We start from the raw sequence: 60,948 nt of genomic DNA, 5'->3' as shown, positions 1-60,948 counted from the left end.
TGTATTTAAGATTACATCTTCAGTTATTTTGATAAAAAGCTTTCAAATATGACCTTGTGTCATATAAAATCAGTATTCAAAAGCTCATTATCAGCATAAATTCTAGAATAGACAGAGCCAAGAGGAATGTACATGAAAAAAAATGATTGTGGGTAATGGACATTTGGTAGATTATACTGTTAACTTGCTATAAGAAACGTAAGCCTTTTGGTGTAATAGTTATTTATTGTTATTTACAATGTATGTGTGCACGGATATCTAACATGTTCAATGCTTTACATGAAAGTAAAATAATTAACAAGATAATACATTGCTGAGAAATAGAAATTGGGCTCCAGCTTAAGACCAAGTAAAGAAAACATAACACAGAGGCTACTGACATTCAGAATATGTCATACAACGCATTTTGAAACCTGTGGTTTTAAAAGACTGTGATAGTCTCTTCTCTTCATTTGGCTCCATCTACCCTTTATTTGGAAAACATGGACCATTGCTGTGAGGCCTATAAATGGGCAGATGGGAGCAATAGAGACGCAAATCAGAATGTGTTAGATTAAGCTTCTAGAATGAATATGAAAAGAGTGACAGTCATATGGAGATCAAATAATTTTTTGAATGCACTATGCCTGACCTTTAGATGAATGACATGAGGTGAACTGTATGATGTCTATTTAGATGAGCATAGATCTAACCCCATGTGTGCACATGTGCTTTCCCATGTTTAAATATAAAAATGTATCACTATCTTGATCCATTCCTCTGTATCTTTATGCAAATATAATTATTGGGAATTCAATGCACATATTTTCCAGCAATATAAAAACTTTATCAGAATGAGTGTTGAAAGAACCTTCCTAAAAATAAAGATGCATGTCACTGTTTAACCAGTGTATTTAAGCATTTCTTTCTCTTTATTTATTTTTTACATTTGGAAGAAAGTTACCATCTTGCTTTTTCTTTTTACGTATGTATGTATGTATGTATGTATGTATGTATGTATGTATGTATTTATTTCAATATATGAAGTTTATTGTCAAATTGGTTTCCATACAACACCCAGTGCTCATCCTAAAAGGTGCCCTCCTCAATACCCATCACCCACCCTCCCCTCCCTCCCACCCCCCATCAACCCTCAGTTTGTTCTCAGTTTTTAAGAGTCTCTTATGTTTTGGCTCTCTTCCACTCTAAACTCTTTTTTTTTTCCTTCCCCTCCCCCATGGGTTTCTGTTACGTTTCTCAGGATCCACATAAGAGTGAAACCATATGGTATCTGTCTTTCTCTGTATGGCTTATTTCACTTAGCATAACACTCTCCACTTCCATCCATGTTGCTACAAAGGGCCATATTTCATTCTTTCTCATTGCCCTGTAGTACTCCATTGTGTATATAAACCACCATTTCTTTATCCATTCATCAGGTGATGGACATGTAGGCTCTTTCCATAATTTGGCTATTGTTGAGAGTGCTGCTATAAACATTGGGGTACAAGTGCCCCTATGCATCAGTACTCCTGTATCCCTTGGGTAAATTCCTAGCAGTGCTACTGCTGGGTCATAGGGTAGGTCTATTTTTAATTTTTTGAGGAACCTCCACACTGTTTTCCAGAGTGGCTGAACCAACAGTGCAAGAGGGTTCCCGTTTCTCCACATCCTCGCCAGCATCTATAGTCTCCTGATTTGTTCATTTTGGCCACTCTGACTGGCGTGAGGTGATATCTGAGTGTGGTTTTGATTTGTATTTCCCTGATGAGGAGCGACGTTGAGCATCTTTTCATGTGCCTGTTGGCCATCTGGATGTCTTCTTTAGAGAAGTGTCTATTCATGTTTTCTGCCCATTTCTTCACTGGGTTATTTGTTTTTCGGGTGTGGAGTTTGGTGAGCTCTTTATAGATTTTGGATACTAGCCCTTTGTCTGATATGTCATTTGCAAATATCTTTTCCCATTCCGTTGGTTGCCTTTTAGTTTTGTTGGTTGTTTCCTTTGCTGTGAAGAAGCTTTTTATCTTCATAAGGTCCCAGTAATTTATTTTTGCTTTTAACTCCCTTGCCTTTGGGGATGTGTCGAGTAAGAGACTGCTACAGCTGAGGTCAGAGAGGTCTTTTCCTGCTTTCTCCTCTAGGGTTTTGATGGTTTCCTGTCTCACATTCAGGTCCTTTATCCATTTTGAGTTTATTTTTGTGAATGGTATGAGAAAGTGGTCTAGTTTCAACCTTCTGCATGTTGCTGTCCAGTTCTCCCAGCACCATTTGTTAAAGAGACTGTCTTTTTTCCATTGGATGTTCTTTCCTGCTTTGTCAAAGATGAGTTGGCCATACGTTTGTGGGTCTAGTTCTGGGGTTTCTATTCTATTCCATTGGTCTATGTGTCTGTTTTTGTGCCAATACCATGCTGTCTTGATGATGACAGCTTTGTAGTAGAGGCTAAAGTCTGGGATTGTGATGCCTCCTGCTTTGGTCTTCTTCTTCAAAATTACGTGGGCTATTCGGGGCCTTTTGTGGTTCCATATGAATTTTAGGATTGCTTGTTCTAGTTTCGAGAAGAATGCTGGTGCGATTTTGATTGGGATTGCATTGAATGTGTAGATAGCTTTGGGTAGTATTGACATTTTGACAATATTTATTCTTCCAATCCATGAGCAGGGAATGTCTTTCCATTTCTTTACATCTTCTTCAATTTCCTTCATAAGCTTTCTATAGTTTTCACCATACAGATCTTTTACATCTTTGGTTAGATTTATTCCTAGGTATTTTATGCTTCTTGGTGCAATTGTGAATGGGATCAGTTTCTTTATTTGTCTTTCTGTTGCTTCATTGTTAGTGTATAAGAATGCAACTGATTTCTGTACATCGATTTTGTATCCTGCAACTTTGCTAAATTCATGTATCAGTTCTACCAGACTTCTGGTGGAGTCTATTGGATTTTCCATGTATGATATCATGTCATCTGCAAAAAGTGAAAGCTTAACTTCATCTTTGCCAGTTTTGATGCCTTTGATTTCCTTTTGTTGTCTGATTACTGATGCTAGAACTTCCAACACTATGTTAAACAACAGCGGTGAGAGTGGACGTCCCTGTCGTGTTTCTGATCTCAGGGGAAAAGCTCTCCGTTTTTCCCCATTGAGGATGATGTTAGCTGTGGGCTTTTCATAAATGGCTTTTATGGTGTTTAAGTATGTTCCTTCTATCCCAACTTTCTCGAGGGTTTTTATTAAGAAAGGCTGCTGGATTTTGTCAAAGGCCTTTTCTGCATCGATTGACAGGATCATATGGTTCTTATCTTTTCTTTTATTAACGTGATGTATCACGTTGATTGATTTGCGAATGTTGAACCAGCCCTGCATCCCAGGAATGAATCCCACTTGATCATGGTGAATAATTCTTTTTATATGCTGTTCTGTTGAATTCGATTTGCTAGTATCTTATTGAGAATTTTTGCATCCATATTCATCAGGGATATTGGCCTGTAGTTCTCTTTTTTTACTGGGTCTCTGTCTGGTTTAGGAATCAAAGTAATACTGGCTTCATAGAATGAGTCTGGAAGTTTTCCTTCCCTTTCTATTTTTTGGAATAGCTTGAGAAGGATAGGTATTATCTCTGCTTTAAACGTCTGGTAGAACTCCCCTGGGAAGCCATCTGGTCCTGGACTCTTATTTCTTGGGATATTTTTGATGACTGATTCAATTTCTTTGCTGGTTATGGGTCTGTTCAAGCTTTCTATTTCCTCCTGATTGAGTTTTGGAAGCGTGTGGGTGTTTAGAAATTTGTCCATTTATTTCAGGTTGTCCAGTTTGTTGGCATATAATTTTTCATAGTATTCCCTGAAAATTGCTCGTACCTCTGAGGGATTGGTTGTAATAATTCCATTTTCATTCATGATTTTTTCTATTTGGGTCATCTCCCTTTTCTTTTTGAGAAGCCTGGCTAGAGGTTTATCAATTGTGTTTATTTTTTCAAAAAAACAACTCTTGGTTTCATTGATCTCCTCTACAGTTTTTTTTAGAATCGATATTGTTTATTTCTGCTCTGATCTTTATTATTTCTCTTCTTCTGCTGGGTTTAGGCTGTCTTTGCTGTTCTGCTTCTATTTCCTTTAGGTGTGCTATTAGATTTTGTATTTGGGATTTTTCTTGTTTCTTGAGATAGGCCTGGATTGCAATGTATTTTCCTCTCAGGACTGCCTTCACTGCATCCCAAAGCGTTTGGATTGTTGTATTTTCATTTTCATTTGTTTCCATATATTTTTTAATTTCTTCTCTAATTGCCTGGTTGACCCACTCATTCTTTAGTAGGATGTTCATGCTTTTGGAGGTTTTCCAAAACCTCCATGCTTTTGGAGGTTTTCCAGACTTTTTCCTGTGGTTGATTTCAAGCTTCATAGCATTGTGGTCTGAAAGTATGCATGGTATGATCTCAATTCTTGTATACTTATGAAGGGCTGTTTTGTGACTCAGTATGTGATCTATCTTGGAGAATGTTCCATGTGCACTTGAGAAGAAAGTATATTCTGTTGCTTTGGGATGCGGAGTTCTAAATATATCTGTCAAGTCCATCTGATCCAATGTATCATTCAGGGCCCTTGTTTCTTTATTGACCGTGTGTCTAGATGATCTATCCATTTCTGTAAGTGGAGTGTGAAAGTCCCCTGCAATTACCACATTCTTATCAATAAGGTTGCTTATGTTTGTAATTGTTTTATATATTTGGGGGCTCCCGTATTCGGCGCCTAGACATTGATAATTGTTAGCTCTTCCTGATGGATAGACCCTGTGATTATTATATAATGCCCTTCTTCATCTCTTGTTACAGCCTTTGATTTAAAGTCTAGTTTGTCTGATATAAGTATGGCTACTCCAGCTTTCTTTTGACTTCCAGTGGCATGATAAATAGTTCTCCATCCCCTCACTCTCAATCTGAAGGTGTCCTCAGGTCTAAAATGAGTCTCTTGTAGACAGCAAATAGATGGGTCTTGTTTGTTTATGCATTCTGATACCCTATGTCTTTTGATTGGCGCGTTTAGTCCATTTACATTCAGTGTTATTATAGAATATATGGGTTTAGAGTCATTGTGATGTCTATAGGTTTCATGCTTGTAGCGATGTCTCTGGTACTTTGTCTCACAGGATCCCCCTTGGATCTCTTGTAGGGCTGGTTTAGTGGTGACGAATTCCTTCAGTTTTTTTTTTGTTTGGGAAGACGTTTATCTCTCCTTCTATTCTAAATGACAGACTTGCTGGATAAAGGATTCTCGGCTGCATAATTTTTCTGTTCATCACATTGAAGATCTCCTGCCATTCCTTTCTGGCCTGCCAAGTTTCAGGAGAGAGATCGGTCCCGAGTCTTATGGGTCTCCCTTTATATGTTAGGGAACGTTTATCTCTAGCTGCTTTCACAATTTTCTCTTTATCCTTGTATTTTGCCAGTTTCACTATGATATGTCGTGCAGAAGATCGATTCAAGTTACGTCTGAAGGGAGTTCTCTGTGTCTCTTGGATTTCAATGCCTTTTTCCTTCCCCAGATCCGGGAAGTTCTCAGCTATTATTTCTTCAAGTACCCCTTCAGCACCTTTCCCTCTCTCTTCCTCCTCTGGAATACCAATTATGTGTATATTATTTCTCTTTAGTGCATCACTTAGTTCTCTAATTTTCCCCTCATACTCCTGGATTTTTTTATCTCTCTTTTTCTCAGGTTCTTCTTTTTCCATAATTTTATCTTCTAGTTCACCTATTCTCTCCTCTGCCTCTTCATTCCGAGCCGTAGTTGTCTCCATTTTATTTTAGTTTTCTCCATTTTATTGCAGTTCATTGATAGCATTTTTTAGCTCCTCCTGGCTGTTTTTCAGTCCCTTGATCTCTGTAGCAAGAGATTCTCTGCTGTCCTTTATACTGTTTTCAAGCCCAGCGATTAATTTTATTACTATTATTCTAAATTCACTTTCTGTTATATTGTTTAAATCGTTTTTGATCAGCTCGTTAGCTGTTGTTATTTCCCGGATGTTTTTCTGAGGGGAATTCTTCCATTTCATCATTTTGGATAGTCCCTGGAGTGGTGGGAGACTGTGGGGCACTTCCCCTGTGCTGTCTTGAATAACTTGCATTGGTGGGCGGGGCCACAGTCAGACCTGATGTCTGCCTCCAGCCCACCACTGGGGCCACAGTCAGACTGGTGTGTGCCTTCTCTTCCCTCTCCTAGGGGCGGGATTCACTGTGGGGTGGCTGGCCTGTCTGGGCTACTTGCACACTGCTAGGCTTGTGGTGCTGGGGATCTGGTGTATTAGCTGGGGTGGATCGGTAGGGTGCACAGGGGCAGGAGGGGCAGGCTCAGCTTGCTTTTCTTTCAGAGATCTGCTTCGGGAGGGGTCCCTCTTCTGTGGGCCTCTCGTCTGCGCTTGGCTCCGGAGACTCCATTCTGCTAGTCTTCTGGCGGTTTTCTGGGTTATTTAGGCAGGTGTAGGTGGAATCTAAGTGATCAGCAGGACGCACGGTGAGCCCAGCGTCCTCTTACACCGCCATCTTCCCAGGATCCTCAAGATCAGTCTTGACAGCAAAATGTAGGAAGAACAGTATTTCACAAATTTACTTCATATTCTAACATTTTCATTTAACCTCCATATATATCCTTGTGAAATCTCCTTCTATGTCCATTTAGAGTCAGCAACTCTTTATCAGTTCTTACTGGGTAGTGGAATATAGTGATCAGATGTCCAAGTTTGGTTCATAGAACAGCACTGGGTTAATGGCCTCCATTTTTTGGTCAGGGCAGGCCTGCCTTGCAAAGGACCATCAGGTGCAGCTGACTCCTCCCCCCATCTTGCTTTTTTTTGATTTCCAGACGCAGCAGGTGTTGGTTGTCTATAAACCATCATCCTTATTCACACACCTTTTTCTCCTTTCATTTAAAAAAGCCTGGTTTATGTCATGGGTAACATGCTAAGTTCATAAAACTAAGCATGAGTAATCTACACTAATCATTTCCCTATGTTAGTGGATGGTGAAGGAGTGAACATCTGACCTGGTCCTGGTCAATAATGTGCTTGGAAGGGTACAGTCCCTACAAGGGAATCTGCCCCCTGATAAAAGGAGAGAAAGCAAGGTGTCTCTTTCCTGCCTCAAAGGGATTTTGTGGGGACCTGATGCCATGTTGGAGCAATGTTATTATCATGTCCCCTCCGTGCTAGTGCAGTGGATGGACTGGAGGGAAGAAGATGCATTAATGAGTAAAAAGTTATTCTGGGAGTCTTAACCAAAGAAATGGCAGTGGATAGAGAGTGGATGGAATAGGTTCCAGAGATATCTGAGAAGTAGAATGGACAGGAATTGGTGATGGATTTGATATGAGTGAGAGAGCAGGAGTTGTTGAAGAGGACATGAGATTTCTGGCTTAGAAACCCAGGAGTGGTAGTTCTATTAACCAGGAAGATAAAATGTAAGATTTAATAAGCCTTTAAATGTCAAGGTAGTGTTCTCCAGAAAATAGTTAAGTAAGGATCCCAGCTCAGGTTAGATTATAAGCACTAGAGCTAGAGTTATAAATTTGGAATTGTTGGTTTATAAATATTAGTAAAAGTTTTGGATATAAATGAAGTCAAAAGAAATGGGAATCTTCCTTAAATTATTGTTCATTATAATTCCTTCCTGCTTGTTATTTATTTTCTATCTTTGTGTGTCAACAATCCTAATCCATTTCTCATATATCCAACTGCCACTGAATATCTTTTTACTTGTCAACTTATAGGCACAGAATATCTAAACAGAACATCTAAAATCAAACTTGCACCTTTACCAAATATAATCCCTCTTTTCTATTTTTTTATCTCCAAGAAAAATAAAAACATCCTCCCAATCACAGAATTTATGAGTCACTTAGAATTCTACTTTTTAGTTACTCCATATTTAATCATTCTACTTCCTTAGTGTATCTTCAGCTTATTACTCTTTCTCCATTTCATTGACTAGTTTAGCTAATAAACATAGCATTTGTTGGCTGTATTATGGAGATAGTCACCAAATCAACTTACTTCTAATTTCGGCCCTTCCTCCATCCCAATGGTTGTTGGAGTGGAAAGCTTAAAGTGCAAAGCTAATTGTGAAATCTCTCTGCCTAAAATCTCTCAGTGGACATTAATGTCATTCAGGATAAAATTTAAATTTCTTAGCTTGACATACCAGACACTTCACTATCTTCTACCTCACTGCACACTCACCTTTCCTCCCTTTAGTTTTCCCTATGTGTACTATTCGTTTTTTAATGCTGCCAAAGAATTAGTATAAATTTAAGGGTACCTGGGAGGTTCAGTCAGTTAAGCATCCAACTGTGGCTCAGGTTATTATCTCATAGTTCATGAGTTCCAGCCCTGCATTGGGCTCTCTATTGTCTGCATAGAACCCGCTTTGGATCCCGTGTCCCCTCTCACTCTCTGCCCCTACCCCACTCACGCCCTCTCTCTCTCAAAATAAACACACATAAAAAAAATTACTACAAATGCAGTGGCTTAAAACAACACAAATTCATTGTCTTACAATTTCTCTCTGTCGCCCTCTCTCTGCCTCCCCCCACTCTGCTAGCTCATGCTCTCTCTCTCTCAGAAATAAATATTAAAAAAAATACTACAGATTTAGTGGCTTAAAACAATACATATTTATTGTCTTACAATTTCTGAACGTCAGAAGTCCAAAATGGGTCAGTAGGGCACATTTCTTCTGGAGGCTCAAGGGGAATCCATTTCCTTGACTTTTCTAGCTCCTAGATGCCACCTGCATTCCTGGGTTTATGACCCATTCCTCCATGTTCAAGCCCAGGAGTGTGCTTTCCTCAAATCTTGATTCTCTCTGACTTCTGCTTCTGGTCATCTTCTCTGATCTTCCCTTTTCTACACCCCTCCCCCCCCCCTTTTTTTTTTTAACCTTTTAATCACCTTGTGATTAGATTGGATCCACCTGAATAACTCAGGATACTCCCCTCATCTGAAGATCCTTAAGTTAATCACACCTGCAAAGTCCCTTCTGCCATGTAAGGTATATTCTGGTGATTAAGATATGGAGGTGACAGCCAAGAGACACATGAAAATATGCTCATCATCACTTATCATCAGGGAAATACAAATCAAAACTACAATGAGATACTACCTATGAGAATGGCTACAATCAACAACGCAAGAAACAACAGGTATTGGCAAGGATGTGGAGAAAAAGGAACCCTCTTACATTGTTCATGGGAATGTAGACTGTGGAAAACAGTATGGAGGGTCCTCAAAAAGTTAAAAAGAGAACAATGTTATGATCCAGAAATTGCATTACTGGGTAGTTACCCAAAGAATACAAGAACAGTAATTCAAAGATATATGTGCACCCCTATGTTTGTAGCAGCATTATTTACAATAGCCAAAATGTGAAAGTAGCCCAAGTGTCCATTGACTGAAGAATGAAAAAGATGATGTGATATATATATATATATATATATATATACACACATATATGTATATATGTGTATATATATATATACACACACATACATATACACAATGGAATATTATTCAGCCATGAAAAAAGAATGAAATCTTGCCATTTGCAAAAAGCTAGAGTTTATAATGAATATACTCTACATATACTCATATATATACTTGTGAAGCTGGAGTATGTGATGCTAAGTGAAATAGCTCAGTCAGAAAGACAAATACCATGAGTCCACGAATGTGAAACTTACAAAACAAAACAAACAAGCAAAAGAAAAAAAATAATACAGAAAAAGACAAAGCAAGAAACAGACTCTTAATTATGGGGAACAAACTGATGGTTGGGAGGAGGGGATGGGTTAAATATGGGATGGGGATCAAGGTGTGCATTCATTGTGATGAGCCCAGGGTGATGTATGGAACTGTTGAATCACTATATTGTACACTTGAAATTAATATAACACTATATGTTAATAAACTGGAATTAAAATAAAAACGTAAATAAATTTAAAAAATAAATATAAGATAGGTATGACAATATTCTGCTACCACAATTACACTTGACAGTAGCTAGAAACTGTGTTATTGCCTTTTTCCTGGAATGCCATTCCCTTCATCCCTGTTTCACCTAACACCTAATTTCAGATGTTTCTAAGAAAGAATGCTCAACTTCAGGTTTCAATTTCCTTTCCTTATGAAAACCACAAGCAATAAGGAGAATAAGAGACAAAAATACATACTCTAAACACATAGTCTAGATAATTTCTCTAACTCTAAGGTCAAACGTAGGAACATGGAAATGGGAGTGGAGTAGCACCTGATGTAACAGAATGAAAAATTTCAAATCTAAGAGTTTGCAGAGAGATACCATGAGAACAAGATTATTGCTTTCTCCATAGCATTCTGGAAAGGCCTAAAGAATCAGAAGCATCACTTACCACAAAGGTCAGGAGGGAAGAAGTGGATAGGGTAAATGAAAATGTTTATGAAAATGTTATGAAGAACTTCCTCTACACTCTGTAGGAGACAAAATATTGTTACTGAAGAAACAGATCCAGGGAGTCTCTGAATCAGTGTAGGAGTCTCAGTGTGGATCTAACAGAGAAGAGTTTAAGCCAAGCATGAACAACTAAATTGTCTTACTCAGTTGTTTAGTTGATGCTGAAGCTAATTCGGGCACAGACACAACCGATCAGCCCTGTGTAAGCCTGGACCATTCACACTGCTCTAATTTCACCAGTGTCCCAGTCAGTAATTTTCCTCAGCATGTCTGTTTCCCACCCATCTTTGGTTTGTAAGTTTTCTTTGTAGAATTAAAAAAAAATGTGACCAAAGAGAAATTGGTACTAGGAAATACACTAAAGACATGTTTTTTTCAAATTCTTTTTGAAAACAATTTCATGTGAAGTAGATACATAAAGACAGCTTCTGGCTAAAGTAGAGACAGAACCATAACTGGAGGGAGGAAAACAGCCACACCATATTCATAAGAGATGCCTTTTAGCACTTGTAATTATTAAGATAAAAAGACATTAGAGATTGCAGTGTGAAAGAGGCAATGGAAACATCAGTGGTCAGACAATGAGACACTTGCAGCAAGTCATCAAAGGGCGGTAACATTTTATGTGTTTCATTCTTCACCAACTAAAGGCACAGCATTCCATCAAAGGATTGCTTTTCATAGTTTTGGCCGCCCCCTGCTGTGCTGTAGTCCACGAGGGGACTCTGCAGCAGCTGGCTTAAATAAAATCCACTCAGTGCTTTTCCTTTCTTTTCACACAACTCTATAAAATCTGGAATTGCTTGATGTCTAGATTTACCACTGGGCTTTGATATTTTTATCTGATGACATTGCATCATCACTGGTGAATCCACTGTTGGCAAACCTCATTAATTGGGTGGAAGCATAATCGGTGACAAATCGAAATTATTGGAAATTTAAAAACCCACTTGTTATACTTTCGAGGAAACTAGATGATAGAATATGAAAATGCAGTTTAAGAGAATGCTTTAGGGAAACAGTTTCAATGAAGAAATAAAAACTGTTGTAATTAGCCTATTACCCCAGGTATTTACATGTAAATGATGTTTCTAAAGTATTCGAGGTTGCTTAAAATTTCTTCCTTGAATTAGTTATAAACTTTACGCATTCTGTTCACAATGGTTTTCCTCTATTAATTTGCTTAATAAGCCATTTCCTCATCATTAGCACAAAGGTAAACGGCAATGTAATTAAGAAAATTTCCAAATTATGGTGCTTTATATAAGTGGATTTCATTTTGCCAAGGTGAAGCAGGTGTAAACTTGATGTCAGAAATGGACATGGGCTGTGACTAAACATATATTACGTCTGTCTGATCTCCAAGAACTAGAATATGTATCAGTTCTAGCCAAGAGATAATCTTGCTTGTAAGACTGCTTAGAACACAAAATCAAAAGACAGTGTCCACATCTAAAGCCTTTGTATCTCACAGTTCCACCCAGTGTGGGAGGAAAATCCTCTGACATATTAGGGCAGAAGAGTGAGTCCCAGGGAAAGCAGACTCCTGAGTTTAGTAGTGATGTTAAGGGCACTATTGAGTGAGTGCGAGCTGCCAAGTAGAATCAGCTCCTGTAACAGATGCTCTCAGTTTAAAGAAGTAAATGCAAGGCTGCAAGAGAAATAACTTCTCAGCACAGAAGCCTAGAGGCCCTTGAGGATAGATGATGCCAGAAAAATGTGAGATTATCATGCCTACTAGAGTATATTAATACTATAAATACAGATAATTTCCTGAGGAAAAAGATCCTTGAAAAGATGCTGCATATCACGTTAAAACAGCAGACACAGAGTGGTAAGCACGCTTAGATTGCCGCCCTTCTCCCTTCCTCAGGGTACTGAAACAAGACTGGGATGTCTCACAGGTATGTTGGATTCAAACGGGTCCCACACTAAATACATTAATTTTTTTCTCATGCTTCCTTCTCTTTCCAGATTCTCCATCTTCATTAAAGTTAGAGATAGGCATCCAGTAGCTCAAGAGCTGAATGATAAGGTTGATTCTTTCACTCAATGAATATTTATTAAACAACTAAGTGCTGGGCACTGTTCTAAGTATTTAGGATACATTAGTGAGCAAAACAGACAAACATCCCTGCCTTCTTGGATCTTACATGCTAGTGAAGGTGAGTAGTATGGACAGTAAGCAATAAATATAACAAACAAATAATTTGTATCGTGTATTAATGATTACTGTAGAAAACCAGTACATCAAATAAGTGGGGAGGAGTCAGGATTGTGGTAAGGAATGGCAGGAAGGGTGGGAGGCAATTTTAACTTGGGAGGTCAGGGTAGACTGAAATTGAACAAAACTCAACTATACTTTCTTCTGCTTCTCTTTCTCACCATACCTAGCGGAGTTAGATTCTACCCATCCTTCAATGCCCCTGTTTAGAAGTCATCTTCTCTGTGATGTCTCCCTGGTTCCCTCAATATTCCTTAAACATTCTCTCCTTGACATTCCCACATGTGGCTGTACTGTTGCTCACCCCATCCGTCTCTGAGGAGCAGAAAGGTCCTATGCCTGTGCATGGGTGCAGTCTGAAAGGTTCCCCCCTCCAGTGCTTGCATCTCTGACTCTCTGCCTTGGGGCTTTCTCCAGTGCCAGTGCTCAGAAAGCGAGGAAGCCCAGAAGTGCTGGGAATTTAACACCTCTCTGGGATAATCCTCACACGAGGAGAGAAGAGAGTGGGTAGGTAACTATGCCAGCTTCCCCAGCTGCTAGTAGAGTAATTTTGAAGTGCATTCCACACAATTCCTCAGAGGCTCCCAGTGAGATTAAGCACTAGTAGCTCGTAGTATTTGTTTATTAATGCACCATTTACAGATGTTTTGCCCTTCCCTGTCTCCCTTTGCATTCTTTCACATGTGCTTTCTGTGCTCACTTTATAAATAACCTATCCAACCCAATCCTTCACGGGAATCTAAATTCAGATACCTTAGCATTTCAGTTTTGAACTCCTATGGTCTTACTGGATTTTTCTTTATATTGTTTGTGAACATTTGCCTCTTTTACTAACTTGTGAGTTCCTCAATTTATATCCTAAAAATTCTTTATTGCTAAACATAGCTTTTGACCTTAAATCCAAAATATTAGGTTACCTATATATTTGGTAAAGTTGGCCTGGCTTTAATCAATTACCTGAATTCAAATCCTGGCTCTATTATTTGACAACTATATTTGTGGGCACTATTCTGTGCCTCAAATTTCTCATTCGTAAGCTGGAGATAAAAAAACCTAAGTCATAGGATTGGGATTCATAGGATTGGGATTCTCAGGATAAAATAAGAAAATGTACCCAAAGTTCCTAACATAGTGCCTGGAACATATTAGGCACTCATTCAGTGTTAAGTTCTTTCCTGTCCCCTGCCTTTATCTCTCTTACTAAATTCAGTATTTTAAAATAAAGGAACTGGTGTCTTTTAAGACTGATTTTGACCTAAGCATATGTAATGCTAAGTATAATGCATTAATTGCAAACAAACAAACAAACTGAAACATATATAGAATTTCAAGTCTCTTTAAAATATTAACATGCTAAATCAGAGGCATTTCATCTGAGTAAGATGCGGAACCATAAACTGATACATGTTTCTGTATTTTCTCCTGTCCCTTTTAATTCAATAAAGAAGTTGGCACCATGTATGGCAAGATTCCATTTATCTCTTTAAAGTGTCTGATATATATTGTAGAAATATACTGCCAATAAAAGAATCACTTTGGCCAATTAGTTACCTAGGCAGGTATGTGCAAAAGAATTACTACGTTATTTGTAGCAAGTTTCTGCAATCAAAAAATGCGTTAATCATTAGATACTCATTTTTTTTCTTATTCTGCATTTTACGATAGTGATTTGAGGGCAGAGACCCAAGTATTCTAAGTGTGGTGCCTTGCAAATTATAAGAAAATATTACTTAACTCACTAATAACTACAGATAGTGAAATATTTTCAGAATTTCAATTTAAGAAATATTTCCTGCATATGCAAAATCCTGTGTCAGGTGTTTAAAGTTTACAGAGAAGAATAAGAGTAGGGGGGAAGATTTAGGATTGTACGTAATAGGATGGGGTCAAATTTGGGTGATGAAAGATGTATGAACTCATTGCAACATAGGTTCAAAAGAGAGAAAGATAAGGACCATTTCAGCAATCAAGAAATGTTCTTGAGGAGATAATATCTGAGATGAACTGCTCTAAGGACATTAGTATACAGAAACGAACAGGGGGTATTTCTGAAATGTGGGGCAGCCTACACAAAGATTGGTCAAAGGAAATAAAAAATATTTTCAAAAAGAGATTGTAGTCTTTCAATGTGGTTTAAAAAATGAAGTGTATTGGAATAGGTTGTAGTAAGTAGGGGTGGGAGAGGGGAGAGAGGCCATAAGGTGAAGGGTCATGAAAATGAGAGAGAGAGAGAGACAGAGACAGAGACAGAGACAGAGACAGAGACAGAGACAGATTTGCATCAAATGGGAATGCAAGTAACTGAAAATGCTGTCATAACTCATTTGAACAATAAACAAAATTTATTACCTCACACAATCAGAAGACTACCTTCCTTTTGGATACAGGGTACCCCAGGTTTGGTTGATTCAGTATCTCAATGATTTAATCAAAGAATCAAGTTGTTTTCATCTTTCTGCTGAAGCCAGGACATCAGCTTTGTCTCCTGCCAGCCACCTCATCATCACAAGTTGCCCACTATGGCTCCAGGCATCAAATATCCAGACAAGATATCAGCCAGCAGAAGAATAAGAACTGTCTTTATATGTGTATAGAAACATCTTTCAGAAATCGCTCTCCCTGAAGCAGCTACCTCTCACATTTCACAGGCTAAAATTCATCACATGCTCCTTCCTAAAGTAATTACTAACAAAAGGAATGGAATGTTCATGTTGGCTCAGATGATTCAATTTATATCACTGAATTATGTTGATGGAGTGGATGTCAGAAAAAACAGTTTTTCTTCCAGAAAGAAGAAAGGCATGACACTCCCCAGGAAGTTAAGGTGACCACATATCCTGCTTTGCTTGTTGAATTCTGGTTCATACCTGCTGTCCCAATGTAATTAATGACAGTGCCCTTTCACTTTCAAAGTGTCCTGTTTGGACAATAAATTATATGGTCACTGCAGCTAAAATAAATCATTTTAGACATTTGAAGATTTGAGTATGAGAGCTATAATGTAGAGTGATTAATTAGTAAATAATGTGATAAAAAAAAAAACACTCACAGGTAAAGACCAAGAGAGTAGTTAAAAGATGACTAAAATACCTCAAACAAAAAATTCTGAACTGGTGTGCTGGCAATGGGAATGAAAAGAAAGAGACAAAGCGTCCTTACAGAAGTAATAATTTAATATTGGCATCTGTTGATGTAAGACATTACAGTAAGGGAGTAGAATAAAAGGTGAAAAGCTTTAAATACTGAAATTCACATTACTGAGAGGATACATTGTTCTAATGGAGGCAGTAAAGCCAGAAAGACTTGTTTCAGTGGGTAGAATGATGAGTTCAGTTTTGATAAGCTGAATTTAGTTCTGTGGGAAAATTAGGTGGAAGAATAAGGAGGTATATTAGGGCTAGCTTCTGTGATAATTTAATTAGAAATCTAATTTTTTTTTTTTTTTTGGTGGGCTCTCATGGAGTGGAAGCGTATTACTCAGCAAAAGTAAACAAATACACAAAAAACTTTAATTCATCACTTACTCAGTAAATAATTACTAAGTGCCAGGCACAGTTCTAAGAGTTGAGGAGTGAGCAGTAAACGAAACAGATCAAATCTTTGACCTCTTGGAGTTTATATTCTAATGGAGAGAATCATGACAAACACACAAATGTAGTATTATGACACAGTGTGATAAAGGTTATAAAAGAAAAATAAAAGTATTGGGGTTGATCATGGAAGTCTTTTCTAATAAGGTGACATTTGAGTAAAGAGCTGGAAGAAATGAGCTCTACAACTTGTTGGGATGAGCACTGGGTGTTGTATGGAAACTAATTTGACAATAAATTATATTTTTTAAAAAAAGAAAGAAATGAGCCCTACAGATATCCAGGAAATGAATGTTCTAGTCTGAGAGGACAGCAGGTATAAAAGTTTTTATTGAAGTGTTCTTAGAACCTGCAGGAACATCAGTGGGACCAGTGTGTCTGGAGCCTAGAGAATGAGGGAGACAGTGGAAGATAACTCAGATAGACATCTAGGGGCCAGGTTGATATGGTCTAATGGGTCCTAGTGATCACTTTGAATTTTCCACTGAATGAGGCAGAAAGCCAAGAGGATTTTTAATGCTGGTGAGTGGAGAATAGATTGCTGTCAGGCAAGGGTGGAGTGGGAATACTAGTGAGGAGGTTACTGCAAAAATTTTGATAAGAAACTATAGTGCTTTAAGTAGGAAGGCAGCAGGCAAGATGGTAAAAAGTAGTCAGATTCAGGATATACTTTGAAGGTGGGATTAAAAAACAGATTCGCTGATGGATTAGATATGAGGTGTCAAAGCAAGAGAATAATCAAGTAACCCCAGAGACATGGGGAAGACTTTTGGAGGAGCATGTGTGAAAGAGAGGTGGTAAGTCAAATATTCATTTTCAAAATATTAAGTTTGAGGTGCTTATTTAGACATTGGAATGCAGATGTTAACAAGGCAGTTAGATGAAATGTGAGGTTCAGCAGAGCAATCAAAGCTAGAGATAAAAATGTTGGAGAAATTTTTATCAAACAAGGAGACGACATTTAAAACCATGGGTCTGGATAAAATCCCCTGGAAAATGAGTATAGATTAAAAAAAATTAAAAAAAACAAACAAAACAACCTGGAATAGGTCTGAACTGATAACCCTGGGGCATTCCAATGTTGAAAGATCAGGAATATGCTTTTGCAAGGCAGGAGAAGAACTAAAGGAGCAATGTCCCAGAGTCGACACCATGACTATAAATGTTTAACAAAAAGCTATCTAAAATTAAAAGCCCTGATATCTAATGCTTACCAATTTCTGTGGCATAACTTCTACCATGGCCAACTTTACGCTATGTATTATTATTCAACAATAGGCTTGCAAAATTCCAAACAATTAACAGTTGTCTCTTGCAAAACAAACTCCAGTATACCCCTGCCAGAAAGCAAAGTAAGATGTTTTAAGAAAGAGGGACTGGGGCGCCTGGATGGCTCAGTTGGTTGAGCGTCCGACTTCGGCTCAGGTCATGATCTCGAGGTCCGTGGGTTCGGGCCCTGCGTCGGGCTCTATGCTGACAGCTCAGAGCCCGGAGCCTGTTTCGGATTCTGTGTCTCCCTCTCTCTCTGCCCCTCCCCCACCTGCACTGTCTCTCTCTGTCTCAAAAATAAATAAACATTTAAAAAAAAAAAAAAAGAGGGACTGATAAGCTGTGCCAAATGTTGTCGGTAGAACGAGTAAGAAGATTCAGAAACAACCAATGGATTGGCAACATGGACGCCAACTGATGAATTTGTTGTTTTTTTTTTCATTCTTTTTTTTTAAATATATGAAATTTATTGTCAAATTAGTTTCCATACAACACCCAGTGCTCATCCCAACAGGTGCCCTCCTTAATACCCATCACCCACCCTCCCCTCCCTCCCACCCCCCATCAGCCCTCAGTTTGTTCTGTTTTTAAGGGTCTCTTATGTTTTGGCTCTCTCCCACTCTAACCTCTTTTTTTTTTCCTTCCCCTCCCCTATGGGTTCCTGATGAATTTGACCAATGAATATGACAGACGAAAAAGTTGCTTTCAAGAGTGTTTTTCCTACTTAGTAATGTGGGTAATGTTTAAATTTTCTCAGAAAGCTGTTTGAGAACGTGAAGCATTTAACTACATAAACAGTGAGGGAGAACATTCCAAGGAGAGAAAGGCCCTATAACAGGAATGATTTTCACGGTTTCATGAATTGAGAGAACACCTATGTGTTGCAGTATAGTGGGTAAGGCAGGAAATGGCCAGAGATTAGCTGGAGATGTAAATAAGATCAAAGTGTTCCTTGTAGGCTATCAAAAGCAATTTATATTCATTATAAATAATATGGAATTATGTAGAAGGGTTCTAAGCAGAGGAGTCTCATAATCTGATTGGGATTTTACAAAAGATTACTGGCCAGTGTATAAATAATGCATTGGGAATTAGGGGAAAAATAAGAAAGTGTAGTGTCCCAGTAGGAGACTTGTTACAGTTGTTCAGGTGGAAGGAAGATAATGGTGACCTGGTGCCAGATGCTGGCAGGAAAGAAGGAAAGGAAGGGATACATTTTCAAGGTATATAAATCATTTGTTGATAAACATAAACAAGAAGGCGGCATTAAAAATGTTTAGATTTGTGGCTTGGGCACTTGGGTAGGATGTCATGCCACTTACTGAAATAGGAAACATAAAGGGAAAAATAAATCTTAAAGGAAAAAAATCACATGTTTTTCATTTTTTTGTATGTTAAATGGATTTAGCTTCATGGGGTTTGAGATGAGAAGAAAGATTTGGGTCACTGATATACACTGGGGACTTGTTGGCACATGTATGATATTCAAAGTCCTAGAAATGAATGAGATCACCCAGTGAAAGAGAGTAGAGAGAAAGGGAAGTTGTAGAGTGGAGGAACATCTCTGAGAAGGAGAATGCAGAGAGAGGAGAAAAGTTAGAGTGAAGTGGTATTGTAGATTCCAAGAAAGAAAAGTAATTTGTGAGGGGACGGTCCATGGTTGAAGGTCCAGTGAGAGCAGAAAGCATGGGGGTCACTGGACACCTTGACAAGGATAATTTTAGAGAAATGGTGGGGATGGCAGCTAAATAGCAGGGGATTGAAGAGTGACCCTCTGGGAGAAGTATAGACAGTTTGTGTTGACAACCCTTGTAAGAAGTTTGGCTAGGAAAGTAAGCAGAAAAATGGGGACCAGGTAAAGAGGATGTAAGGAGATATTGTTTAAAGATGTGTGCTGGGGGTCAACCTTTGCATGCCAGCAGGAATAATTTATTACAGAGGGAAAGACTGATGATGTGGAAGACGGGGGGAATAATCAGGAAGCTCAGCCCTTTCAAAGTGAGTGGCAAAGGGACATGGAGTGAAGGAATGACTTCAGCTGGGTAGGGAGCTTCTCCCTCACAACTGAAGGGTAGAAATAGAGAAGTGCAGTGTCAGACAAGTTTGTTGACTTAGTGATAGGAAGAGGGGGTGCTTCCCATATCATGGCTTCTGTTTATCTGTGATTTATCAGACAAGGTCAGCATAATAAAGTGGTGGTGGGAGGGGGCGTGCAAAGTAATAAAAAGTGATTATTTGACTAAAGAATAGAAAAATAAGCTTCTTGGAGAAACAGAGTAGCATTGCATGTTGTACGTGAGTATCTAATAAAGGCTGGTGATAACAGTGTGAATTTAAAGGGACGCTAATTACATCAATTTCCTCAGTAGTGTGATTTTCTCGATAATTCTATTATGTTGTGATTAGAAACTGAAATTATGTCATGTATGTACATATCATAAAAAATGAAATTTATAATGTTGAAGTGGATAAAAGTTATCAGTTTCCCTTCAACTGTCACTTATTAATAAGCACATGCTACATGTCATGCAGTGAAGATTCAAGGACAAAAGTCATGGTCCCTGCTGTGAGAAACCCACAATACAGTAGTGCCGTAGGCAATTACAGAAGAACTACGGTCCGCTCACATCAGCATGTAAGAACATACTGGTCTAGGACACATCAATACAGGTTTATATTGAGTGTATGTGAGGTCTCCCAGCTTAAAGCGTTCATAATAACCCTATGATTAAAAAAGAAAAAGCAGGGCTGCCTGGGTGGCTCAGTCCGTTAAGCATCCAGCTCTTGATTTCAGCTCAGGTCATGATCTCACAGTCTGTGGGATCGAGCCCCGTGACAGGCTCTGTGCTGGCAGCATGGAGCCTGCTTGGGATTATCTCTCCCCACCCCCTCTGTCTCTCCCTGCTCACACACTCTCTCTCTCAAAATAAATAAATAAACTTAAAAACTCCAAAAAGCAGTATTATCTGGTATTTTGTCAATCATAGGATTATACAAACTAGCATTTTTGATGTTTTCTTCCCTTCCAGAAACACAAATATTGGCCATACTTATCTAAAATAATTGTCAGAACAGCCTGGTATCCTATATCCTGCATGAGTCAGAATCTCTGAAGGTAAATTGCACGTGTCCTGAAAATTTAAATACTAATTCTGTTATATGTACACATTCTGCCTCAAATAATAAGTGCTAGATACTGTGCTGAGCACTAACACACTATCTCATTTTAGCATCAAATATACAACAAAAAAAGTAGATGTCATTACTAATATTTTTTCAGGTAAGGAAATTTGGTCTAAGAGAAGTAGTAAACTAGGCTTTACATCTAATCTGTCTACCTCAGTCTATACTTTTATCACCTCTTTAATTCGATTTTTGATAAATATTTTAAGGATTGTCTTAAATGTTTAAACGTTCTTTACTTAGATCCTCCCCCCACCTCCTGCCCCCATGCCAAGCAAGGCAAACATTCTCTCTTTTTTAAAGATTTTATTGTTTTATTTTATTTTATTTTATTTGCTATTCATCTCTGAATAAATTTCTACTGTGCTCTTCATCCTCATCAAAATGTGCTTAAACTGTGTCCTCCCTTAGAATTTCTGAGGGCAGACATCACGTGTTAATCCTTCATTTATCTCTTAGTTCAGTTCCTGGCACACAGTTAGGGTTCAGAAATACATGTTTATCTGAACTAAAGATGGGGTTTGATACCACAGTGGGAGTTTGAGTGGTCATGGCTCCAGGCTTAGAGCACAATGACATCTTTAAGCTGTGACCAAAAGCCTCAGCAATGCCTGGTGATTTGTGGAGAGGGATGCTGTGGACACACACATTGTCTCCAGGATATTCTAATGACAGTGAGCGTTCGTTTCATGTTAGAAAATGGTGAGCTCGATGCATATAAGTTTTTCTCTAACATTCAGAGTCAGGACCTTCTGAGGAGCAGGGGTCAGGTAAAGTAAGGCAGAAGCTCTTTTGTGCTTGTATAGCCTGGTGATTCCACCACTATTCTGGCTCTTATCTCCATGATAGTTTCAGAAGGAGAGACAGAGACAGACACAGACAGAGAAAGAGACTGAGGTTCACAGCCTCCTGCTATTGCCTAGGTCTAGAGCCTTCAGGGAGTAAGTTCTGCGAATTTCACATTCCTTATAGTGTGTTTTCCTTCCAAGGTTAATAAGAGATTTAAATGACAAAATATTTATGTACAGTGTGAGAAAATGTGGCCTTCTGCCCATTATGTAGAAAATGTTGAATAATTGATAGCTGTTGACATTGTGACATTTTTAGACTGACCTCTTTGAAGCCAGGAGTTATGCCATGTCTATCTTTATGGCCCTGATGACAAAGCCAAGTCCAGCTTAGAGGAGTGAATTGAGAAAGAATTAATAAAAGTAATAGCATTTTTCTATTCTTTTGTCTAAAGGCCCTTGACCTTTAGGAAGCTGAGGTCATACATCAGCAGATTTTTACTAGACACACATTTGTATTTTTAATTATTAATCACATACTTTATTTGAATTGACTCTTTTATTTACCACTTTGTCTAAGTGATAGTAAACATAATCATTCTCATTATAAACTAATTTGAAAGGTAATTTTCCAATTAATAAATATATACCAATGCAAATTGTGTTTCTCTGATAAAATAATTATAATAGCTGCCAACAACTCTGGAAAGAAAACAAAGGCATTTATTTGTTAGTGGCAACACCTAATGAAAGATTTGATGGGCTAAACTAGAAAAATTGACAGGCGCAATTCCCCCCACAAGAACAATTTGTTACTGATGATGAAACTGAGAAATAACCAGAATGAAGGTTGTGAGATTCACAGTGAAAGCCCTCAGGGTAAAATTAATTTCTTTATAACACAGTTTAAAGGCACACACAAGGAAATTGCTTGTGCCAGATGGGATAGGAAAGGCATTGTGAATAAAAATGAGCATCTCTCTTCTGCTTACAAATATTTAAATTAAGATGATACCAGCATGTCTAGTTAATGGAATAACAATATTGATGGTTGCACAACTTTCTAAAGATTTTCTTGTTCTTTTTAAATGGACTTGTCCACGCACCGAAATATTTTAGCAATATATTAAACCTGGCTCTTGTTACCAGAGCACATGCTATTCTCTTTGAATGATTGTTGCAGGCAGAACAGGAAGAAACAATGGCTAAGGGGCTGGATTTAGAGTCAGAGAACCCAAGCAGCTCTTGTTCAGGCTCTGACATGGAGTGGAAGGAGGCGAGGCAAGTCACAGTCCTCCAAGGGACAGTTTCTTCCATTAGTAGGAAGGGAAGGTGTTCCCATCCTCATTCATCAACTAACTTCCATGAGGATTAAATGAGACAGATAACAAAGGCAAACATCTCGTGTGAAACCCATAAAGCATTATGTGTGTAGACTCTGATTTTGTGGCTTATTTTTCTGGAAATGGTCTGGAAATGATCTCCAGTGTTCAGATCCTGTATCTGATCTGAACTGTTGGTTGACAGCTGCTAGCTTTCTTCCTGTTATAATCTCATGCATTTTTATACATAACATTTTAAATCTAATCATTGAGGATTTATCTGATGGTGAGCTCTCTCTGCTCTAAAGCACCTCTAATAGTTACTTAGTATTTCTCGTATACCACCATTTATCTTCCTATTCATGTGCCCTCTCCACTTGGCTGTGACATCAACTCTTGAATATTAACACTCCTACTACTAATAGCTTACACTTATTGTTTACTATATGCCAGGCACTGTGCTAAGCATTTTAAGTAGATGATGACATTTAACAAGTAGCAGAAAATGCATCCTATTTTTCAGCGGGGTCACATCATACATCTGCTATTTAATGTGAATTAACATTTCACACTCATCAGTTCCCATTCTCCAAAAAATGAGAGATGAAAGCTATAGAAATATAAATTTATATGAACATTTTCCTTCCATTTCACTCAGTTAGCCTATGCCCCAGAGTGAGAGGGGAGAGGCGAATATGCTCTTTCCCCAGCTGAAGTCACTTTTCATACAGCTTTCACAGTGTGAGCACCTAGCTGTCGATTATAATGACTAAAGACTGTGAATGTAGTCTATATACGTTAGCGGATACTAACCTAAGGGAATTTCCAATGCCAGAGCAGAAACTGGTTGTATTAGACTTCTTAAGAGAAGACATGTCAGTCTCCAATGTGAAACTTCCCAAGGAATTTTCAAGGCTAATTTGACAGTATGCAGTTTTTGCCATATATGTTGACTTACCAATGAAGTGAGAGGGAAGAGCCTCAGATAGAAGTTAAAGAAAGGGCTTTTAAATTTCAATCAGAAAGGAGGGAAATATGTGAAACGGTTAGTAGTATGGAAGAGTAAGGGAGTATATAAATTAAGGAAATGTTGTAGAGTTGTCCAGCAATGGTAAAAATTGGCTATGCATTTGTGATTTTGACTTCAAAGTGTGACAAATGAGTCTGTGGCCATACCAACTTGAATGTGCCCAATCTTGTCTGATCTTGGAAGCTAAGCAGAATCTAGCCTGGTTAGTACTTGGATGGGAGACTGCCTGGGAATTTCAGGTGCTGAAGGCTTTAAAAAATAGTGTGACAAATGAGCATGATTATGCTTTTTCTCCCAATACAATTAGCAACTAAAGTACAGAGGAAGAAGTAGGTAGAAAATTGTGATTAATAGAAGGTGGAGAGGGGGAAAAGGATATATGGGTATATACCAGAGGGTTATTTTAATGCTAGGCATGGAGTCTGAGCTGGGTAAAAAGAAAGTGAGGACATGGATTGAGAGAGTGAATAATGAAAAAAAATGGTGGGGTCAATGTACTGAAAGTCCCAGTGTAGTCAAATAATCTTGGATTAACCACAAATTTGCTATGCTCATCAGCTCTTTTTTCTTTTTCAATTAATGGTGCCATCTTCTTCCAATCTCGGAAGGAAGAATCCTAGGACCAATACTCTATTTCTACATCTTACTCAACCCCTTCCACCTCATGATACTCACTTAATAACCAAAAATAGTAGCTTCAATATTCTGATGTTTCATATCTGTATTATCTAGAAGACTCATAGCTTCTCTCTGCCTTGTATAAGCCATTGCCACCCTATCCCTTTCTACCACCTACATTATTTCCAGGATGACTTGGTAACAGGAAAATTATGCCATGGCTTCCAACAGATTTTGGGGTTAAGAGAACATAAAGGCCTTCATGACCTGGCCTTTGCCCACTGCTTCATCACCACATTCCCTCTCCCAGTTGCATTGCCACACACCCATTCGTTGCTCCAGCCATACCTGCAGTTTCCACAATCAGTCCATAATTTTTTTCTGTTTCTCTCTGGCCTTTTCCATGAAACTGCATCTAACAGCCTCAGTCTTCAACACATGTCTACTAGGATGAATTCCCTGAACAACACTTTTGGAATGTAATTATTTGTTAATCACCTTCCATTTCAAAAGGTGACATATGATTTTCTAGTCTCTTAAAGTAGATTATAAGGATTCTGAGATAGGAATTGCATATTGTATGTAATATTCTATTCCTTATAGCACCTAACGTAGTTTTAAATACAAAGGAAGTACTAAAAAGTGTTTGCTGTAAAAAAATACATAAATAATTGAATACATGAATAAATGAAAAAACTTCTTTGAAGCAAACCTCCACTTTTAAAATATTTTTTAAATTTAAATTCAAGTTAGTTAACATACAGTGCAGTGTTAGTTTCAGAAGTAGAACCCAGTGATTCTTCACTTACATATAACACCCAGTGCTCATCCCAGAAAGTGCCCTCCTTAATGCCTATCACCCATTTAGCCCACACCCCCACCCATACCCCTTCCAGTAACCCTGTTTGTTCTCTGTATTTAAGAGCCTCTTATGCTTTGCCTCCCTCTCTGCTTTTATCTTATTTTGTTTTCCTTCCCTTCTCCTATGTTCACCTGTTTTGTTTCTTAAATTCCACATATGAGTGAAATCATATGTTACTTATCTTTATCTGACTGACTTATTTTGCTTAGTATAATGCACCCTAGTTCCATCTACATTGTTGCAAATGGCAAGATTTCATCCTTTCTGATAGCCAAGTAATATTTCATTGTATACATGTACCACATCTTCATCCATTTGTCAGTTGATGGACATTTGGGTTCTTTCCATACTTTGGCTATTGTTGATAGTGCTGCTATAAACATTGGGGTGCATATGCCCCTTTGAATCAGCATTTTTGTATCTTTTGGATAAGTATCTAGTAGTGCAATTGCTGAGTCATAGGGTAGTTCTATTTTTAATTTTTTGAGGAACTTCCATACTGTTTTCCAGAGTGGCTGCAACAGTTTGCATTCCCACCACTAGGGCAAATGGGTTCCCTTTTCTCTGCATCCTCACCAACATCTCTTATTTCCAGAGTTGTTCATTTTAGCCATTCTTTCAGGTGTGAGGTGGTATCTCATTGTGGTTTTGATCTGTATTTCTCTGATGATGAGTGATGTTGAGCATCTTTTCATATGTCTGTAGCCATCTGGATGTCTATTGGAAAGACATCTATTGGATGGAAAACTGTCTTGGAAAACTGTCTATTCGTGTCTTCTGCCCATTTTTTACTGGATTATTTGTTTTTTTGGGGGGGGTTGTTGAATTTGATACTTTATAGATTTGGGACACTAACTCTTTATCTGTTATGTCATTTGCAAATATCTTCTCTATTCCATCAGTTGCCTTTTAGTTTTGTTGATTGTTTCCTTAGCTGTGCAGAAGCTTTTTATCTTGATGAGGTCCCAGTAGTTCATTTTTTGCTTTTGTTTCCTTTGCCTCTGGAGACGTGTCAAGTAAGAAGTTGCTGCGGCCAAGGTCAAAGAGGTTGCTGCCTGTTTTCTCCTCTAGGATTTGGATGGTTTCCTGTCTTACCTTTAGGTCTTTCCTTCATTTTGAGTTTATTTTTGTGTATGGTATAAAAAAGTGGTCTGGTTTCATTCTTCTGCATGTCACTGTCCAGTTTTCCAGGCACCATTTGCTGCAAAGACTATCTTTTTTCCATTGGGTATTCTTTCCTGCTTTGTCAAAGATGATTTGGCCATACATTTGTGGGTCCACATCTGGGTTCTTTATCCTGTTCCATTGATCCATGTGTCTGTTTTTTGAAGCAAAGCTCCACTTTTGTGATTTGATAGTGATTATTTTCCTCCGATGAGTAAAAATATGAATTATGGCTCAGCAGAAGGACATTTTATTTTATTATTTTAAAATTTTCTTTAACTTTATTTATTTTCAGAGAGAGAGAGAGAGAGAGAGCAGTGGAGGGGCAGAGAGAGGGAGAGAGAGATAATCCTAAGCAGGCTCCACACTGCCAGTGCAGAGCCCCATGTGCAGCTAGAACTCACAAACTGCGACATCACAACCTGAGTTGAAATCAGGAGTTGGATGCTTAACAGACTGAGCCACCCTGGCACCCCAGAAGAGCATTCTAAATATCTTGTGAACTTGCAAGGTATTTCACCATAAACAGTCTGGAGAGAAAGTCTTCTTAAAATACTTGAAAAGCTATAGATTTGGAAGTTCAGATTCACTTTGATAGTTTGCTGTTTTTTGGATATTATTTCATTGATATTGGAGAGGATGACTTCGTTAATTCATTCATAAAATATTACTGAATGTTAATAATAAACTAGACATATGGGAGATGCTGCAGATTACAATGGTTAGCCAAAACAGACAGTAATGCTCCAATGAAATGTACAATCTTGTAGAGAAGACAAATTTAATATTTATTCACACAAATAAACGCAATTTGTAAATGTTATAACCCTATGAAGGAGAAGAACATGGTCCTGTAAACACTCATAAAGGAGAGTTGAATTAGTGTGGCTGTAGAGGAAGTTGGTTTGTTTGTTTGTTTTTAACTTTTTTAACATTTATTTATTTTTGAGAGACAGAGATAGAGCATGAGCAGGGGAGGGGCAGAGAGAGAGGGAGACACAGAATCTAAAGCAGGCTCCAGGCTCTGAGCTGTCAGCACCGAGCCTGATGCAGGGCTCGAACTCATGAACCATGAGATCATGACCTGAGTTGAAGTCAGACGCTCAACCGTCTGAGCCACCCAGGCACCCCAAAGAAGTGGTTCTTGAACAGGGATATTCTTTGCCTCCCTGAAGCCTCAGTTTCTTCATCTCTAGAGTGGAAATAGAGAACTGCCATGGAGTTTGAATAAAATAATAACTATGAAAGGGCTCTACAACTATATATTTTTATTTCCATTGCATTTATACCTAATCTAGATATCATTTTTCTTCTTTTCCAAAAAAGAGGAAGACTTTCTTGTAATAAAAGTTCAAAGCCTCAGAAAGCCTTTGTTTTGTTCAGTGAATTATTTTATTTTTACTTTTTGAAGTAAAATAAATATACCGCCTATGCTTTTAAAGCCTTCAAGTTTTTTTAACCTCTCACTTCAAATTTTCCAGAGATTGATCCCAGATCATCATTGCATAAATTTTGATCAGATAAATCAGCAGAAATAGGTAGCAAATCAATGGATTCAGTAAACATTGGCACATCCTGTCCCATCTTAGATAATACCGGTTTAGGGGCTAGAAGAAGGTTATGTCGAGCCTCTCTGTCACCGCCTTACCTCATAACTGGGGCTTCTTGGGCATCTTGCTCTGTTTCGTTGTAGTTTCCCTCAGAGTCTCGAGCATGGTAGCATGGCTAGCTGGGCTCTTACATGAGAACTCAGAGCTGCAAGGGTTCATGTCCTGAAAGAAAGAGAAAGCCAGGCAGAAACTTTTCATAGCCTAGCCTTGAAAGTCATGTAACAGTCTAGTCATCCAAATTTGATTATGCATTCCAATGTTGGTAAATACTACATAAGTATAATTCTTGGTGTTATTTTTTCTTCATCATAAGTTATTTTAGAGTCATTCCCAATAGAAGGAATAGCTTTATTTCCTTAATTCTAAATGGGGGCATATGCATTACAAATGACATTTTCTCCTTAGTTATATTTTTGCATATAGTGTCACAAAAAGAAACAACTTAATTACATTTAATATTACACTTAATAATTGATCTTTTTTGAAAGAATACATGAAATTTGGATGCTTTTGCTAATCACACCAAAAGATTCTCCTGAAAATTAGCTTTGTAGGAGGAAGAAAATACTAAGGATATGAGCAGACATAGTAAATTGACTGAACAGTATAAGAGCCTCAGATTAACTTTTAAAATCTCAAAGTAATTCCTTTCTACAACTAAAGAAAAATTTCAAAATTTCATGGGAAGATGCAGATTATCTTCCAAAATATTACTTAATGATTAAACATAGAAAAATATGACTGTTCAGAAGAATGGGGACATATTCGTTTATTATAACTTCAAAAAAACCTAATTTTTGTGATCCCAGAAAATACGATTAAATGATGAGTTTTGGTGGAAATGAGTACTAATTGTGTGTAGAAATATCAATTCTTTCCTTTTTACTTAGTGACAGAAACTCCAATTTGAAACTTGAAATAATGTTTACATTCCAGGGACTCGTTTACATCTAGGTATGGCCACGGGACTAAGCAAAACATGCAACTTTAGGAAAACTTGGCTAATGGAAGAAGGCATGCTTTTCCTTGTCCGGTACTCCCAAAGAACGGTTAGAATATGAACTTGGTGAGGGAGCCTCTGAACAGCCACCCCAATGCATGTGGCGCCATATTACCAGGGGCAGGTCGATGCGAGTGAATGAGCTAGGGTTGCTGACGGTTGTGGGACCCCCAATGCTAGAGCTGTCCTGCCTGCGCAAGCTTTCATGTGAGAGAGAAATAAATATCTACTTTGTTTAAGCCACTGTTATTTTGGTTTTTTCAGTTATCTTCAGCAAAACCTATTCCTAATAATAAAGATGTTCTTTAAGCACATGTTTAAGCATATGTTCTCTCTCTCTCTCTCTCTCTCTCTCTCTCTCTCTCCTCCCTGCTTCTCAGGTGGAAACACTCTTCGATCTCTACCTTAACTCTCTTATTTATCTCGTCTTTTTTTTTTCTTTTGCCTATTTTCCCTCCTTCCCTTAAATATCAATAATAGTAATAAATGTATTTTGTTGTTGAATCATCCCATTACAAGAAGAATTAAAAGATACAGGTTTTATGTTTCCTGTGCTTACTTTTTAAAGCCAGGATATATCATATTTTATATTTTTCCTGAAAACAAATACAAAAAACACCTCATCACATGAAATTTTTCTCTTGGCTGTGATATTCTACTGAAGGTTTTTACCTTCCAGTGAGTCAGTGTTTCATGATTGACCAATGTTTTCCCATCCTGGCTAAGGTCACACAAAGGCTATATTTAATGCCTCAAAAGTTTCAACAAATCAATGTTTCTTTACGTTTATGATTTAAAACTCCCTGCCTCAAGGGTCTGTTCTGGAGTGGGAAGCTCTTAAATGTAAGTCATGGCTTGGGAGTGAAACTCTGTTAAAAACAAACATAAAACTCTTCACAGCTGGGAGTTGCCCTTTCATTTTTAGAAATTCATTCTTGTTTCCATAATGTAATAAAGACTTAGCCTCTGATCTCTGGTCATATCTCACAGGTTTTTGCTAAAGAGTGGCTGGCAGAAAATCCACTCTTTATAATTTCAGCTACATTAAATTGTCATTTTAAGGTATTCAAAATGCAATAAACAGAATGTAATAAACTGGAGTACTTAACATCCATCCCTACTGAACACTTAGCCATTATCCTAGAACTAGCCCAGATTCCTGTTTTGCATCTCTATTAAAAGACTACTTCAAACACACAGTCAGGTAATGTACTAAATCTAATTGTACAGGGACCTCTTTAGAGAACAGAATTTGATGCTATCTCTCAATTTTCTAAAATTTGTTTTTTTTCTTTTTCCCCAATAATTAATTTGGTGTAAAGTCTCATTTAACATTTTTTGTAGATGTGACTGAAACTCCTTTGATATCTTTAGAAAAGATTAAAAAGCAATGTATGTTTCACTCTTGTGGGCTTTTTAAAAAATGGCTATGGATTTTAGTTTGTGAGGACTCTGACTATAACCAAGAAATCTGTTTAATTATATAAAAACAAGGTTTAATTCTATGACATGACTCTGAGATTCTGCCTTTATATATATAGATATATATATCTCATACCCCATCACTTAACCCTTAAACATAGCTATTATACAAAATGTTATACTAAATCTTCTCTTATTTTTGGATGTTGCAGGACAAACTAGCCTAATTGCTGTAGCTGTAAAATGGGAGATTAAAAAAAAAAAAGTGTGTGCTGTTCTGAAAGTTAAATAATGTACAATGCACTATGAAATACAGTGTAAGATGATTGAAGGCTTATTGCTATCTCCCCTGCTTCCAGTGTCTGCATGATACCTGAGGTATTGGGATTTCATGTAACTCTATCCCAAATATTTTCTGTAGGAAAATCAAAGGCGATTTACTTTGTAAATATTGAAAATCCTAAATAGATCTATTTCCTTCAGGCTTCCTTTTTATTATTGTGACTCCTTCTGCTGGCTGCCTTTCTTGATCCCATGGTCTTTGTTCATTTTGTCCAAAGACAGTGGTGGCAATAATAGGAAAATTAGAATTATGGATTCTTGGAATTTTTCCCTGATCAAATGAGTAGGAAATGGAGTGCAAAAATGCAAAGACAAAAACAAACTAAAACCCCCCATGAGATAAGGTTGTTATAAAATCACAATCCAGGGGCGTCTGGCTGGCTCAGTTGGTTAAGGATCCAATTGTTGGTTTTGGCTCAAGTCATGATCTTGTGGTTCCTGAGTTCAAGCCCCACACTGGGTTCTGCACTAACAGTGTGGAGCCTGTTTGGGATTCTATCTCTCCCTCTCTCTCTGCTCCTCCCCTGCTCGTCCTCACTCCTTCTATCAAAATAAATAAACTTAAAAAAAAAAAAAAAGATCAGCATCCAGTTATCAAGCAAATCTTCCATTGAATCAATTAACAGAATTTGCATTACTGACTGCTGGATGATGAGGAAATATCACCCACTCAATCACAGTCTAGCACCTGATGGAGCGCAAGTTTCTTTATATTTTTTTCCCTTGGCTTACTCCAAGGAGAGAAGGGATAGAAGGAAGAGAGGATACAGGAAAGCATGGAACTCTGTCCTAAATTTTCTTCTTTTCTATACTCTCTCCCTAAGTGATAGCATTTATTACTATGACTTTTAAAGCTGTGTACATGCCATTGACTCCAGAATGTATATTTTTACTTCAGATCTGAAACTCAGGCTTATTTATCCAACGAACTACCTGGCATCTCCTCTGAGAGGTCTTATAGACATGCCAAGATGAGGATGCCCCAAATGAAACCTATCACCACTTTCCTACTCTATTCTAACAATTCCCTTCAATCTTCTTATCGAGTTAAATATCATAATCCACTTAGATGTTCGTGCCAAAAACCTGAGAACCATTTTTAAACATTCTACCCTCTTATCATGTTCATTCTGTTTGTCAATTCTATCTTCAAAATACATCCAGAACCTGGCCCCCACTTGCCACCTTTGCAGATATCATCTCCATCCTTTCTCACACAGAGTACTGCATAGTCTCTTACCCGCTTTTTTCTCTTGCCCACCTTCCTTTTCTCAACACACACAGTTTATTCTATACATGGAAGCCAAAGTGATATTTCAAAAATGCAAATCAGGGTACCTGGGTGGCTCAGTTGCTTAAGCATCTGACTCTTGACTTCAGCTCAGGTTATGATCTCACGGTCATGAGATTGAGCCTTGTGTCAGGCTCCACACTGTCATGGAGCCTGCTTAAGATTCTCTCTCTCCCTCTCCCTCTGCACCTTCACCCTGTGCATGTGTGTGCTCTCTCTCTCAATAAATACATATATACATACATACACACATACATACATACATAAAATAAAGGGGTGCCTGGGTGGCTCAGTCGGTTAAGCATCCAACTCTTGGTTTCAGCCCAGGTCATGATCTTATGGTTAGTGAGCTTGAGTCCTGCACTGGGCTCCATGCTGACAGTGTGGAGCCTGCTTGGGATTCTCTCTTCTTCCTTTCTCTCTGCCCCTCCTACATGTGTTCTCTCTCTCCCAAAATAAATAAATAAATAAACTTAGAAAAAATAAAGAAAATAAAAGATGCAAATCAGATTATTTTGCCCTGTTTAAAACCTCCCTACAACCATGTCTTCAACTTAGTGTTAATACTGTTTTTACTCTTGCTCATTATATTTCTGCCATCCTGGTCTTTCCTATTCTTCAAATGCATCAAGTGCTCTCCTACTTTGGGACCTCTGTTCTCTGCCTGGAATGTTCTCCACAGCCCACTCTTCACCTGGCTGGCTGGATTTACCCTTCCAGTCTCTGTTTACATGTTGTTTCTTCAGAGACACTTCCACTAACTATGGTGTTATTTTCTCTCATGATAGCCTTTACTTTCCCTAAGAGATTTACAAAAGTTCAGAGCCAAGATCATGACAGTTAGAGGCAATGTTGGCTCACTTGTAAGCTTATTAATTCCAGGATACCCTTACCCCTTTGCCTCTCCTTTTCCCTGCTGGGACACAGGCAGGTTGTACTCTCACTGTTCTTCTTCCTGTGTCAAGCTATGGACTAAGATAGCTTCGTGAATTATTTAATTTTGTTTGAGAATGTTCTTTCATTAGATACAAAATCTATTCTATTACCTAATGTTCCTTCCCTAGTTATCCCTTCTGAATGCTCCAAGCAAATGCTCTTGGGTGTTTGTGTTTTCTAAGACAGAATATCTATTTCTCAGGTTTAAGATAAATGGAAACTTAAAAAAGAAACTAAGCTCCTGCATTATCAAAATCAAAGTGGTTGCCTGTGGGACAGGCATTTTGACCCTATTTATTCAAATCTGTTTGTCTGCCCTCCACATCATTCAATGAAAGACTTAAGGTGTACTACAACAATTAATTCTATGAAATTATAATGAAATAGAAAAAATTAGAGGAGTGGGAAAGAAAAGACAAATATGCCAACAGTGAAGGCCTAAATATTTCCTGCAGTTATATTCCAAGTTGGGTTCTGAGTTTTTTGGAAGAAAAGATGAGAGACTACATGTGTTACATATTTCTTATGATCAGAGAGAAGAAAACAAAATTATGTGGTTCCTTAGAATAATCAAAGCTTTTTCTTGCCCTAATTTCATGTTCCTGTTTCTAATAATGACCTTATTGCTGAAAGCCCCACATAAAAAAACAAAAAAAATATAGCCATAAAACAACAATAACAACAGTAATAACAGCAATAAAACCAATGCAGTGGCATTGATTCTACAGAAGGCTAAGGTAATGAGTTTAAAAAAATATAAGCTGGTGAAAATGATTCATTTCTCCAGGTCACACACAAAGACATATTCAATTATTGCATTCGGTGGTAGTAAACTTTTGACCAACTCTCAGCAATCCATGATGTGTGCAATGGGAGTGCTTAATAAATGCTGAGCCAAGCTTTCAAAGCTCCCAGGCTCCTCCTGGATTGTAACTATTGCACTTTTGAAGGCTGCTATCTAATAATCTGGTACTTCATTGTGCTTAGTCTGATTCAGTATTGATTAAGTTTTCAGCCCTTTTGAGTTCACCACTCTTTTCTGTCAGTTGAAGATGATTGCCTCCATTTCTGTGCCTTTTCCTGGGAAATGTATCCCTTTCAAAATGCTGCCTGAACCAATTTCTTAGCATTTGAAGGCAGATCAAAGGTATGCTATAATGAAAAAGGGATCATCTACAACACAATTTCTTTAAGTCAAACAAGAACATGTGGATTTATAGATTTCAGGTGGAGAAAACCAATAAGTGAAATTTGCCATAGAAAAATTATACCCGAAGCCATAACAAAAATTCAGTTGCTGTTATAATCCATGATCAGAAATTACATTAATCTCTGTACTCAACTTCTTGCCTCTTACACTGAAGTAAGAAAAAGAACAAAACAACTACATTACTTTTATTCTAGTTGTAGGATCATTGGATTTGAAATTGGTACAGATTTTAGAAGAGTCGGTTTCTCTAAATAGCTGTGGTTTCTTAGGTAAATATATTTAAAATATTCACTATGAACCTAATTTATACAAAAAATAACCAAAGAGATTGGACTAGATCACTGGTTCTCAGCTCTATCAGGGCCAGCATCCCTTTTATAACAAATATTTCAATGCCTTCTTTGTTATCCTGAAATGAAGTTTATGTATAATATAATCTACTACAGATATAATTACCCGCAAAATAGGTATAATACCCTAACTATACAGATGAATTTAAAAGAAAGTAACTCATTGGGGCGCCCGGGTGGCTCAGCTGGTTGGGCGACTGGTTTGGCTTAGGCCCTCATCTCACAGTTTCCAACAGTGCAAGAGGGTTCCCGTTTCTCCACATCCTCTCCAGCATCTATAGTCTCCTGATTTGTTCATTTTAGCCACTCTGACTGGTGTGAGGTGATATCTGAGTGTGGTTTTGATTTGTATTTCCCTGATGAGGAGCGACATTGAGCATCTTTTCATTTGCCTGTTGGCTATCTGGATGTCTTCTTTAGAGAAGTGTCTATTCATGTTTTCTGCCCATTTCTTCACTGGATTATTTGTTTCTCGGGTGTGGAGTTTGGTGAGTTCTTTATAGATTTTGGATACTAGCCCTTTGTCTGATATGTCATTACAAATATCTTTTCCCATTCCTGACGGAATGGAGTCATTTTTAAACATCTGCCAGCTCTGAGAGAGATTTTGTATCAGCAGTTAAGTGAGAGCTTAACTACCTTCCTCCTCCCCAGCCCCAGACTGCTTCTCTTTCCTCTCTCTGCTCTGAACTCAGAAGGCCAGGAAAAGGAATAGTGGCTGCTCTTTAAGTCTGCTGAGTCTTCAGAGTGACTGTTAGTGACATATGGTTCCTTTCCTGAGTAATGTAAGTGAGTTGGGGCACCTGGGTGGCTCAGTCTTTTAAATGTCTGACTTCGGCTCAGGTCATGATCTCACAGTTCATGGGTTCGAGCCCCGCGTTGGGCTCTGTGCTGACAGCTCAGAGCCTGGAGCCTGCTTCCGATTCTGTGTCTCCCTCTCTCTCTACCCCTCTCCCACATGTCTCTCTGTCTCTCTGCCTCTCAAACATAAAGCAAACTAATAAAAAAAAATTAAAAGAAAGTAACTCATAACAAAATAATATGTATATTTCAGTAGGCAAATGTTCAGTTATGGCCTGACATATTGAAGTGGTCAGAGAACTGCACTTCCTTATGATGAATGTTTGGATTTATTTCATGCCAGTTGGTCAGGAAACATTCCACAGAAGAAATATAGGAAAATAAGAGACAAGAGTGCACATTTAAATAAGAAAAATAGTGTCAGAGTCAATTAAAAAAAAAAAGATCAGACTTATTTGTACATGGTAGGAAAAGGAGAGAAATAACCTTAACTGAAAACAAGCTAACATGCCAAGACAAAGTGGAGATGGAGGAGTAGATACAAGGAGGGCACATATTATAATTGCAAGTGAAGTGCATCCTATTTTCAAGTGTAATATCCAAATAATTATTTTGTGACATGGGAAAAGGTAGCAATAGAAAAAAACAGTTATGCCTTATGTTGCAATCTTTCCATGGGTCTGTAATACTTGAAAGGACCTTAGAGACTGTATCTTTTGACATGTGGTGGGGAATGGACTGGGAAAGTAAACAGTAATGAAAAGGATGTTGAGGAGATGTGTAATAGACCTCTGAGAACAATATTAGAATAAGATCAAAAACCAGCTGAGGCACCTGGGTGGCTCAGTTGGTTGAGCATCCAACTCTTGATTTCGGCTCAGGTCATGCTCTCAGGCTTGTGGGTTTGAGCCCTGCTTCGGCTCCCTGCTGACCGTGGAGCCTGCTTAAGATTCTGTCTGTCTGTGTGTCTGTCTCTCTCTCTCTCTGCCCTTCTCCCCTGCTCATGCTCTCTCTCTCTCTCAAATAAAAACTGAAATAAAAAAAAAAAAAAGATTAAAAACCAACCTGCATACTCAAAACAAATTAATGATTTTAATATGTAATTTTTACATCTGTGTTATAATAGGTTGGCTGTTTTATATCTGTGCTGCTCTAGGGTGTTTATAAATATTTTGAAATAACATATTAGTGAAATATGGAGAAATCTGTGGTTTCTGAGCTCTTTACTGATTTAATAACATTTAGTTCTAAGTTTGTTACAAGAAGTTTCAAATCTCCTTTGTTACATATTTACATGCAAAAGCTGTAAGTGCAGGCTGGTAGAGGTTTGTGGTACGGGTGCTGTCATTGGCATTGGTGATGACTAATTTGGGTGATAGGATTTTCTGAAATCCTCTCTGAAAGCCTAAACACAACAAAATTTAAATCTTAAGTTATATGGTAGCTGCAGTACTAAAATATTCAGTGTATATTAAAACCATGCAACAACAGCTATTTAAAAAAATCTTTTTAATGTTTATTTATTTTTTTGAGAGAGAGAGACAGACAGCAAGCTGGGGAGGGGCAGAGAGAGAGGAAGACACAGAATCTGAAGCAGGCTCTAGGCCCTGAGTTGTCAACACAGAGCCCGATGCGGGGCTCCAACCCACAAACCGTGAGATCATGACCCCAGCTGAAGTCGGATGCTTAACTGACTGAGCCACCCAGATGCCCCCCAAAATAGCCATTTATATGAAAAATAAATCTAGTTTCCTGACTCAGAACTATAAATAGATTTCCTACCTAGAAGACTACCCATCTAGACCTATAGGTCTCGAAGTGTGGTCCCTGGACCAGCAGCATCAGCATCGCCTAGGAACTTGTTAGAAATGCACATTCTCTGGCCCCATTCTAAGGCACACTGAATCAAAATTGGGGGTGAGGGGTGGGGACCACCACTCTGTGCTTTAATAAGCCCTCCAAGTGATGCAGGCTGAAGTTTGAGAACCACTGATCTTCAAAGGATATTTGCAAATCACCTAGGATGCGAGGTGAGTCTTCATTTTGGGTAGCTGTCCCACACATTACAGGGCATCTCTGACTCCCACACACTACATACGAGTCAGATTCTCAGTAACTGCAACAATCAAAACATACACCCACAAATTTCTCAAATGTTCCCCAGAAAGCGCTACTATTCCTATGGAGAACCCCTGGGTTAGATAATGGCTGTAGTCCTGGCCTATGATTCCATTACTTTCATGGAGGCAGCAGGAACCTAAAAGACAACACAAGTCAGAGCTAATAAGCTCATGACTCAAAACAGTAAGATTGCAATAGGACATGGGTCCAGAGGCTGGACTTGTGCTCATATGGAGGTACTGCTGGGTCTCATTCTTCGGGGTACTTTTAAATCATCACTTAGCAGGCAGGAGCAGAAGGGCAAAAAATTAAGCAGAAATAAATTCTGGCTCTAAATGTCCCAGATTCTTGGTTCATCTACTTCAGATTTCTCCTTAAGGTCCTAGAATATGGCTGGTTCACACGACTAGTTAGTTACAATTGAGCAGACCTCTAATTTGCATGATAGGGATTTGAGGGGCCCAAGAGGAAGGATCTGTCAACCCTTAATGCTTTGTCAGTTTTCTGTGAACCCAAACTACAGAATACCTCAATCCTGCCTAATGTAAGAAAGAACTTCAGTTTTTTAGTTAGACCCATGACAAATACTGAAAGACCCAATCAAGATCTCATAAGCGTTCCATTATTAGCAGAAATTTAAACTAGCAATTACCACAAATAGAGCTTAAGAGAGCTAAAAGTAGTATATATTGAGAATCAGAACTATGTCCCAGACTATGTTTATCATATTAGTCAGGGTATAGATTTACAATTGGAGTTTGAGGTATAATATTAATGAAAGCCCAATTTGAATTCTTGATAAATAACAGAAATAAGTGGCATGTGTAGTTTCAATGATTAGTCCATACTTAGTTTCTTTATACAATTTCTTCTTCATTTTAGTTAATTTCCTCCTCTCTGCAGTCAAATGTTCTACCCTGGAGCTATACCTCCCATCCCCTCTGGAAAATTAACAAAGGAAAAACAATTCAAATGAAAAACAGTCTTGTGACTTTAATGCTAATCAAACAATTTGCTGATAAGAGCAGTCTAGCTTTAAGATAAATTGCTGATGTGACAGCTCTCTAATTGATCAACTGACCTCTTGACAGAATCCACGCAAGAAAGACACCCTCCTTCAAATATGTGATCAGAGTTTCCATGCCATTTCCTGAAGCCTTCACTTTATGAATGTTCAATAAATTTGTGTGCAAATTCTGAAATCAATGTCAGTTTTCCTTTTCTTTTGCCTCTTCTTTTTAGTGTTTATCAATATTGACAATTCCCATTTAAAGTGCAAACTCCTCAATTAACCAAAAATCTTGTTTTGCATATATGATCTAAACTCAGCGTCCTGTGTCTTTTTTTATGCAATCAACAAGAACTGAGCAGCTAACTGGGATAATCTCCATGCTAGTGGTTGTCGATACAAAGATAAGGAGGACACAGCAAGATTAGAAATAAGACAAGCCACCAGTGTAATGAAATCTAAGTGCAGAGCATAGATGAAGCATATAGGAGGATGATTTTGATTCATTTTGAGTGATAATCAGTGAACAGGTGACATTTATGTATGGATGAAGAACAAATGTATTTTACCCAGATGAGAAAGGAATAAATATACTAAAATTAAAAAGTAGCAGAGCATATTATATGATTAACCTTCCATATCATTGCCAGATTGATGTAACCTGAGTGCTTTTTCCCAGTGTTAAATATTTTTTGAAATTCTGACTTTTAGTAACTGACAGTAATTCACAATATATCATCATTTACTTGATTGTGAGTCTCTATTTAAATGTTTAGGATGTTTTTATTTTTTCATTTTATAAAATCCGTGTATGGCTTTGTTAAAGTTCTGCTTACAATAATCTCACCTTGGAAAGTGAGAAAAAGAAAACACGTTGGTGTAAAAAACTGCATATAGAATATTGTGTATTATCATTACACATTGGAAAAGAGGTAATATCACACAGACTATGTGTTGTTAGAGGATATACAGAGACCGAGTTATTTTCTATCCAATATTCAATTTTATAGTGGGTAAGGCTATTTATAACAAATATAAATATATTTCCTTTCTTACAACTAATTTACTCTTTATTGTACAGTGACACAATTACGAAGTCCACAGACTTTGGATGACAAAATAGGGAGATTAGGTGTCATGTTTATAATTAAACTTAATCTCTATTTAAAGCTACTGTTTAACCTGATGGCAGAGAAACTTGATTTGGGCAATTCTAGCTAAACCAGTAAATTCAGGTTTGCTCTTAGTCATTTCAGTGTGATTACCTCAAATGGATATTTCCTCCCTTCCACTTCTTCCTACAATTGCATCCCAATGCAGGGGGAATGTTGGGTGTAGGGTAAGGCAACTACATGGCATCAGGATAACAGGAGAAGCAAATATGGAACACAGACCTGAAGCAAATATGGAACACAGACCTGCATCCATGAAATGTAGACGCCATTTCCATTCCTTCATCTAGTAACTGCTGTGGTGTTCATGTTTGCATTAGTACTCTGCATCTAGGAAACCTCATAGAAGGTCTACAGCTGTCTATTCCCAGATAACTTCCTTGTTAATCTCAGGGGCTGGAAGGTATGAGGCCTCCCTGGGGCTATGGGAAATAAGCAGGGCTGCTTTAGGTAATTTAGTACTGAAATCCTAGGCAACCAGCTCTACTGTGCCTATCTTATGGTAGGCTGGGAAACTCCTGCTATGGTCTCCCAAGGTTCCATCTTGATTACAATTACTGTTATTTTTGAAGGGGATCGTCTAGCTCTCCTCTATTACTGGGTCACCAAACATGTTGAGGGTCTCCTGCCACCCTGTCTTGTAATGCTAACTGGATGTGAGTTCAGAATTCCATCTTAGAGACTTCCTTCAGCACCATCTGTTTGGCTGCTCTTCAGCTCATCTTCCACCCACAGTCCAGAAGGATTCTCATTTTTAAAAATGTCTTCTTAGGTAAGAAATATAGTTCAACAACCACTCTCTCATTTTAGTCCTTACCTTGATCATACCTACAAAGATTCTATCTCCAAATAAGGTTACATTCTGAGGTTATGAGTGTACATTAATTTTATTTTTATTTTTTATTTTTATTTTTATTTATTTTTATTTTTATTCTTTATATAGAGAAAAAGCACAAGTGGGGGAGAGGGGCAGAAGGAGAGAGAGAGAGAGAGATAGAGAGAGAGAGAGAAACTTAAACAGTTCTATGTTCAGCACAGAGCCCAACATGACCCTGGGATCATGACTTGAGCCAAAATCAAGAGTTGGATGCTCAACCAAGTAAGCCATCCTGATGTCCTTGATTTTATTTTTAGAGCACACTATTTAACTATGTTACAGTTGATATAGAGAATTACAGTGTATGGGGAGAAAAGGGAAACAATATTACAACTTTCAGAGTCTAAATGTATACATGTATGTATCATAAAAATAAAGTACCTTTCCCTGAAAAATATCTGCTGGCTCAATTAAGGTCTGGATTTGACTTATTAAATAATATAAACAATCAAAAATCATATGGAAAGGGAGAAATAGGGTCATAAGTGGGATTACTAGGCAACACATCTTACACATGCTCATAATACATATGTATTCTGCCTTAGATAACTGGCATTTGTAAATTTCATTTGTTCCCTTTCATGTTTGTATGCAACTCTAGGGAAAAGAGCCCACCTCATTCATCTTTGCCTAGAATAAAATTTTACACTCTTGAAGTTCTCAAAAAAATATGCCTTTGAAATTTGTACTAACAAGACCAGAATATACTAGAACACATGTAATACAGCCTTGAATTTATGTTAAAATAGAAAAGATATATACACTGATGGTTTCAACTATAGAGAAATCTGCTTCCATCAGCTTAATTTGAAATGCCTTCATTATTATTTTCTTAATTCCCATTACAGAAAGCAGAGAGGTAGAACAAGTTTTGACACTGACTGATACAAAGGCTCAGTGATTTCATTAAGGGTTTATGTTCTTTCTTTCCACTCTGTTATCTACAGGGCAACTGCATCTTAAGGCTGATTACCCTTGTGGTTGGCAGATAACTGCCAGGAGCAATTGATAAAGGCTTCTTAGGAACTTCTCTCAGCTGTCTCTTCTTACAGGCAAGGGAACTTGTCCCCAAAGAAATGAACTATCTGACTCAGAGTAACAATGACACAAAGCTGCTCATGTAAAGCAATGATTCTACCCATGATTAATTTGGAAAACAAGGTCATTCACCAATGTATCATCACATGACCAACCCAAGTCCTCCAGCAAACCAAACAGAAACAACAAAACACATTTTCAGGGAACAAACCTGAAGGAGCAACAAGTTGGTTTATTGTTTTCTTTGTTTCCACAGCAGCATCCATTCATCTATGCACATCTATGATCCTATGAGTACTTCATTTCTTTCTTTAATGAAGACAGCACCATAAAGAGGTAAAGAGAAATAGAACAGAAGTCAAGAGACAGCACCCAGTCTCAGTGAGGCCTTCTTTTATTTGTGTGACATTGGGCAAGTCAGGCAGATCTTTAATGTGACCCCATAATATGTCCTGTTTCCTACTTTGTTTTTCCTCGTGCCACGTTTCTTTTGGTTTACTTTTAAGCCATTTCACTTATCTCTCCTCCATTCTTGGAAAAGGTTAACATCTTTCCCAACTGAAGCCTTCCTGAAGGCCTGCCTAGCCCAGTCTTCCTTGTATTTTTGCCCAGATAACTCCCAATCATCTCTGTGGTGTCACCTTCAATGTCCCTTCTTCAGAGAAGGCTTTCCTGACCTTCTCATCTAAATTAAGCCATCTTGTTGTTATCTTTGCTCACACCCTTTTATTTTCTTCATATAATTTGTCATAATTAACAATATAACATATTTAAGCCCTGTCTCCTCTACTAGATTTAAGACTCATGGGGATAGAATCTATACCCACTATATTGATAAGCTATACCCTTAGTGCCTTTCCTATCCAACACACCCAGGAAATTCTCAATAAGACTTGATAAATAGGGCACATGGGTGGCTCAGTTGATTGAATGTCCAACTCTTGATTTGGCTCAGGTCATGATCCCAGGGACATGGGATCGTGGAGCTTGTGTGGGATTCTCTCTCTCTCTCTCTCTCTCTCTCTCTCTCTCTCTCTCACTCTTTCTCCCTCTTTCCCTCTCTCCCACTCTCTCTCACTCTAAAAAAAGAAAAAAGAAAAAAGAGAAAGAAAAAATTCATAAATAAATTATCAAGGTCTTGATTTCCTCCTCTGTAAATCATGAATAATCATCACAGGATTGTTATAACCAATATGAATTAATAAATATTTGGCCAATAGCAATCTGGTATAAGGTATTATTTAAATAAAACTAGCTTCCATTAGTAATAAGTGAGTGTGTCTCAACATAAAAGTTTACAGAGACTTTTTATAAACATGCTTTGCTACCATTACAAATACATTTTAAAAATAGGCTGGACAATGTGTGATTCAAAGCTTTGGATTTGAAGTAGGCCTGCTAAACCATGCCAATTTCCTGGGGGAATGTTATCAGTCTTCCAGTTGTGGTCCTGACGGAGAATGCTGCAGTTGGAAGAAGTGGTTTGCAAAAACAAGAGAATGCTAGTTGAACTGTGACGGGTGGACTTATCATGTGGGGCAGGAATCAAGGTTATCTGCATCCAGGAAACAGATGGCATTCCAATTCAACAGTGCAAACCCATGGGCTGCTCATGAAAGAAATGAATTCAGGAGATTATAAAGTCAAACCATTTACTTTTGAGGGGAAATTATTGGCTGAGTTTCCAATAATTTGGCTTGTCATCCCCAACATCTGTTGCCTTTGCTGTTACACCACTTTGCTCCTGATGACAAATTGAACAAGATCACAGTAGTGCATGATAACTAATAAACATCTTCATGGGTAAAATCAGTCAACATTAAATGCAGGACAGAGGCATCACAGAATGCAGCTCCCTAGTAGAAGCTTCTCCATTTTTACCATCTTTGCATAATTCTTATACTCCTCATGGATCCCTTATTTTAACCATCCCTCCCAGAAAAGACCTTAATTCTAATACCTTGCTTGGGAAAGTAGCCCTCAAAAAAACACATGTATAATATAACTGCAAGGCTAGCTGATGCATGTCTTGTGAATTATTATCACAGATAGATAGAATTATCTATCACAGTCCTATCTGTAATGAAACAAAAAACTACACTGAAAAGAATAGAAAATGATTTCGTTTTGCCTTCTGCTTGGCCCATCTGCTGTTATTTTTTCTCCCTACTGGCAAAATGTTAGACAATATTTCAACTTCCCATCTCATAGGCACTTGCACAACAGAATAGATACACTATATTAATGTTCCATTTATTTTTTAACTCTGTATACTATTTTGTTTTCCCCTTAGTTAATAGCAAGGCTAAGCAGATCACCATGCTTTCATCTCCTAGTAAAAGTCATATTACATATCTAGATTTCCTTTATGCCATGTAGTGGATAAATAGTAGTTCAATGATATTACTGCTCCACAGGTGAAAAAAATGTATAGACTTGTGGTTGATTCTGGGTTAAGGACAAAGGCTCAGGAATCAAATCTAGAATATGTGCCAGTGACTGAAGTAAGCTTTTAAAATAATTAACTCCTATATGAAACAGACCTTCAGTGACATGAGTTCATAATTTCCTGCAAAGGATAGACCTGGTACGGAAAATAAAACCTGCATTTTGGTAATATCAAAAAAACTCCGACCTCTGTCCCAACATGTATTTATTATTGATTCATTAATTGAATCTTGTATTTAACCTGAATGACCTGAGGCCTCATCAGCTTTGGGTAAGTGTAAGGTTGCATGAACTTTAACACTAACCTTCTCATGACTCCTAGTTCAATCTGCACAATGGCAGAACCTCCGTCTGCTTGATTCTTCTGGAATAAACACAACTATTTCTGAGAAGCCCCAAAAGGGAGTTTATATGAGTTCTGAATAAATTTTTTCATGTTCTTCTGCTATGATATATTTGCCAAAGTTCTGATGACCAAAAACCTCTTGAGAGGAGGCCCTCTGCACCTGTATGACCACTGAGACTTTAGGTAAGAGTGAAGATTTTGCTGGGTGCCATAATTTCCCCTATTACTTGGTCATAACAGAGATTTTTCATGGGTCACTGCTCCAAACCCTCTCATCCTACAGACTATGGTAGGGTAGGACAATTACTCTGCATCTACTTCTGTCAAATTCTGCTCTGGGGACCTCTAAAATAGCACTTATTCTCTAAAGTTTTACAACATTACTTCTTGTAATCCCTTTAGCTTTTTCCAGTTGTTGCTCTTTCTATCCACATCAGACCTAGCTCCTAGGCTGGATCACAACAGGTGTATCCTGTCTTCCACTTTCTCATTTTATCTCTCCAAACATCAGTGTAAAAAAAAAAAAAAAAGTAAATGTAAGAACCTGTTCTTTCTTTCTTTTTATTTGTCAGTCTACCCTCAAACAAAATTGAACATGCATATCAATACTAGTAAGTTGATTCCCAGGTGTCAGTAACACACTGCTCTGCCAAGAGCCAGTCTGAGTCCCAGTTTTACTCAGAATAAAAAGTTTTTGAGCCATGAGCTAGGGCTAGATTTAGCACTTGGTCAGAAAAAAATAAAAAAATAAAAATGAGACTCGGTCCCTGCCTTCTTCAATGAGCTCATAGTTTGGGAAATAGCATACAATGATAACAAGTAATAGAAAACAACGCCATAGATGCAATAATAAAAAAAGAACTAGGGATTGTTGGGGACATACGTGGGAATGACTAGTTTGGTAGGGTACAGCATTTGGAGAAAAGATACTTGGAGGAATTGACAAGGGGAATTTCATAGAGTTGGCGGGTGTATTAAAAGGCTGACTTGAATCCCACTAGGTTAAGAAAAAGATTAAGTGCACTCAGCAATACAATGAGTAAAGTCAAAGCATCCTCAAATGCTCACAGATCTCACTGGAAAATTTGTACAAAGTTTTGTGTGGCTGGGATGTAATGCATATAAAACTTTGTACAAAGTTTTATATGGCTGGGATTGGAAGAAGTTTGCAGTAGGTTATTGAAAGGATTTTGATTGCCAGATTGGGGTGTATGGATTTTATCCTGTTAGATGATGAGTGGTTATGACCTTAAACAAGGGTCTGACACATAACTGTGTATTAAGTTATAACTCTGGAAGAACTTTGCAAAATGGATCGGGGCAGGGAGAAACTGTTGGCATGAAGTTGAGTTTGGATGCCTTTGAAACAATCCATGCAAAAAATTAAAAGAGCCTGAATTTAGGATGCAAATGGGACAGAGACAGGAAAGTTTTCAGATGTTTTAGAGTTTGGATATGAGAAAGAATGAGAGGGAGAAGTCACTGCTGCTTTTGAAATTTCCAATATGGGATATCAGGAGAAACATTCTATGAAGACCTGTTTAGTAAATAGGATAATGGCCCCTCAAAGACGCCACCATCCTAATCTCTAGAAACTATAAATATGTTACCTGGTAAAAGGGACTCTGCAGATGTCACTAAAGCAAGAATTTTGCAATGAGGAGATTATCCTGGATTACTCACGTAGGTTCATTGTAGTAACAAGGGTCCTGTTAATAGGGAAGAAAGATAATTGGGAGCAGGGAGAGGGGGTGTGATGATGGAAGTAGAGTCAGAGTGATGTGCTTTAGAGATGGAAGAAGAGACACTAAGGTGAGGATGGCAGGTGGCCCTGAGGAACTAGGAAAAGTAAGGAAACAGATCATCCCTGAGAGCCTCAGAGGAAATGCAGCTCTGAAGACACCTTGACTGTAACCCAGTGGGACGCATGTCTGACTTCTGACACTTAGGACCAAAAGATAATTTTTGTTGCTTTAAGCCATGAAGGTTTTGGCTACAGTCTGATATGTCCAGATGATCTCTGTGCACATTATTGGGAGAACTTCAATATTTTTCCTCAGTGGAACAGAGATAAAACTCTTCAGCATCATTAATATTTTTATTTGTGTCTCAGATCCTTTTAGGAAGAGATGGGAGTGTTCCACATAGAGTCAATCGCCTGTGCAAAGGCCCACATTCTAAAGGCCCAAGAAGGAATCTCTGCTGAGGGTACTTTTTAGTTGCTTTTTGCCAACATTGTTGGCATTCATCATGTCTGTTCAGTAGTTCCACCCGTCTGAGAGAAGTTAAAGCCCCATTGTAGGCAATGGCTACCACTTCTGTTCCTGGGTCATTTGACTGTAATTCCTATACCTTCTCTGTAACCCTTGCTCTGATGATCCATTCTGGACCCTCTTTTCTTTAAATCAGCAATACTGATTTTGTCTCTTGCAAGCTGTGTGAACTTGGTCAATACATAAATCTCTATAAAGTGTCTGGGTCAGTTACTTCTCCATAAAATGGGAATAATACTCACAACCTCACTAGGTCAGGATTTGAGATTGCCTTTTGACTTACTGATGCAAGGCAGTAACAGGTTAGAGACACCTAACCTCAGGATACACATAAGAGCCAGCTTCTCCTAACCTCCTTGCCAAAGGGACCCAGTCTACATGGCTTCTTATTGCTATTTATTCTCCCCACAGGGTTTCATATTTGACTGGAGTCTGAGACCCATATTTCTTCCAGATGTCTGAGTGGGCGGACACTAAGGGGATGAAGTGAGTTTCTGTTACAAGGTTCTGGGTACAGTTGGTGTTTGAAAGACTTCCTAAGGACAGGTCGTATCATAAATCACAGCTAATTACAGGGGCTGAAACAGATGGCACCAGAGTTCAAAGCCTATATATTTTCAGATGTTTCAATTCACTTGTGGATGGGTGCGAATTTTCTGGATACACCCTTTTCACCTTCCTTTTTATTCCCTCTTCCTATTTCAACCGCCCCACCTCGCAAACTGACTTAAAGATCTAAGTAGACGAATGATTTGTACAGAAGATTTTCTTCTCCCCCCCTCCAAATTAATGACATAGTGGCAATATATAGTATAAGGAATATCAACATTTTTCTATCAACATAGAGGAAAATGGACTTAACTAATATCTACTGAGTACTTAATATATGACAAACACTGTGCTAGGTATTTTATATACCTTCTTGGTTAGAACTCATATCAACCTTAAGATATTGGTGTTAATGTCTCCATTTTACACATGATTAACTGATAATCTGATACTTAATGAGACTTGTATAGTGCCAAGGTGCACACAGCTAGCAAGTGATAGTGTTGAGATTAGAATTTAGGTCTATTTTAGAATACCACTTGATTTCACTAACATGTGGGATCTAAAAAAACAAATAAATAGGGGCACGTAGGTGGCTCAGTTGGTTAAGCACCTGACTCTTGATTTCAGCTCAAGTCACGATCTCATGCTTTGTGGCAGTGAGCCCCGCATCTGGCTCTGTCTGGCCATGCAGAGCCTGCTTAGGATTCTCTCTCTCTCTCTTCCCCTCCTGTGCACTCTCACTCTCTCTCTCAAAATAAATAAATAAACTTAAAAAAATAAACAAACAAAAAGCAAAACCAGACCTATAGATAGAAGAAACTGTCAGTTGCCAGAGGAGACGGAGTGCGGGAATGGGCAAAATGGGTGAAGGGGAGGGGGGAGATGCAGGCTTCCAGTTATGGAATGAGTAAGTTATGGGAATAAAAGGCGTAGCATAGAGAATGTAGTCAATGATATTCTAATAGTGTTGTATGGTGACAGATGGTAGCTACACTTGTGATGAGCATAGCATAACATATAGAGAAGCTGAATCACCTGAAACTCATGTAACGTCATCTGTCAACTATACAAAAAAATAAAAATAAGTTTTAAAAAAGGATTTTGGTCTGCTTAATTCCAAAGTTGATGTTCTTCTCTTTGCCCCATGCAGAGAATTAAGAGCCCTGGGAATTATTTTATAAGCTGTCATATGGGGTCTAGTGCCAGAAATCCTAGAAGCAGAAGTGGGAAGATCTGGATGTGTACAAAGTTGTCTGTGGACTAGCTGTAGGAATTTGGATGAGTTGTTTTTTCATCTCTTTGCCATTCATTACTCCTGGTGCCATCACATGCGTGATGGAGAGTGGCAATAGCACTTGACTAAAAACGAGGTGTTTCCAGTTTGGGTTCCAGCTCTGCAATTAATTAGCTGTGTGGTTTGGAGGATTTCATTTAACCAATCTAAATCTCAGTTTTCATTTGTTTGTGTTATTGTTTTTTAATATCTAAAATGAGAGGAATGTGGAAGGCTTAATTCCTTCATGTCTGAAATTTTATTACATAAGGGTTTTCGTTTCAATAATGATTGTTTCACCCAGAGAGCCAGTGGGAGCAACTCTAACAGTTCACTACTACACACACAAACTTCTTTGAGCAATGAGATACTATCCTGGATAGCCTGGGCTCCAACCAGATATATTTGCAGAACATCCTTTAGCTTGAAACAGAAGTGTACTGCTCAACCATCTGTCACAATTAAGAAAAGGTTTGAAATGTTTTCTATGTGTTTGACTAATCATGTTTTAGGGCCCTGAGGGTACTTTACAAATTACATGCCTTCCCTTCTTTTTGGCGTCATTAAAAATCTGGGATCTGTTTCCAAAATTTACCGCTCTCTCTCTCTCTCTCTTATTATTTTCTCTGTTCTATTTTTTCTAAGAAACTAGTTCAGTCTCAAGTGAAACAAAGTAAGCAAATATGCTTCAAGATAAAGTTTATTCTATAGCAAAGTAAGCATTTGTAATTTGCATTCATTGGACAATAACCTGACTGGTATCAGCCCTGAGGAGTTAAGCCATTAAGATCCATCTACTAAGTGGAATCTCTGGTTCTCCCACTAAGAAAAAAATGATACAATATGATGCTGTTCAACCCCTTAATCAAAAATGACCTACCCATGTGGCCAGTACTAAGAAGAAAGTACAGTTGACCCTTGAAAAACATAGGTTTGAATGGTGCAGGTCCACTTATATGCTTATATACTTATATATACTTGTACACTTTCATGTTTTTTTTATACAGCACTATAAATGTATTTTCTCTTCCTTATGATTTTAATAAAATTTTCTGTTTTCAAGCTTTATTGTAAGAATATAGTATATAATGCACATAACATACAAAATATCTGTTAAACAATTATTTATGTTATCAGAAATGCTTCCAATCAACAGTAGGCTATTAGTTAGGCTTTTGGGGAGTCAAAAATTATACAGATTTTTGACTGTGCAGGGGGGGTCACCGTCCCTAACCCCTGTGTTGTTCAAAGGTGAACTGTATTTCATGGGGTGGTGGGAGGAAATTCTGGAAACTTCATGCCCCATTCTACCTTTCAACTCTGTTACCTCTTACTTTGTCTCTGTGTTTCATCCCATACTTTCACTCAAGGAGGTAAGACGTAGGAATTAGCACTTGGGCTCTGTTCCATTTATACTTCATAATTTGCCCCGTTCTCTCTCCTAGTCAAGGGAATGGTCCTTTTTTTCTGTAGTGGGAGAGATGAAGTCTTCTTATAAGGTGCTACTCTTAGAAACATTCTCAATTGCTTCTGTCAGATTTATTGCCATGGAATGGTGAGGTTCTTTCTTCCCACCTCTATCTCACATATGTCCATCTTCTGTGTCCACAATTTCTGCACTTGTAACAGGGAAGCTTACGTATTTCCTGGGAGGCAGGCTATTTATCAGATGATCCTCACATCACTATTACTGATAAATAATGATCTAAGATGGGATCCCACTCATAGACGGCTTGTTCTTTGGGTCCTTTCCACTGTACTTCTACAACCTCTAGAGCAGTCTTTTTCAATCTTCCTATCCTGGAGGAACTACTGAAATAATTGTGGGTTCTCTGGGAACCTCTACATAAAAATTATTATAGCAGTCATTCAGGGTGCCTTAGGATTATCAGGAAGTAGATGTAATAATCTTATAATAGTTGCCAATGTTCTTTTGAGCACAGAATGGTATTTTCCTGTGGATCGATTTATTTGGTCAAATTATTAGACAATTTTTTTTATAGTTCCCCTTCCCCACTTCATGCAAGTCAGTAGTGTTGATAAAGAAAAGTTCGAGTGTTCCCTTTCTTAAATTTCTTACTTGATTTTAGGGGTGCCTGGGTGACTCCGTCAGTTAAGCGTCCGACTCTTGACTTTAGCTCAGGTCATGATTTCAGAGTTTGTTGAGTTCAAGCCCCACATCCAGCTGCTGATAGCACACAGCCTGCTTGAGATTCTCTCTCTCTCCTTCTCTCTGCCCCTCCCCTGCTGGTGTTCTCTCTCTCTCTCTCTCTCTCTCTCTCTCAAAATAAATAAATAAACTTTAAATAAAAATTTCTTACTTGGTTTTTAAAAATTTTATCCTTGGACCTAAAAGTCTTTGCATAAAATTTTATTTTTATTATTTTAAAATAATTTATTTTAATGTTTATTTATTTTTGAGAGACAGAGCATGAGTAAGGGAGAGGCAGATAGAGAGGGAGACACAGAATCAGAAGCAGGCTCCAGGCTCTGAGCTGTCAGCAAAGAGCCTGACATGGAGCTTGAACTCATGAACCATGAGATCATGACCTGAATTGAAGTTAGACACTTAACTGACTGAGTCACCAAGGCACCCCCAATTTTTATTATTCAAGCTACTAATCAGGTCTTTCTCCATTTAAACCAAGAATGACTCTAAAGCCAAACTTCTTGGGGATGGGGTGGTGGTGAGGGAGAAACCAACCAGACTGTTAAGCTTAGCTTAGCTTTTTTTCTTAAGTTTTCAAGGATCTGAAGACTCTTTAGGTAACCATAATAAACTTCTGTTAAATAAGGGCCAATAACCTCTTTCCATAAAGGGCAGATGATAAATATTTTAGGCTTTGGAAGCCATGTTGCAACTATTCTGTTGCAACTATTCAATTCTGCTGCTGAAAGCAAAAGCAGCCATGGAAAGTACATAAGGGAATGGATATGGCTGTCTTCCAATAAAGTTTTATTGGAGAAAACATTTCATATAGTCCAAATTTAGCCTGTGGGCTATAGTTTGCCTGTGTTAAGTAAATATCTTAAGTGAAAATAGGATTTACTTCCTCTAAAGGTAGGCTCAGTAAATTTAATTTAAATAAAGATATGTGTTACTTTAAGCAATGTGGGTTACAATATGAAAATTTGTTCACAATGTTGAATATAGTAAATTTATTAAAACCATAAGACAATATAATACAATAAAATATATATCCTGAAACAATTTCATGCAAGCCTTTGATAATTTTTAACTGAGGGACATATCATGTCCACTTTAATCCTAGTTCTATTTTAATTCTAGCAGTTGCAAAATTATTATACACATGTGTTGGTTTATTGCTCTTTTACAGATTTATATATGCATAAAGGCATTATTTTTGAAACTAGAAATAAAGAATCATTTTATCTTTTAATGTGGAATCTGTGTTTCATTTTCACTACACAAATTCTCCATTCTGGATGAAGCTTGAGATAAGCACACACAAATTTCATGTTCAACAGAAATATAATTTCTGTCCTCGCTCTTAATGATTGCTAACTGAATAAGCTTGCTCACTCATTCAAAACTGGAAAACTTCAGTACAGTGTTCATTGCTTTCCAATGAATCACAGGGTACTCTTTATTCACAGAAACCTAGAAGTGATCTAAGGTCAGTGAATAAATATCACCTTGAGTATTAAATCAGTCTGTGGCTCACAGAGTTCTTTTCTTCAAAGCTCTCAGGCTGGGCAGGAGGTTCAGAGAAAGGGTCATTCCCAGTCATATGTATGTGTTAAAGGGAGGAAAAAAAGAAAAACTGCTCATTTTTCTATTCTGCAGTTTTCCTAAGTGGTTTTCAATATAACTTGATTCCCTTCCTATATTCTCAAATTCTGGCAGCAGTGGAAACATTAAAAGACTTTCTTTTGAAACATGAAATTCTTTCCCCCCAAAATTCAGTTTCCTTTTAAGTCCAAGAATCTTTCAGTTGTGTCCAACCAGTTCACATGAAGAAAAATAGCTCTTAAGCAGGCTAGTTTCTGTAGCATTCTTCTCCTTCAAACCACTCAGCAAAATCCAGCTACTACTCTTTTTTAATCCTAGTACTCCTACAATATATAATTTAGTTCAAACACCATATTGAGAATTCTTCTCTGCTAAGCTGCCAGATTTCTGCATTTAGAAGAAATTTATATGCTCTTTATTCAGGTTTGCACAGGTTTTAAAACATTTTCAAGTAAACCTCTTGTTGCTTAATAAAGCTAATTACTTTTGTAGCATCAACCAGAATGTAATTTCCTTCATCTTCGCCTCTTGCAAAGAAATCAGTGCGTGGATACAATGTTAGAATTTTCTTTTTTAGCAATTACAGAAAGAAACCTTCTCACAGAGCCAACCATTGATGGGGCACCATCAGGACGGAAGGCAATGTAATTTCTCTAAGACACATCTTTATTTTTCTCCAAGTAGAAAAAAAAAGTTAAATATATCTTTACCTCTGTTTGTTCTGGGCAACTTACTGCAGCAGTAAAATCTTTCTTAAAATTTTCCATCATTTGCAAATCTTACAAATGCTACAGCATTTATAGGTGATACTTGTTTCTTCATCAACCTGGACAGAAAAGCTCTTGTTTTTCAGTTTATTACACAAAATTCCATTTGATATTATGTGACACATCATCTCTGTATTGACATATTTTTTCAAGGGTGAAATCTTTTCAATTTCTCCTGCTGAATCTTATTTTACTCACTATAGACAGGCATTTTTCTCACCACCTGTGTAACTTTTTTTTCTTCCAGGCAATGTTTTGTTGCTCAGTAACTTGATTTTGAGCCTCTTCAATGAGTATGACAAAAGCTTTTCTTGACAAAAGCTTTACTCTGTTTTGAGACTCTAATCATCACCTTTCCTTTCCAAATGGAGGTGATTTGCTGTTAAGTGTCTTTCCAAGATTTCTGGAGGCAGTGCAGCACTTTAACTTGCCTGCCATAGGGGCACCTGGTTGACTCAGCCAGTGGAGCAAGAGACTCTGATCTCAGGGTTGTTGTTTTGAGCCCCAGGTTGACAGTAGATATTACTTAAAAAATAAAAAAATAAATCTTTAACTTGCCTGCCATAAACAACATGCAACAGATCAAGACAGCTTGGATTATCAGGTCATGTAAAGTCCATGGAAAACTAGCCTCACTGGTAAGAGAAGAATTTACTCTTTGTCTCCCTGTACCAACGCAGTGAAACAACCAAGAAGATTAGAATTCTTCATAACTAACTGGATGGGAATTGTTCATAGGCCTAACTCTAGAACCTCCTTTTCCATCTCACATCCTGTCTTCAAAGATCCTCCACACTGGACAATCAGACTTGCTTGTAAAACACAAATATTAATAAAATATAAAACAAAAAGGCATATCAAATAACTAAATGGGACATTTCAGAAATAAAAACCTTGTAATCATAATGCAACTTTAACTTACACAATCCATGTTTTGCAATATTTCTGAAAACAGCAAAGCAACGGCAGGACAGTTAGGTTGTGGCACATAAAAATTCCTTTTTTATAATGAAAAAATATCCTCTGATTGTCTGTTACATCAGGTGATTTGTTACAGACTTGTGGGAGGCATGCATGGTCATCAGTGTAGGAAGAATTTAAAAGAGTTAGGGGAGTGGACATGCCAGAGTGGATATATCATGTGTGGCCAGAAGATCCATCAGTTTTGATGGGAAGCTTTAGGAAACACATCATTCACTAAGGCCTTCGGAGATGAGCGCAAGCTTGGTTTGTTAATATAATGCAGATGATGAGGTCCCAAAGCTGCAGCAAGGAGATTGCAATTATTGTAATGATGGACAAGTTCAGAGGGGCAGCCGAGTACGCTTAGAGATGATTAATAGAATACGGTATCCCCAGTGGAACATAGATTAGCAGCCAACAAGAGTGTTGCTTAATATATGCAATCAAAAGAAGGTAAGGATGCATATTCAAGAGACTGTGGATGGGCCACTTTAATCGAAAGTCATGATCTTTTGCCAAATTCTTAACTTGAGCCAGTTTTCAGAGCTAGAACATTATGACTAAAGAGGTGGTTAGTCCCTTCTTGAGGAGGAAGGACCAGGCAACCCCATGGCAGATTTAGACTATAATGTTTTCCCTTAAAACACCTATAGTCATTTATGCAGATCACTGTGTTTCAGGGATAGAATAAGATAACATGATAACTGCAGCTTCAAAGCGTTATCAAGGATCTTATTAGAGTGAGAGCCTACAGTGAACAAGTAATAAATAGAGTCTTGTTAAAGGTAGATTTGCAGCAGAACTATTGGTCCTGTGAGTCCATCCAATATTACTGGTCTTGTAAAGATAGAACACTTGACCATAGGGCACCAAGTGACCATGCATCCAGAACTCTACATGAAGAGCTGGATTCTGTCACACTTACCAGGTCAATAAAGTCATATAAGCCCAATAATAGTCCACTGTAAAATGGAAATGGCCACCTCTCAGGTCCTTGAATATATATAATTGGAATTGACCTATTCAGTGGTTGATGAAAGCCCCACCATTTCCCTCCCCACCAAAATATAACTAATCAATACAATATGGCACTCCAGGGGGACAGGAGAGATTAGTTCTATTTTTAAGGATCTTAAGGATATAAAGGTGGTAGTCATTATTATATCACCATTAAATTTTGAAGTCTTGTCCCTCCAGAAAATATATATATTCTGGAGAATGACTTTATTTTATTATTTAAAAAGATGTTTTTAGGGGTGCCTGGGTGACTCAGTCAGTTAAGCGTCTGACTTCAGCTCAGGTCATGATCTCATGGTTCATGAGTTCTAGCCCTGAGTCAGGCTCTGTGCTGACAGCTCAGAGACTGGAACCTGCTTTGGATTCTGTGTGTGTCTCTCTCTCTGCCCCTCCCCTGCTCACTCTCTGTCTGTCTCTCTCTCAAAAATAAGCAAACATTACAAAAAATTAAAAAAAAATAAAAAGATATTTTAATTTTTAGTATTTTGAGAGAGACAGAGCATGAGTGGGGGAAGGGCAGAGAAAGAGGGAGACACAGAATCCAAAGCAGGCTCCAGGCTCTGAGCTGTCAGCGCAGAACCTGACATGGGGCTCAAACCCACAGACTGCAAGATCATGACCTGAGCCGAAGTCAGATGCCCAACTGACTGAGCCACCCAGGCACCCCTCTATACAATGACTTTATCCTACTGCAAACTCACCCCAGTGGAAGCCCTGATTGTAGCTACTATAGCAGATGTGGTATCTTGGCTGGAACAGATTACAAAGGCCTAAGGCACATAGTATGAAGCCACTGGTTTCTCAAATGCATTGTTTTCTATTGCAAATAGTTTGTATTCATGTAGAATGGACAACAAAATACATTTACAGTGTTATTCCACACTGTATTTACTTTCCTGTTCTCTGCCATAATATAATCAGAAGAGATGTAGACTATCTGGACATACTACAAAATATCACAGTGATTTATTATATTGATACCATCATGTTGATCAGGCAAGGTTAACAAGAGGTGGCTAGCATGCTGGAGGTGTTAGGTAAGATTTATATGCTATAGAAAGAGACAGATAAAATTCATAAAGATTCAGTGTCTTGCCACTTGGGTAAATTTTTAAAGATTCGGGTTCTGATTTGTGCCAGAATACCTCCAAAGTGGAAAGACACATTTCTGCCTTTTGCATTCCCTACTACTGAAAAAGAAGCACAATGCCCAGGAGACTTCCTTGGATTCTGGAGGCAACACATTTCACACTGAGGAATAATGTTTTGGTTCATATTTTAGGTGGTGTGGAAGGCTTCCAGCTCTGAGTGGGACTGAAGCAGGAAAGAACTCTGTAGTGGTCTACACTGTAGTACAAAAAACTCTTTTATTTGGGTCCTATGATCCAGAAGAACGTATGGTAACAGAGAGTCCATGGTAGAAGGGCTTTGCAAATTCCCTGTAGGAGAACTGTGGCACAGGTCCCAGGGGATCTGGAATCAAAACATGCCCTCTTCAGCAGAGAATTTTTGAGACACTTTTTGAGACACAACTCCTGTGTTCTGTGATTTGTCCAATAGAGGTGGAACACTTGAATATGAGCAACCAAGTGACCATGCATTCAGAACTCTATACTGTGAGTTGGATTCTGTCAGACCTACCAGGTCAATGAGGTCAGGTGGGCTCAACAACGGTCCACAGTAATATAGAAATGGTGTGTATCTGTGTTTAAGCCCAGTTAGGAAGAGCAGGACTTCATGTCACCCAACAATTGTCCCTCCCTCAGCTTGCACCTATGACAATACAGAAAAAGGAGAAGAAGCTCAAGTTTGGCTCATAGAGAGGTCAGCTTAATTTCTGGTTATAAGCCAAAAATGGGTGGTGGCTACAATACAGCCACACTTAGGGGAAGCCTTGAATACAGTTGTAAGGAAAAATATTCTCAATGAGCAGAGTGGTCACTCATTTTGTGTGGGAGGAGACATGGTCTTAGGTAAGAAGATATATAGAACTGTGAGCAAAACCAAATGGCCTGACCAGCTGGCCAGGGGTCTGAAAGGAGAAGGACAGGAAGATCAGAGTAAGGAGGTCCAATGAAGATGTGTGTGGATGAGCATATGGAAATGGGTGATAAGGAATGAAAATTATTTAAACAGTGGGGGTAGGGAAAATACCTGCTGGATAACCTGGACAATCCCACTGGGTGCTTTTCCATAGTCCCTTGCCTAACTGTGACCAATGTGGGGACAGATGCAGCAACTCTAGCTTGAGAAGGATAGGATCACTTTGGGAATGTGGATTATAGTGACACCCTGATTTAAGTCACTGACACAAGCAGAGAATGGATATTTGGAATGGATAGTGGAGGAGGGATGCCAACTACTGTACTTTGTCCCATTAATCTCTGGCTTCTAAGTTTCTCCACAGAAAGAGGTCAATTGGAACCTGAGCATGTATGGAAAAGTAGATTCGTGTGGCGTAAGAGGTGGAATGTGGCAGCCATGGAGGTGTGCTGCTCAGATTTCAAGAGAGAATTTGCTGGTCAGCTGCAAGGATACTGCACTGCAGTGTTTGAACCAAGGCCATGTTCTTCCCAGGCAGCCCATAATGAACGACTGAGTGTGTCTGGGTAGCAGGGTCTGATAATTTAGGTCCAATGAGAGACTTTTTGGGATATCTTTGTGTGCCAGTAACCTGTTCAGCTGCTTGACTCTGTCCACAAGTCATCTTGGCACTGTCATCTTAAAATCTGCCAACCTGATTTCCTTTCTTTCCTTACCCTCTCATAGATGTCAGATCAGCATTCCAGTCTAAAGGCTTCCCCTGCCTACTTCTGTTCTTTCTTCATCTTTCATAGGAATTTCCCCCAGTACTTCTCTTTCACTTCTAACTCTGTCTTGGCATCTACACCTGGAAGATCCAACCAACACAGCTTCCGGGAAGGTGGGTTTTAGAAGGATGAAGCCTGTCATCGGCTCCTCAATTCAATACCATGCTCATCAATTACCATCAGCCTCTTTTATCTTGTGTCAAACACCGAGAATAGACTCAATCAAGTGAACACAATCCTTCCGCACGCTGCCATTTGGGTTAAAAGACATCTGATGAGATCACAAGCAAGGCTGCACGTTGGCTGTTGTCTACCACTCTAAGTGCTGGCGTTCCACAGAGCACTAAGTTCCAAAAACCATGTATCATTTATTTTTCTCACAGTCTCTCAAGGAACCCCTAGTGGCGTCATGTGGAAACCTAGGTTTCTGAAGAACCCCGCTTAAGAAACTCTGCTCTAGAAGTTTTGTCCTCATTCTCCTACCCATGTTCCCCTCATTCTTCCTATTACTCATCTCCTATTTAAGTTGCCATTTTTCCTCCCCTCTGCTGTCTGTCAGTTCGAACCTTACATGGTTTCTGTGAGGAGGGAAAACATCCATGAAAGTAAGCCTATGAGATTTTAATTTTTACTTCTGTTTTGGAGTATACTGAAGGAGAGAAAATGACACCCAATGGTCTATTTAGAAGAGGAGAAAAAACAAACAAAAACACCCCACAATATTAACACTGTGGTATATAACCATGCCACATGTCTTTTTAGCAAAGACCTTTGAAGGCCTAAAAACATTAAGACAGCCCTCAATTAAGACCTTGAATTTAACTAAACAAGCCTTTATAACCCTCCCAAACTTTTATCGACTCCCTCTCCCTGCCAAAATTCACACGAATCTGTCTTATTTTTTTTTTTTCCCTGACAGGTAGGGGATGTTTTATCCTATAGAAAAAGAACCACAACTGTTTATTTGGTTGATTCTTCCACAGTCCCTACTTCCTAGTTTGCTGATTTAATGTAAAGTGTAGTTCTAGTCTGCAGTGTTTTCCGTTTGTGTTATACCAATTTATGATTTAAATTATTATAAATTATCAAATATCTCTATCAGTGAGTTGAGGAAAAGCAAAAAGCACATGCTGGCAGACAAACAGGTGAATATTTTGAGGACAGCAATAGACACCAGTGGAAACAGTCTTGTGATCAGGTTAGACGACTGTCAGTTCACAATGTGCTTCACGGGACCACACATTTCTCACCAGCTTCAAGATATTTCTATGTCAGAATGATGACCAGGCAGATCTGAGTATCAGATCTGAAGTGGAGGGTATTAAAGATCTTTTCTCATTACTTTTGTTCTCCTTTAGCTGGTATATCCCAGGAAATAGGTGTTTCACAAAACTTATTTCCCATTAATTGTAATAATCCCTTTTAAGTGACCGTTCACTTTTAATCTTATTTTTAGTGGAAATATATCAAAACAGCATTACACATTTTTCTGGCTTTCTAAACTATTGGCATTTGAATGTTTAAACTTTGGGTAAGATGACTTAGGGGTCCCTATCAATTGTGGAAGCAACTTACCATCCTGCATCATGCTCACTACCCTCAAGTTCCTGAAACACAACCGGCAAGGGAGGTTTCTCACCTCAAATATACCTTTTATTTATGGACAGAGGTTCTGTTCTGAGTTTCTGCCATTTTCAATGCCTTGGTGGGTTAGGATAAAGAACATGAAAGAAACCCTAAATCCTACTTTTACTTCTCATCTGAGGTCAATTCCTGAGGTCTGCAAAACTGGCAAGCCTTCTGAGTGAACTTGGTCTTTTCTCAGGGCGAGATGCCCTAGGGAAATGTGAATCCCTAGGAAGTTGACATTTCCCTCTTCTGAGATTTTCTTAAGGAAATCTCAGTCCCTCATATAAATATTTTAGTTCCAACCTTTCAGTTCTATAGGCAGGCAGGAACATGTCTGACTGAACTCTGGGCTGAAACAGCTAGGCTACACATGGGATTCTTGGCTTAAATGCATTCATAAATAAAGAGTCTCGAGAGACTATTCGTTTTCACTTACATTCTTTTTCTTTCAAACTATATATGTGCTATGCATTTGAGTGGTTTTCAGAACAAAAGGCATAATGGTCCTTGGGCAGCTAGAACAAAATAGTTGTGAGGGCTCAAAAATGGCAGCCAGGACAGCCATGCAGATTTTCAAACACTTATATAGGTATTTCTACCATATTTAGTCTTTCTTCACCCCAGCTGAGAATTACTCATGCATGGGCACTGGAAGCACATGCTTTGTTGAAAATAACTGGGTTGAATACACCATAGTTTTATATTCAGGAGCCCTGGGATCTTGTCCTGGTTCTGCTGCTCATTAGCTTTATTAGACCAGGGCTAATTATTTTACATTTATCATCCTCACGTTTCTTACCTGTAAGAGACATTAATGTGTAACAACCAAATTTTGTTGAAGATTATATGATAACGATGTATGTGAAACTTTGATTATTATAGATTGTTATAAAAATGTAAAGTTGGGGGTGCCTGAGTGGCTCAGTCAGTTAAGCATCCAACTTTGGCTCAGGTCATGATCTCACATGAGATCAAGCCCTGCATCGGGATCTGTGCTGTCAGTGCAGAGCCTGCTTTAGACCCTTGGTCCTCCTCTCTCTCTCTGCCCCTGCCCTGCTCACACACTCTCTCTCTCAAAAATAACTAAACACAAAAAAATCATTAAAGAAAATTAAAGTTGCATGACTAGCAGGGAGAAGGGGAGTGGAGGTTTGTAGGAAAGGTAGCAGGAGGAAACACCCATGGTCATTTTGTCTAGCCATCTTTCTAAAGCCTTCTCATGAGACAGGGGATTACTAAACTGTTCAAAGCCTGAGACATTCACTGAAATGACACTTGAATGAAATGACATTTGAATGAAATGACATTTGAATGAAAATGAAATGAAACTAAATGACATTCATTTTATTGTGGTGTGGGGTTACTATATATAAAATATAGGATCTCAAGTAATACATCCTCTCTTATCCTCCCTGAACTTATTTGGGTGGTGTCCCTG

The 60,948-nt window shown here is 38.2% G+C and overlaps 1 pseudogene; it reads left to right on the top strand.

Moving 5' to 3' along the window:
• Window positions 1–23,987: 23,987 nt before the first annotated feature.
• On the top strand, window positions 23,988–24,106 carry LOC128778750 (5S ribosomal RNA; annotated as a pseudogene).
• Window positions 24,107–60,948: the final 36,842 nt, after the last annotated feature.

Source organism: Panthera pardus, unplaced genomic scaffold (genome assembly GCF_024362965.1).
Source record: "Panthera pardus isolate Hobbes unplaced genomic scaffold, ASM2436296v1 HiC_scaffold_20, whole genome shotgun sequence".
Classification (NCBI taxonomy): Eukaryota; Metazoa; Chordata; class Mammalia; order Carnivora; family Felidae; genus Panthera; species Panthera pardus.
The sequence above is the reverse complement of the archived record's forward strand: the minus strand, read 5'-3'. Positions and strand labels throughout refer to the sequence as shown.